This window comes from Vicia villosa, linkage group LG4 (assembly GCF_029867415.1).
Source record: "Vicia villosa cultivar HV-30 ecotype Madison, WI linkage group LG4, Vvil1.0, whole genome shotgun sequence".
NCBI lineage: Eukaryota > Viridiplantae > Streptophyta > Magnoliopsida > Fabales > Fabaceae > Vicia > Vicia villosa.
The window spans coordinates 1,353,006-1,425,094 of NC_081183.1; the positions used below are offsets into that span (position 1 = coordinate 1,353,006).

At 35.6% G+C, this 72,089-nt stretch overlaps 2 protein-coding genes across 2 annotated transcripts; one reads left to right on the forward strand and one right to left on the reverse strand.

Annotated features, from left to right (window-relative positions):
• The first annotated feature begins 25,003 nt into the window (after window positions 1–25,003).
• On the forward strand, window positions 25,004–27,713 carry LOC131598687 (protein SPEAR3-like). The gene is made up of 5 exons (XM_058871273.1): window positions 25,004–25,405; window positions 25,554–25,667; window positions 26,630–26,697; window positions 26,804–26,867; window positions 27,098–27,713. The coding sequence occupies exons 1-5, from the start codon at window positions 25,184–25,186 to the stop codon at window positions 27,206–27,208; spliced, it is 579 nt and encodes a 192-aa protein (XP_058727256.1). The 5' UTR covers window positions 25,004–25,183; the 3' UTR covers window positions 27,209–27,713.
• A 4,673-nt stretch (window positions 27,714–32,386) lies between these two features.
• On the reverse strand, window positions 32,387–34,249 carry LOC131594679 (uncharacterized mitochondrial protein AtMg00810-like). The gene is made up of 3 exons (XM_058866865.1): window positions 34,078–34,249; window positions 32,778–32,997; window positions 32,387–32,639 (listed from the first exon to the last, which is right to left on the reverse strand). The coding sequence occupies exons 1-3, from the start codon at window positions 34,247–34,249 to the stop codon at window positions 32,387–32,389; spliced, it is 645 nt and encodes a 214-aa protein (XP_058722848.1).
• Between the last annotated feature and the right edge of the window lie 37,840 nt (window positions 34,250–72,089).

Consider the following 72,089-nt stretch of genomic DNA (forward strand, 5'->3'; position numbering starts at 1 on the left):
TTGATCAGAAGAAAAAAAATCCGAGCCATACAAAATTGGTTTAGTTTTAAATTTTTTTTCAAAAAATCTAAACTAAAGGAATGAAAACTAAGTCGGATATTAATTTTAGGGTTAAATAAGTTTTTGGTCCATATAAATATTGCAGTTTTTATTTTTAGTCCCTCCCTGTTTTTAGGCAACGGTTTTTACAAAAAAAAATCGTTGCCAAAACCAGCTAAAACCGTTGTCTAAAGGCAGAGAGGGACTAAAAATGAAACTGCAATATTTATAGGACCAAAAACTTATTCAACCCTTAATTTTATAAGAGAATTTTATTTTTCACATCTTTTAAGCTGGTAGAGAAACATAAAAATACAATTCATTTTGAGATTTCAATATTGACCATATAACAAATTGACAAATCATAAAAGGTCGTCCATAATTGAGACGAAAGACCCATTGAAGACCCCAAAACACTTGCGCACCACCTTAAAACCCTATACCAAACGGATACTTCAAGTCATAAGTCACAAACAAATAAAAAACAAACTCGATCACTCTCTACACAACAAATAAATAACACCATTTAAGTCCACTAACATCATCCACTTTTCCATATTCTCTTTGGTAGAAACCATCTTGAAGAAGTTGTCAAGAGAACACAACTACCTTAGAGGGGGACCAACTACCCCAAATGATAAGAGAAACAAGCTCTTGGAGAGCCAAGTAAGCAGATGCAACAAAAAATGTCATCCTTCGAAAGATGTCACTACCATCTATTAGAGTTCATGGATAAGGTCATATCCTTAAGAGAGCTAACATGAGATTGCCCATCATTTCCTAGCATTTCTTGCTGGTAAACAAAAAAGTTTTCTTCCACTTGAACTCATAAGTCGAAATTCCAAGTCTAACACCCCCAACTTCACAAACTAATCAATCCTTTTGATCAGAGATACTAAACCCAAGGGTTTTTCCAAAATGTGTTAAGAATTCCATATTTTACTTTCTTACTAAGACTGACCACAAACCAATCAGAAAAGTCCTCAATTGTAGATCCGAAAATAAATGCACCTTTCATCGAAGTAGGTTACGAGCGAAAGAAAACAAATCTACCCACAAAAAAGGGAGCTAAAGGAAAAGGCACCACATTCGACAGATACAATTTTGCGCTAGAAACTAGATGCACACGAGATAAGTCGCCACTTCCACTTGGCTAAAAAGACCAAATTTACAAAGCAAAGATCTCGAACTTCCAGATCACCTCAATGCTTAGGCTTACAAACATTAGACCACTTGGTTCAAGAGATCTTAGACCTTTTGAAATTTTGGCACTAGCAACACAAATGTCAAGACAGATGTCTCAACACAAAACACAATGTCAGGAGATATGTTATAACATCACTTGCTGACAGAACACTTTCTAAAACAGGAGATTGTGCATAAAGTAAATTGCAGAAAGATAAACAAAATAATCAAATTGTTAACCTAGTTCGGTGCAATTGAACTAAACAGAAGATTACACTTCTAATAAACAATATTTGACCTTACTTAAAAGCTCAAACCACGAACAATAATAAACTCTTTTGCTTAAAAGTTTCAAGAGTGAGAATAATCAGTCCACCTCAATGTATCAGAAGATACATGAGTGACATACAAACAAAAACACGAAAAATTTAAAAGACTCCCAAAACCTTAACTTTTATTTTGCACCCACTATTTCTTCTTGTGAATGCTTCCTACACTAGGTTTAGCAGGTCTCTTTTTATAGACTCTTGCAGTATGGGCTTGGACTCTTGAAATGAATCCAATCTTCTCCTCTTCAATCAACTGCAAGATCTTCACACAAAATAGGAACAAATCAAAACAAATTAAATCCAAGTTTCCTAAAAAAGTCTCATAGATCCTTTTTATGAAACTAAATAAAATCTGCATTGTCCCTAAAATATCCTTCATTGGCCGCGCCTGTATGAGTACCAGAATCTTCCAGAATCTCATGTTTTTCAATCAAATCTCCAAGGATAAAAATTAGTCTGTGCTTTCATGATGTTCTGGTTTAGCATGTTACAACATTTGGCATAACATCTGTCAAAACTCATAACAGCAGAACCTGTCATGATAGTTGGTCAAAATGTTACAACATCTTGCTCAACATCAGATAAGAACCATGTTTTAGAAAAATTTATGCCAACCATAAAACTATGAATCTAACACCTTTGATTTCACTCCTAGAGAAACCTTATTTTAATCCTCACAATTTTATTCAAACCTTAATAATTATTTTCACAAAAGACACTCAAATCCGACCACTCTAAGACAGAAAAAAGGCCTAGACCCACAACCTTGGTAAACAAACCACTCAGACCTTCACCCATAAACATAAGCAGGGAGAGAAACATAGTTAGAGGACCAAATTTCTTCAACTTCATTTGGTCGTTAGTTTTTCAGGCCAGACAACCATTAACTAAGACCGTAAGAGTTTAAAAGAGCACAAGTACACATATTTAGGATTTTTAAGATTTTTAAACATTAAAATTAAATCTAATAAGCATATAATTCAAAGAAACTTCAATAAACTAAATCATACGATTTTTTCAAAATTCATCTTAAATATTTTGAACAAATTATTGACCAATATAATAATCTTGCTTGCTTAGATAGTTTCTCTTAGTCTCCTCTACATTTCTAAAATCATGCAATTTATTAAGAAAAAGTATTTTTGGCACATTAGAATTTTGTAATCCGAACAAGTTGTATACCGAGAAATCGAGCAAGAAAGATAGTCATCATTAGTTATTTAGGCGCATTGATTTTATTCTTAACACACACACCCCACCCACCCAATTGTTTAATCTTAACAATGATGAGATTTAGGCTCAAGTCCCCGGGACTGATTTGTGTTGATATGAAACTTAAGCCTCAATGAATACATACATCATTTTTAAAAGACTATTTTTCTTTTCGAATCCTTTGGCACGAAACATGCATGTTTGAGGTTTGCATGTGCCCTAACAAATGTATATAATAGGTAGGTACTACCACCATATATTCCCTACATCTCTTTCCACTTCCTTTTCAACGTTTTCCTATTTCTATATATTACAACATGAATGAAAAGATACACACACAATCCCCATGTATCTCTGTCCATAATAATGCACCTAAATCTAATCGGATCAACATAATCCCTTGTTTACATCCCTAGTTTGTATCTAATCATTATCTATGTGATTTGGTATGTGATGATTTCTCTCTCTTTTTCATAAGTACTTATTTTGTTCATTTTTAATTATGGGTTGGTTCATTTTTTTTACACAAACCAACATAACCAATAAATTGTTACATTTAATTTAACTATTTGGTATAAATGTTAGATGGAAAATACTACTATTTATAGTTATTTTAATTTATTTAGCAAAATATTCATTAAGATATTTGTAGTATATTAGATCTAACTCTAGACTCGACATGAATAGCTTCATAGTTCAATAGGGTTAGATGCGTGTTATAGTCGAAGTTTGTTCAAGCATGCAAATGTCAAAGGTGTGTATGATGTAGTCAAAACGTGTTCTAGTATGCAGTTATATAAGTTAGCTTAGTGGTTAAGTTATCTTAGGGTTTAAGTTAGCTTGTACTCTATAAATAGGTTGTTCTGTAAAGTTGTTGAGAGAGGGTTAAGGTTGGTTGATATTTACTTGTAATCAAATTTTCCCTAATTGAGAAAGTAATAGTAAACAGTTTTAATCAATCATGTATTGTTGTCGTTGTTTGTTGTGAATTCAATACCAAGAACAAAGTATAAGGCAAGGGAAGAATAAAGAACAAGGAAGAAGAAGAACACAAGAATTAGTTATAACTGCTATTCTTTTACTTTCTCTTAAACCAAGATTACAAGTTTACAAGAATAACAAATAACCTCTCTCACCCTAAATTAGGATTTGCAGCTTAGCAATGACGAGAGACTAGTATGCTATTTATAATAAAACCTAACATACTAACTAATGAGCTTTTTCCACAAGGCCCATTACACAAGCCAACTTAATAAACAAGCTAACTTAAAAAATTAGAGTTTAAACACTAAAACCTAATTTAACATGCTAACAACCCTAGCATCTTCGACACAAGCATGTGAACAACCTTCGACTTCATGCTTAATCCTGTCGAACCAAGAAGCTACCCTTCGACCATTACTAGAGTTCGATCCAATATCTCACAAATCTCCACCTTGGATCCAACCAACTCTACAACGTCAAGGGAACAAACTAGCTTTCTTCATGCAACTTTATCAACTGCATACAGTGGAAAAACTTGCAACTCGGCAATGTCTTTGTGATCATATCAGCAGCATTGTCCTCAGTCGAAACCTTCAGCACTTGTACTTCTCCATGCTCAATTTCTTCTCGGACGAAATGCAGCCTCACATCAACGTGCTTAGTTCGCTCATGATAGGCTGAATTCTTTGACAGGTGTATTGCACTTTGACTATCACATTTAACAGTGATACCTCGACCTTGAAGTTTCATCTCCTTCGCAAAACCTTCAAACCACAATACTTCTTTCACAGCTTCAGTTAGGGCAATATACTCCGCTTTAGTGGTTGATAGAGCAACAACCTTCTGAAGTGTTGCTTTCCAACTAATTGTTGTGTCAAACATAGTGAAAACATATCCAGAAATAGATTTTCTGAAACCCATACAACCTGCATAATCGGAGTCGACATATCCTTCGATTACTGCTTTACTATCTTCACCCAAGGCTCCACCATAAATTAGGACTCTGTTCAGAGACCCATTTATGTACCTTAAAATCCACTTCAATGCTTGCCAGTGAGCCTTTCCAGGATTCGCCATGTACCTGCTTACAAGACTTACTGCATATGCTATGTCGGGTCTAGTACAGACCATAACATACATCAAAGAACCAACTATATTAGCATATGGGATGCTATTCATACAGGCTCTTTCAACATCAGTACTGGGACACTGATCTATACTCAGCTTGAACTGAGGGTTTGTTGGAGTCACAACTGGCTTCGAATTCGACATACCAAACTTTTCGAGAATCTTTCGTAGATATGCCTCTTGAGATAAGTATAACTTCGACTTCTTTCTATCTCTTCGAATGTCAATTCCAAGAATCCTAGAAGCAGCTCCCAGATCCTTCATATCGAACTCTTTATTGAGTTCAGCCTTCACCCTCATCACATCTTCGACATTGTTGCTTGCTATGAGAATTTCATCCACATAAAGCAACAAAATAACAAATGAATTACGATGTCGAAATCTAAAGTAAACGCAGTGGTCGAACTGACTTCTAATGAAACTTATGCGTGCCATGAACTTGTCAAATCTCCTATTCCACTATCGAGGAGATTTTTTTAGCCCATACAAAGATCTCTTTAGCTTGCACACATAATCTTCCTTCCCCTTTTCGACATACCCTTCAGGTTGCCTCATCAGGATCGTTTCATCTAGATCACCATACAAGAACGCAGTCTTCACATCCATCTGTTCCAGTTCAAGATCGAACTGTGCCACCATGGCAAGCAACATTCGAATGGACCTATGCTTCACAACAGGAGAAAACACATCATTGAAGTCGACACCTTCTTTCTGAGTGAAACCCCTTGCAACTAACCTTGCCTTGTATCTTTTTGACGTCATTCTTTCAATTCCTTCCTTAACTTTGAAAATCCATTTACAGATGACTAACCTTGCCCCAACAGGTTTCTTGATCAGTTCCAAAGTTTGATTATCATGAAGAGATTTCATCTCATCATCCATGGCCTTCAGCCATTCAGTCTTATTTCAACTCCTCATAACTTCCTTATAGTCTCTAGGTTCTTCGTCTAGAATCTCACTTGTAGAGGTTAAGGCATAAGCTATAAGGTCTGCATACCCAAGTCTCTGAGGTGGCTTGATGGCTCTTCTCGACCTATCTCTTGACAAAAGGTATTCATCGATAGAGTGCTCAATTTCCTCAGCATCTTCTACTTCTTCTTCCACTTCATCAGGGATATGCAATTCAGCATCAACATGCTCCACCTCAATAGGAATCTCTACCTGTTCCAGCTCTTCGTCAGATGTTTCTGTACTTCGACCAACATCATCAGTTTTCTTAAAAGCCATTTCAGCTTCATTGAAAACCACATCTCGACTGGTGATACACCTCCCGTGACCTGGCTCTAGGCACCATAGCCTATAAGCTTTGACTCCTTCAGGGTATCCCATGAACATGCATTTCAGAGCTCTAGGTTCGACCTTGTCTTGCCCAATGTGAGCATAGGCTACGCAGCCAAATACTCTCAGTTTGTCGAGATCTGGTGGATGTCCCGACCAAACTTCTTCGGGTGTCTTCATATCTAACGCTGTCGAAGGACATCTGTTTATCATATAAGTTCCGGTCGAAACAACCTCAGCCCAGAACACCTTCTTTAACCACGCACTAGTCAACATGCATCTGACTCTCTCTAAAATAGTTCGATTAAACGTTTCAGCCAAACCATTTTGCTGTGGAGTACCTGCAGTAGTTATGTGCCTTGCAATACCAGAGCCCGCACAAAAACTGTCAAACGCCTCATTGCAAAATTCAAGGCCATTATCGGTTCTCAACCTCTTGACCTTCCTGCCAGTCTGATTTTCTACTAGGGTCTTCCAACTTTTGAAATTCTCAAAAGTTTCATCCTTAGTCTTTTGAATGAATACCCATAACTTCCTGGAATAATCATCAACTATGGATAGAAAATACCCTGCTCCTGAATGTGATGGACACCTTGCAGGCCCCCAAAGATCAGCATGGATGTAATCAAGGGATCCATGTGTTCTTTGTTTGCCTTTGTTGAACTTCACTCTGCAAGATTTTCCAAGTACATAGGGTTCACAAAACTTTAGCTTTTCGACTTTGTCTCCACCAAGCAGATTTTGTTTCCCTAATTCGACCAGACCCCTTTCACTGACATGGCCCAATCTCATGTGCCAGATTTTTATCTTCGACAAAGGTTTCGTGGATGCAACATTTATCGAACCACTTACAACTTCAGCCTCAAGGGTATACAAGCCTTGTTTCTTCACGCCTCTCAAGACTTCCTTCGACTCCTTCATGACTCTTAAAATACTTTTCTCTCCTTGGAAAACATATCCTTTCTTGTCGAATTCACCAAGAATACGTAGATTTCTCTTCAAATCAGGAATATACCTGACTTCAGTCAACAACCTTATTGACTCATCATGAAGCTTGAATCTCACAGATCCAACACCTGAAAATTTGCAAGCCTTGTTTTTTCCCAGCCGTACTGATCCACCATCTTGATCACATAATTCCTCGAACAAGTCTTTGTTTGGAGTCATGTGCCAAGTGCAACCTAAATCCATAATCCACTCTCTTCTCGAGTCACTGCTTGAAACCACAAGAACATCAGATGATTCAAAATCATCTTGAACAATGGTTGCATTGCCATTATCCTTACCTCCATGATCTTTCAGGCGTTCAGGGCACACCTTTCTCGTGTGACCCTCCTTCTTACAATGATAGCATCGAATACCAGATGCTTCGCCACTATAAGACTTCGACTGACTTTTGTCCTTCTTCTTGTCGAACTTACCATCCTTTCGCAAGAATTTTCCTTTAACGGCCAAACCTTCACCAACAGTCGAAGGTTTATGCTCCTTTCGTTCATTCAAGTCCTTAGAATACAAGGCTGGTTGAAATTCTTCAAACGTCAGGGACTCCCTTCCATACAAGAAAGTTTATTTGAAGTGAGCATGTGATCGAGGTAAAGAACACAATAGTAACAGCGCTTGATCTTCATCATCGATCTTCACATCAATATTTTCAAGATCAAGAATCAGCTTATTGAACATATCCAACTGCTCAGCCAACACTTTGTCTTCAATCATCTTGAATGAATACAAAGCTTGCCTCAGGTAGAGTCGATTTACCAGCGATTTGGTCATATACAAACTTTCAAGTTTCACCCATAACCCTGATGTCTTCGTCTCCTTTGATACCTGCCAGAGAACCTTATCACCAAGGCTCGACAAAATTGCGCTGTATGCTTTCTCGATCATATTCGTCTTCTCCGCTACCGTCAATTCTACATTCATGGCTGCCTCTCCCTTCAACGCTTCCAAGCAACCCTGCTGAACCAGTAGGGCTTTCATCTTTAAGCGCCACAGACCGAAATCATTCACTCCGGTGAACTTTTCAATCTCATACTTTGTTGAAGGCATCTTCTCCACGCTCACCGCACCAATTTATTGTGAATTCAATACCAAGAACAAAGTATAAGGCAATGGAAGAATAAAGAACAAGGAAGAAGAAGAACACAAGAATTGGTTATAACTGCTATCTTTTACTTTCTCTTAAACCAAGATTACAAGTTTACAAGAATAACAAATAACCTCTCTCACCCTAAATTAGGATTTGCAGCTTAGCAATGATGAGAGACTAGTATGCTATTTATAATTAAACCTAACATACTAACTAATGGGTTTTTTCCACAAGGCCCATTACACAAGTCAACTTAATAAACAAGCTAACTTAACAAATTAGAGTTTAAACACTAAAACTTAATTTAACATGCTAACAACCCTAGCATCTTCGACACAAGCATGTGAACAACCTTCGACTTCATACTTAATCCTATCGAACCAAGAAGCTATCCTTCGACCATTACTAGAGTTCGATCCAATATCTTACATTGCTGTTGTTCTTCTTCTTCTTCTCTTTTCTCTCTCTTTCAAAAACTGAAGGGTTTCTTGTGTTTGATCAAGAAAACTCAATCTTTCTCATAGTCTCTATTCGTTCCTGTTGCGGCGATTTTCACAACAAACTAGTGCGGTGAGCATGGATGAATATGCCGTTAACGAAGTATGAGATTCAAAAATTCACCAGTGTGAATGATTTTGGTTTGTGGTGTTTGAAGATGTCAGCCCTATTGGTTCAGCATGGTTTGTTCGAAGCGGTGAAAGGATTTGAGAAGATGGATGTTGCGTTAATGGAGAAGGAGAAGGCAATGATGATCGAGAAAACCCACAGTGCCTTCATATTGAGTCTTGGTAATAAGGTTCTCCGGAAGGTCTCTAAAGAGAAGATGACAACAGGTGTGTGGAGCAAACTCGAAGGGCTGTACATGTCTAAATCCTTGGTAAATCGCCCGTACCTAAAGCAGACTCTGTATTTATTCAAGATGAATGGAGATATAGTCTTGACGGAGCAATTAGATACGTTTAATAAGCTGGTCCTTGATCGAGAGAATATCAAGGTTATTATCGGTGATGAAGAGCAAACGTTATTATTGATATGTTCTTTACCTAAGTCTCATGCTCATTTCAAAGAAATTCTCTTGCATGGAAGAAATTTGTTGACCTCTAGAGGAGCATGGATGCTGCAACTAAAGCTTTTCTGATTCTGTGACATTTACTTTACTATTTGTTGAACATGTTACTCCATACACAAAAGGGTGAGGAGTGAACTATGGAGGTTTGAAAAGTTATAATTTAAAACAAAATCATTATTCAATCATAATTTAAAAATATTTTATCATAAAAACGTTTGAAATTGCAGCAGAAGTTCTAAGTGAAGAAAATAAGTGAAAATTAAAAAGATAAAGGAAGAGAGATAACATCAAAGATTTATAGAGGCTCAATCTTGAAGAAGTGACCTACTCCTCTCCCCAAGAATTTATCTTGAGACTATCCATTATCTCTTGAGAGCTTTTCTAAGATTAATCTCATGAACCTCGTTATAGAAGGAAATGAAGTTTTAGGCTGTCTTCTAACCAAATAGAAAACGAAGTTTGAAGCCTTTAGTTTCTAAAAAACAAGCAACTTGAAGCAATTAGTCTTCTCACCAAACAACAAACATGCTTAAAACATTTTGTCTTTTCACCAAACAAAGATTTTTCAAATGGAGACAAAATCATAAATCTAAAAATAAAGCATTTGGTTCTTTAAGGCATATTGAAGTGGATTCATTAAAGAATTAAGAGATCATTTGATTTCGTTCTACTTATACTTCTCCTATATTTCTATCATCATAATGAGTAGTTAAGTTATCTTTTGTTAGAGTTAAATTTGTATGCTATTATAACATATGTGTATTACTTTTGATCATGGTGTTATGTTCGTTTTAATTGTTCAAACATATTTATCTTTATTTTTGTGCTTAGTGCCTATTATATCTTGATCATATTTGTGAACCTAATTTGATGTTGAGAAGTACTCTTAGGTTTAGACCAAGGATATATATATATATATATATATATATATATATATATATATATATATATATATATATATATATATATGCCTAATATGATTTGATCATTTATAACCTATTTTGTGAACTTACACGACTATTGAGATGCACTATTTAGGTTTAGACCTTGAATAATCATGTATCAAATGCTAAACTCTAAAGATATATTTATATTATATATTTACATATAATGTCAAATCGTAATGCTATCGTATTGTTTATTAGGTTAAGAGATCATCAAATAAACTATTCAATTGATATCATAACATGATATTAGACATGGATAATGTTGCTGAGAGATTGATGATGGTATAAATTAATAGCTAAGCTATGTATAATTGGTTATTATGATGGATCTGGTTATAGTAGTCGCAATCTAACCCAAACATGTCTATATTACTATTTAAACTCAACTTTTACTTTGTTGTTTTTAGTTCCTAAAAACATTTTTCAAGACAATCTTGAAAAACCCTATTCGCTTAAAATAACAACTAATACTCATAAGTTGTTTTATTGCACTGTTCCCTGTAAAGACAATATAAAAATATTCACTTCATTGTATTTTTGTTTGAATAATATAATTGCACTACAATTGTTCCAACAACTGTTTTATGGATGAACATTTGTTGATTAGGTAAGTTGCAGTAGCAATAACTTGACCTCCAAAAATTCTTTGGTAATCCATCTCCCAGTAACATGCAACTTAGATTATCCAAATGGTCATATTTATATGTTCAACTAGATGATTTTGTTAAGGTGTGGCATTATTGATTCGATGCTTCTTTATATCTTATTTTCTATAAAACTCATAAAATTCATTTAAGACAAACTCCATGCCATTTTCAGTTTTTAACATATTTAGTTTATATCCCAACTAACTTCCTATAAGAGTATGTCATTCCTTTATCTTTGCATATGTGTCACTTTCATTTTTCAATATGTGAACTAATATCCTTTTAGAAAAATCATCATGAGCGGCCGCCGGCCAGCAACTTCCGTACCGTACACAAATATAGATTCATTATTCGTACCTGGTCCAACTTCACAATTAATAATGAGAAAATAGAAACCAATTCCACGAGATTTCAACTTTTATGAACCCCATAAATCAGAGTGAACATACTCAAATGAGTTGCTAAAATTATGTACACCACTCCTAGATTTCATCGTGTGTTGGTTTCCTAGTATACAATAATCATAAAATTCTAGTTTGTTCCATTTATCACTTTCTAACAAACTTTGTTTAGCTACCTTTACCAAACCTAGTTTCTAACATATCCTAATCTTAAAAGAGATATTTTGATTTTCTCATGAAAGTATTAACTACATAATGATGTGTGACCTAACAGTGAAGTCATATAAAATATATAAGCCTCACATTTTAGACCCTTTAGCAATAATCAACACACAATGCCCAATTTCAACAAGTCACGTTCAATTTTAATGCAATATCCTAAATCACCGAACATGCTTCTAAATAATAAATTCATCCTATGTTCAAGAACATACCCCCATGTTGCATTGAAGGAACACACAATTATCAAATATTTTAAGTCTAACGGTACCAACCCCATGAACTATGCAAGTCTTATTGTTATTAGTCAAGAGATTCCATTTTATTTCAATTCTAAAGTCTAAAAGCATTTCTTCCTTGGACACATGTGATAAGAGAATTCAGAATCCATGCCCCAAATTTTCTATGACTCCAAAACTAGTCATCATTAGTGCATCTACACTATCAGAATCATCCTCATTTAAGTCAATGAAAATATGAATAGAATCACTTTTTCTCCCCTCTTGGAACAATCCTTCTTGAAGTGATCAATTTTATGACAAGTAAAACATTTTAACTTTGATATGGATTTCTTCCTCATTTGGTTTCCTCTACTCTCACTTATCTCTTGTGAAACATTTAAGTCTTAACCACAATCATTAACCTTCAATTCTTTCATCTTGGTTAACTCCTTAGTTCTTATAGTCGTTTGGTCATCCTCCAAGATGATAGCGTCTTTCTTACCATAAAGAAGATAATCCTTAAAATGCTCAAAATATCTTGGTAATGAAGTCAATAAGTGTAGATACTTATCTCCATCATCAATCATCACCTTAATATTTTATACGTCATTAATGATCTTGTAAAATTTTGTCAATTTCTCCACAATGAACTTGTTCTCCATCATTTGAAATGAGTAGGGTTGTTCTTTCACACACAACCTATGAGCCAATTTTTTTGGTCAAATACAAGGATTCAAACTTGACCCACATATTCTTCACAGTCTTCTCCAGAACAACTTCCATTAGATCATTTCCACTAGAGGCACGAGATAACAAAACTCTTGGCCTTAACCACCATTTTTGTCTTCTCTTCTTTTGTTGGTCTTGCAAATATAATTGTCCCACCTTTCAATGCTTCTACAAACTTTTTTAATTTTGAAGTAAAATTTTGTGCATCTTTATTCTCTAGAACCAAAAATTATTGTCTATGGGAATCTTCCCGACGTTCCATTTAAAACTCATGGTGCCCAATTGTAAACTATTCCCCTTTCTCCACAGTAGAAACCATTTGTTATGAAATTGTAAGGTCAAACACACAAATAACTTGATGTGTGAGACAAAGAACAGACAACTAATTAAACGACCTAAAGAAAATTAACCTTCCAAATCCACAAGAACAAAAATAATAAAAAGAAAAAATACACACATAATTTGTTTTCTCAGTTCGATCAAAACGATATGCTCTGGAGAGAAATTAACTCTACAATCTACTATAATTCAAGAGTTGTTACTATTGGGGGAGTTACTAGGAGCATTGGTACAAAGTTGAGGATTATGCACCTTTGTGAGAGACACACCACTTATTCACCTAAAGCCTTAAGCTGATAGGTGTATGGATTATCTTACTTATAAAGTGCTCAACCTCCACTTTTCCAAGAAATGTGAGACTAAGAACTCACACTTGTACTCGGCTCCCTTAATTGAACCATCGGCTCTGATATCACTATTGGGTCACCATGAGGAGAATTCACATTGGGTCAAGAGTAAGACTCAAGTGAAAGAGACACCACATATTCACTCAAAACCTAAAGGTGATAGGTGTGTGAGTTCTCCCACTTATAAATGCTCAAGTCTCCACAACTATAACCAATGTGGGAAGCTAACTCACACTTGAATTATTATTCTTAACATTCCCCCTCAAGTGTGAGTCCACAATGCTCCCCCTCACGTGGAAACTCCTTTTTATCCACATACGTTTGTACCGTTGTTGACACTTTTCACCTCTTCATGGGCATTTCTATACACCTCTTCTTGGGCATTTCAATACAAGTAAGTCGGTCCCTTTCTCAAACCAAAGGCTCATGATATCATTTGTTGGCGCAACAATCAGGGAAGGGTCGAGCGAAGATAATTCTTACTTTGTGGGACTTTCCTTTGAGCAACACAACTTTGTGGAAGACACACCACCTGTCCACCTAAAACTTTAAGGTGATAGGTGTGCGAGTTCTCCCACTTATAAATGCTCAAGTCTCCACACAGGGGCGGATGCACATAGTGTGCTAAGGGGGCTCAAGCCCCCACAAAGATAAAAAAATCTTGGATGAAAATATCTAATTTTTTAATTTGTCCCCACAAAAAAACATTTGTTACTACTATGAATCAACTTTAATAAAATAAAATAAATTAATACTAAATTTAAACTATTATGTTTAATTACATATATACTTATTTAACATTAAACACATTACGCTATAAAATAGAAATTAATCGTTAAATGTTAATGGCATGATATTGATGATATTTAGTTGCCCCTGCATCAAATTATGGAAGCGTCATTTCTATAGATTAAATCTTAAATATTTTTACAAATATTTATTTATGATGTGGTTTGATTGAATGAATGTATGAAAATGTGTATTGTAAATATATAATTCTTAATTTTTTATATAAAAGTCATATTAATTGGAAACATCGTTCTAAATATTATATATTATTTTTTGAGAATTTTTAAAATATCGTTTTTAGTTTTTAGTGATTTGACTATGATATTTTACGTAAAATTCTAAATTTGAATAGATGTTATATTTATTTTTATTTTGATTACTACTAAAATATTTGCCCCCACAAGTAAATATTTTTGGATCCGCCACTGTCTCCACATCTATAACCAATGTGGGACTCTAAATCACACTTGAATTATAATTCTCAACAGTTACAAGAGATTACAAAATGAGTTAAAAAAAAATAGTCTTCTAAGTTCCTAAGAACATCTCATATTTTTCACCTAAGTATTTCACAATCTCTCATTTACTAAATATATGAATCACACAAATCTAGTGTGTTTAGTGTTATTCCATTAGATATTGTCAAAGATCTTCCAATTCTTAAAACAATGAATCCTAAAAAAAATTCTTCTCATCTTTCTAAGTTTCTCTCTAGGATTTCACGTGTCTCAATCGCGTCACTAGAAAAAGGGCTGAAAAGTGTTTTTTATAGATTTCAGACGAAATAAATTACACTGTTTGGTAATTGAATCAAACTCTTGTCTCGACAAAAGTTGGTTTGATAGAATTTGAAGTCTTGCATACTGTAGTCGAAGTTCGTTTAAGCATGTAGTTGTCGAAATATTATATGTTATTAGCATGTCGAATTGGGCTATTAGTCAAATTACTTAAGTTAACTTGTTGTTTAAGTTAGCTTAGTAGTCTATAAATAGAGTGCTTCTCTCTGGTTGTTGATAGAGTATTTGGTTGTTGTTATTCACTTGAAATCTTTTAACTTTAATTAAAAAAGTGAATAGTAAAACAGTTATAACCAATCCTGATTTCTTCTTTTTCCCTCTTCTCTCTCTTTCGCAAAACTGAAAAAATTTCTTGTGTTTATTCAAAAAAACTCAAATTTTTTCATAGTGTTAATTTGTTATTGACGGTTCTCGTTACAACACGTTCATTGCAAAACACATGAAATTCTACGCCTTCGTAAAAACACAACGCATTCTTGCCAAACACATTGCATTATATGGCGAAAAAATTCCTGAAATTTCTTGACTCAAACTCAACAAAAATATAGACTTTTTTTAGTTCAATTGATATATTAATGCTTCTAATATGGATTTCAAAAAAATAGTTTAAAAGTGGGCCTTTACATTTTTTAAGTAAAATATTACACTCTTTTCCCTTTTTCTATTTACAAACTCCACTATAATACTAAAATTAGCAAGAATAATTTATTTCAGCTTCATATTAAAAGCACTCATATTAGTATACTTTAAGTGTCTGCATTTTCAAATCACTAAGTGATTATATAAAACTAAATAAATAAAGAAGTAGTGCCTTTTTAGGTCAGCATTTCCATCAAACAAACGAAGTGTCCAAGAAGATTATTAGAAGACGAACAAAAAAGGTAAAGAAAGAAAAAAAGTTGAAAGAAGAAAAGAAAGGAGGGAGATCCCCAAATAACGTAAAGCAACAAAATCCTATTTATCTTTTAAACTGTAACAACACCTTTGCATGATATTCTATTCTACAATCTGTCATCCTCTTAAGAAACAAATGACATGCTTTTGTTGGAGTGTGTGGGGTTTCATGTAATTTGTTGGGTTCACATGTTTGGCCAACAAATTGGAGGCTATGCCTATTCTTATTTTCCACCACTCAAACAACTCATAAAATATATGACCCACTTCATCAAAATGGTTCAAGAAGATCATTTAGTGTCCCTATCAATAATTACAATATTATATATAATAATCACATATCATAGACTTTAATTTAGATACACCCTTAAAAAATTATATGCATGTACTAATAGTATAAAATGGTTTTGTATATGCATGTACTAAAATATGATGTACATAAAAGATTAGTGCAAAAAGTTGATACATTTTTCATATATAATTTATTGGGATTAGTTAAAAATATGCTATACATAAAATATTAGTGTAAAAAATGGGTTATTATTCATATATAATTTATTGGGACTAGTTAAAAATATACAAATATACATGATGACGAAATCTCATATTTCTTAATAAAGAGGAAGATAAACACTATATTGTGTAGTTTGGGCTAGAGAAATTGATGAAAAAATTGTTTTTGACTGGTGGAAAATTCAAGCTAAAGATATTTTGATACAATAGAAACTGTACAAGGTGTTGGTTAATACATGAACATTAATTGATATTTATGCTAATTGTGTTGGAGATTATGTCAGTATAGTTGAAGAACTTCTTGTTAACTTGAAAGTTGCACCATCAGTTTTTCTTGTTGATTTCTGACACGTGTAAATCCATTGTGTGGTTTATTTTTAAGTGAAGCTTAATCTTTGGGTAGACTATGATAGTTCTTCATAAGTTTTCTAAAGTTATTTATTATACTGGTCAAAAAGTATAGGTGTGCATGATATCCCTATGAGGATATGAAATACTTAAAGGCCTTAATAGGTTTATAATATTTTGGAATGGTTAGGGTTTGCTCACGACAGCGAGAAGCCTTGTACGGTAGTTTTACAGTGAGTTTAGAGGATAAACTCACGTGAGGTGAGATACTCTGTGTATAAGAGTTGTACTTTGTGAGTTATGCATAAGTTATGATCCGCCTTCTACTATTAGGTAGGTTTTGAATACCTTATTTTTCCTTATAGGTATGTTTAGACATCATATGCGACCTCTCTACATTGATTAGTAGAGCGGATGGTGAAGATTACTGCTGAGGAGAAGTGAAAAACATGGGAGAGGATCTGGGCTATTCGTAAGGAGACTAACAACCCTCATAGTCATCCTTAGGGCTTCACTATCAAGGGAAGGAACAGACAAGCCAAGGATCCAACTCCCAATTCGCCCAATATGAAGTCCCAAAAGACACCATCATCAAAGATTGCTTGATCAAATATCCTAAACAACTCCACTGAATGCTGCTTGAACTTAGGTGTTGTCATCATTAAAACCACGAGGATCGTTGATAAAAGCTAAAATTATGTAAAATACGCAGGCTCTTATTGACTTATTTTACAAATAATCAATGCAAAAACCCTTAATTTATTTATGAAAAAGAATAAAAACACCTATTTGGAATTTTTACTTGCATATTTATCAAAAACATGTGAAAAAGATTGTAAAACCACCTAGCAACAGACAAATACTTTTCCAATACCAATTTCCTATTGTAAGAAGAACGAGTGTCAATAACCATATATTTGACCTTTATATCTTTGGCCTGGTCCTATTCTCCAAAAGTGGTCATCAGTGTGATGTATCCTTTTACTTACACCTTCTCCTATGAGAATCTAACTAGCGATCCCTTAAAGGGCTTTAAGTCTTTTGGGTCGAGTCAGAGCCTTTCAAACGCCTCCTAATATATAATGTATACATAATTTCCATGGTTTAAGAAGACTCTTTTGATCTCCTATTCATCGCATCTGACGGTAATGAACTTGGGGTCATGATTGTGAGGGTGGATACTGGCCGCGTCTTTCTCGAAGAAGGAGATCGTGGTTTTTGGAACATTTGTCTCGCCTTCAATATTTGGGAGGTATTCTATATTCATAATTTTTCAAGCGTACAACTCACAACTTTGGGGTGGAGCTTATCTTCTCGCCTCTGAAAGAATTCTTTGTCTATGGTGTTGAGTGTGTAGCTCATAACTTTGCTACCCTCGCCTTAGGATACTTCATTCACCTAGCTTGGCTCGAGGCTTACAACATCGTCTCGCTCGCGAGAGCGAGATTTTTATGATCCACGGTAAGAGTAGTCCTTCAAATATATTTTGAGGTGCCCCTACTGGATCTCCCAACATAATATTCGCGTGAAGTTTACTTGACAACTCTTGATTAATCTTATTACAATGTGTTTTCTTTCGTGGAGACACCCTCTTGTCAGCCTAGGGGAAAGGCCATCTTGTTCAAATGTGTACTTAACATATTTCTATTTTCTTACTGTCTTTTTTGAAAATGCATGTCAAGACATGGAGGAAGATTTTCATAATTCAAAGAAGGTTTATATGGGTTGGGGTGGAAGGTGAGGCTAATATTTCTTTGGTTAAGTTGTCATATGCATATAAACCTATGTAGATATGTGGCTTTAGGATTTATGATCTTTGTTCGGTGAACTTAACAGTGACAGGAAAATGGCATTAAAGGTTAGTTTGGATGCTTATAGGTTTTAGAGGGATAAATTTTATGCTAGATATGGATATCAAGTGGTTTTCTCCATTAAGGGGGGGGGGGGGTATGCCTTATATTTTATGCTCTTGTTTTCCTTGGTGGAATGTAATGTGTCTTTAGGAACTAAAGTCGATGAACCCTCTAATTGGTTTTATCGATAATCGACTGAGGAAGGTTAAAACTATTCTTTTCACCTTTTTTGGGTATAACATATGAGTGATTAATCTATTGAACAATCGAATCCAAAAACAAGAGAGGGGAAGGGAAGGTAAATTGTGATATTCAAAAATTGTTATTAATTTTAAATAAATATTTTGAAACTTTTTAATGTTAGTGTAGAGATAAATCTACCAAATATAGAAAGAAATATTTAAAGAGGAAAGAAAGCTAAACAACAAAAAGTAAAGAGACTGGGATAAAGAGATTGCACCAGAATTTATAAAGGTTCGACCTACATCTTAGCCAACTCTTCTCTTCGAGAATTTATTCTTGAGAGTTCCATTAAAATATTATCCTGGACTTATGGGTATGACCATGAACTTTATTACAAGAGATGAGATATTTTATACATGTTGATCCCTCAAACTAAATAAGGCTTTTGACGATTGAGCTCACGAGTCAAATAGAGATTTTACAGGTTAATCTTAAGAAACAAACTAAGATTTTACCATGACAATCTCAAGATCCAAGCATAGATTTTACCCAGACAATATCGGTTTACGGTGATTTCCGGTAAACAACCGCTAGTCCTCCAAACTATAAAATATTCTTTCTGATTGAATAGTCTAGGCCGCCTGCAGCCATTTCGACTAATTCATGTTCTGGGACAACCGTGAAGCATCTTGATTTCAACATACGGAACCTGTTCAAGTAATCATCTATAGGCTCCGTGAACTTCCTCTTGATGCTAGCCAATTCTTTCAGACTTATCTTGGTTTGACCCATGTAGAATTGTTCATGGAATAATCTCTCCAAGTGTGCCCATGCGTCTATGGAATTCGGGGGTAAGGTGGTGAACCAAACAAAAGCATTTTTTGTTAACGAACTAGGGAAATATTTAATTCTCAAATCCTCGTTCCCTGCTAGATCCCCTGCTTCTGTCAAATATCTGGCTATGTGTTCCACCGTTGATTCACTAGTGTCCCCTGAAAACTTCGTAAATTTGGGTACCTTGGTACCTCTTGGTAATTCCATTTGCATAATATATTCGGGTATGGGGGATGTGTAGTTTGGACGTCGAAGTCCAGTATTAAGGCCATTATTAGCCATTATTCTTTCTATCATGGCAGTGAGATTATTTTCTGTTGCCAAATTGTCTCTCCTAACCCTATGTACAACTTCGTCAGGATGTTCGTCTCTTCCCACTACAACTACTCTAGGCTGTTGTTGGGGAACTGCTTGTCGACCAATGTTAGCCGTTTGATTTTGAGTTTCTAAATCTACCACTTGATTTTTTTCGACTGGTGTTGGCCTAGGTGGCGGAACCGCATTTCGAATTTGTTCTAGAACTGGGTCCCCTTCTTGATAGGTTGATTGGTTGTTTCTTCGCCTATTTTGCGGGACTCCTAAGAAATCCGCCATTCGTCCTATTTGCGACGATATTTTTTGATATGTCTCTACATTCTCCTGGTTAGTCCTGGCAATGTTTGTTGCTAATGGATTAAAGTTCGACCCCAATTCTCTAGCAAGGACTCCTAACATATCATGGTTACTTGCATCCATTTCCTGTCGAAATGCCGCCTGACTACTAGTGGTTAAGTGAGGTATTTGGGCAGAGAAGCCAGTGTTTTATGCGCTTCGACCTATTGAACCGACATTAGGCGAAAACGCTGTTGGGTTAGGCGCAGTGTATGTGGGCCCTGCCCCTCGTAATCCTACCATGTATGAATATGGCATCCCATATGAGTTGTTGGGTCTCCAACTTTCTAAAGCAGATGAGGATGGTCCTGGGGTAAATAATTGACTTGCAGCGTTTGTCGAAAAAGGTGGTATCTCGCTTGCGCCTGTGAGTGGAGGCACGGTAGTCGAACTCGAGACTGGAATAGTCCATATTGTCCCTGATGTATTTTCGGGCATAGCCTGGGAACTACCTATAGGTGCAGATCCTGTCGAACTTGGTATATCCTGCGCTCCTTGAGTAGAAGTCGAAACATGCGTAGAATTTTCCGCTACTGTTCCTGACCCCTGTGGGGGATCTTGATCTCCCCCTCCACTGGCCACATTGACCATTTTCTTGTTGTACCTTCGTTTAGGAATCAGTTGTGCACTGTTGGTTAATTTACCGTTCCTAAGGTTCATACAAGGTCTTGATATTTTCTAGACAAAACAAAACAATCAATTACTAACAATCTGTTTGACACTGTCCCACTGGGTGTGCCAATTTGTTTACAGTGATTTCCGGTAAACAACCGCTAGTCCTCCAAACTATAAAATATACTTTGGTTACTCGCAGGATCGACTAGATTGATCCTAGGACATAGTCAAACAATTGTCTTTTAATATGATTTGGTTCATGTTTGTTTGTTTTGGCTTCGAAAAACTTGTTTGTGATATGACCGTATGACTATTCATTTGAAACAACACTTGTTATACATGTTAATATAAATTCGACAAAGAAAACATAAACAAAAGCGTGTAAATTGCAGAAATGTAAAGTGCAAGAATATAACGTGCAAGAATGTTAAATGTAGAAACGTAAAAATGCTTCGAAATGAAAGTTAAACGAAAAAGATAAAGAAATTGAAAAGATACTTGAATAAAGAAAGATACAAATGTATTTAAAATGGTGTTGGTGTCATACGTACATTTCTCAGCGAACTCGTTCTCTTAACACTTGATACTTGAGTAATTTATGAGTGATTTGTACAAAATGAACACACGGAATCCTAACATTAAGACCCTTATTTATACTAATTTCGACCCTAACGGTCCTACACTAATCTGATGCCACGTTGCTCACATGAATCTCTGGGATGCCATCTGTCCTTGTTCGGTTACACAGACTATTTCGAAATTCAAATCCTCCCGCCTGAATCCTCTTTCGATACGTGGCAACGTGATCAGAACCGAGAATGTCACGAAAACACGTTAAGCTTCAGTACCCTTTGTATTTCGCGAAACATTTAAGTCTTAAAGACAATACACTTCGAATTAGCTCTGATTCTAACCATCTTCACTCCAACTTAAACAACATCCTCGAAACATGGCCATCAGTAGCCATTTTTAATCTTAGAAATGGTCACCAGTAACCATCTTTCTTCGAATTCTAACCCTTCAAAGAATATTTTCTCTAAACAAAATCTCCAGCCAACAATATCATGAACCAAAGTAATCAAGCAAGAGAATCACACTCTTGATGAAGAAAACTTAAGCAAGAACACCAGTACAACCAAACTCTCACAAGTATTTTTCACTCTCAAGACACTAAGAAAATTTTCGTGAAAGAATATAAAAAGGAGAAGAGAAAAATACAAAAAGAGAAAAGGATAGTAGAAATTTGAATACTAGTGTGATTAGGAATAAAGAGAAGTCCTCCATTTATAGGAGAAAAATTTGTCTAAAATAACTGCTTCATGGGTTTTTTAATGCACATAATCAATTATGACCTAGGTTTAATCGATTATATAGAAGAAAAAAATAGAAGGTTTTCTAATTCGTCACCACTTAATTGATTATAAGTCCTTTTAAATGACCAGGAGGCATTACAAAAGAGATAATAGATTAACCCTAATGTGTTAATAGATTGTCATTAAAGAACAACCCCTAAGGTTTAACAAACTAGTAACCAACGAGATGTGCCCGTAAAATAACTTTGAGATGATTTTAGAAAATGAGAGAGACTTCAAAAACATTTTCAGTGCCTGTGTGATAGTTGCTTAAATATCTTAAGTGATAATCCTATAATTTTAGTATACACTGATCACTCATATACAGGATCACCTGAGCTTCCACACAACTTATATCATTTATAACCTTTGAGCTTTTAATCAATAAAAGCAAGATGAATCATGGACTCATCATATTAGCTTAAATTTAACAAAGAGGATGATGAATGAGTTTGCTAAAAAGGTGGATGGAATGTTCATAGTGGTCGAAAATGTTATGTATGATGGATTAGTCACATTCATCAATATAAGGAAATCAATTTTATATGTTTTATTCATATATATTTCATTAACTATTTTAGGAAATCGAATATATTAAAAAGATTAATACAATTTTCAATTTGATTTACTTTCCCTCCTAATTAAGAAGCCACTTTTATGGAATTTTACAGCTGGGGCTGTTTTAAAATAGGCCCTTGAGAGGTACTATCAGCTGAGACAAATTGACCGAAAACTTGGAAACCACATGCATAGTGGAACCTACTCCCTCGTGGCTTAATTTCTTATATTTTTTATAATTACTTTTTTTTTTTAAAAAAAATTCTAAGGCACACGAAGTTTTGTAATCTACTTTGATCAGTGTAATCAAAATAATCTTAATATAAAAATACAGTAAAACAAAATAATCTAGTGGACAAGAATCAGAGACAACTAATTTATAATTATAATTATCTATATGTTACTTTTTAATTAAAATAATTTTATAATAGTAAACAAAGTGGTAATAACTAATAGAATATTGATCTTTAACATTGTTGCCAATTTATATTGAGAGTTGATGTATGATTTGTGGACTTCTCTAAGATTAATATTTAGATTTTAAAAGTTAATATTTTGAAGTTTTCTTATATCTTATGAGATAAATTAATAGATTTCATATATTTTATATACTTATACTATTTGCTTGTTATATAAATATTTTACTTAAGATTATAAGTAGAGAGTGACACTTTAAAAATAAAATATAATGATTTATTTATAAATGGGTTAAGATCTCTTGTCAAATATATTATATTTATATATTTAATAATTTTTTTAGTATACATATAATTTTTAATACATATAATTTTTTTAGTATACATATAATTTTTAGTACTTAAATTAAACATTTTGATTGTAAATTAAATCTATAATAAAATACGATAATATGAAATTATATGATACTTCATCTCATCCTTTTAATTTACCTTTTAATAAACTTAAGGCAAATGTACATAAATATTTATTATTAAAAATAAAAGAAAAATATCAAACAACAAATGATATTCAACTAGAACCAAAGAAAAAATATTTTAAAAGGAGTGGAGACTTTAGAGAAAGTTTTCACCATCAGATATAATACAATTTGAAATCCCTAGTTTCACTACCTTCTCATTCTTACTACAAGAGTGATTTGAGCTATTACCTATAAACCACTTTATAAAATTGTTGGTTGAAGATATAAATACATTATATTATATTACTTAGATTTCTTTTTTTACAGCAATGCTAATTGCATAGATAACGACCGATAAATGTGCCAACCTCATCATCATCGATCATAGCATACCTCATTCAATTTTTTAATAGAACGAAAGTTTGAGCAAACATCTACAAAAAACAATGCAAATTATTCAATCACCAATATCATATGATCAATAAATTATAAAAAAATTTCACTTGTAGCCTACCTTGTGGCGCGTGGCTATAAGCCTATACCAATACAGCTTGTATAACATTTTTAAATAAGAGGCAATCGCTTTCAAAGATAGCCTTCAAAGTCCCAATAACAAATATTTAATAAATTATACTATGTATGATCATATATAATTAATTAATACAATAACTAAATAAACTATTTTCTTTATAAGATCTAACTAAACTAATAAACATCAGCATTATTATGTTGAACATATTTGTTTTAAGTTCAAACTCTAGCATTGTGTACATGAGTTTCTAATAATTTTTTATTACTTTTTATCGATAACTTTTTTATCTAATAATTTATATATATATATATATATATATATATATATATATATATATATATATATATATATATATATTAAATAGAAAATGAAAAAAAAATCTTCATCTTATAAAAAATAATATCTAACCATATGTTTATGTCAACTCTAATTGATGTATTAATAATTTTCTTACAAAATAAGTCATACTTAGTAACAGTTATTTTTTAATTAATTAGTTTTTGTACAATTTCATTTATCAATTAAAATTTATTTTGATAAAAAAAGAGAAGGAAAAACAAGAAAATATATCCGGGTGAAATAAGTCTAACGCAAAATAAAGAAATAAAAATTTATCAAATTAAAAATATTTTCTACTCTTTAAACATATATTCTATAATTAATTTTTTATTTGTTTTTTTATTGACCAGAAAAAGAAGAATAATATAATAAATTTAACATGAGTATAAAAAGTACTCTCCAACAAATATATAGTGAAAGCTAACACATGACTGAGTATCCTCTCAAACCCTTCACAAAGAAGTTAGAGAAATTATGTATTGATGATGAAGATTTAAATGTTGTAATAATTCAACATTTATTTATTTAATTAAAAAAACTAACACATGTAATCTTTAATTTTCATTTTGCATTTCTTTATTAGAATTATAGTCTTTAACGCGTGATTATATCTACATAGAATTTTTATATAGTCTCTCTCACATGACTCAAGAAAAAAAAAATAATTGAAGCATGGAGAGAAATTAAGAGAGATAAAAATCATATAGAATCTAGTCGTATATATATAACTTAAGATTGAAATCTAAACACAATCTGATCCAGCTATGCAATTATTCCTAAGTTTTTTGCTAATAGCTTAAAAAAAAGAGCATATGAGATCTCTGATTTTAAAGCAAAATCATCATCTACACACTTATATCTCTATTCTTGATAGATCATAGAAATATGGATGGTGGTAATTATTTTGGAGATTCAAATATGGGAAATGAAAGAGCAAGTGGATCTTCATCATCATCAAGAAAAGGGAAGAAAAATAATCAAGATAAACCAAAGCAACCACAAAGAGGATTAGGTGTTGCTCAATTGGAGAAAATTAGATTACATGGTGAAATGGCTTATGGTTTTCATCCTCCTCTTCATAATCCTTATCCATCTAATTTCATCAATGTAAGTTTCTTAATTATTTTTAATTATTTTTTAGTTATGTTAAGCTTTAAAAAAAAATTATTTGGGTTTGTGAAATTAATTAATTTTATGGAATTTAATTTTAATTTATTTTTAATTTATTTTTAATTTATTTTTGATGATCATATAGGAAGATCCAAGAGTGCAAACACCATATTCATCTATACCTTCTTCTTCATCTTTTTCTTACTCATCTTCTTCTACATCTTACTCAGCTTCACATGGTTTTCAACCAAACATTGTGGTATGTCAATAATCTTTGCTTTGGATCCCAATTTTTATTTATGCTTTTAATGGTACTATATGTTTTCTTTTTCATTCTTTTGTGATGAGTAGTTTTATCCATATTTTTTCATAATTGTCATTTTTTTTATAGCATTCATAATTGTCATGTTAGTACTATAACTATCTACCAAAAAAATAATATTCAAGTGGGTTGTAATGTTCCTAAAGTAATCAAGGTAACTATTTTTCTAACCCTTGATTGATAATTTTCCTTTGTTGTAATGACATGACATGACATGATACTTATCATCTTATTATTCAAAATTTTATATAACACATGCTCAATAAACCCTAGAAAATTTATTTTTGGATCTGAATTATTTCTCAATGGTCTATGTAGTTGGTTGAATTTGATACAAGTGTAATATACTAAACCTAGATGACATGAAATTAAATATTTTATGCTAGATGAAAAATATTATCAAAATTATAGAAAGTAATTTACTTTCATTAGCATCGTAATTATAGAAAACTATCAATAATGAATTAGAAATTTGACATAACACCTTAGCGAATTAGTTCTCATATCTAATGATGTTAAAACATTTCATCCTCTTTTTTGGAGAGATTTTTGTTGTTGTTTAGTTTGCAAATTTATTAATAACAAGTCCGATGTTCAAATTACACGGAAAATCTTTTATAGACAAAAATTATCGATATCTTTATATGAATATAGTGTTTATTTTTTGAATTGGACGTATTTTTAAAATATAGGTTTTGGTAAGTCTTTTTTCTGGTGAATTAATTATTATTTTGATTATACTATCATCTTTAGATCAAAATGTATTCGATTTTCTCCCTCTTTTTAGAGATCTAACTCTTTGTATTCATCATTTTGCATTGAATTATAGTATTTCTTGTACTCAAGTCTTAATATCATTTATTTTGCTCATAAAGAAAAGTTGATTTTTTTTTGTGCAGATGGGCCAACCTCAATATGAAAGAACAAACATCATATATGGAGATTCTCAACCAATTGATTCATTAAGGTACTTAAAATTTTCAGTCTCATTATGACTTTTATTTTCTTCTAATAATATGTTCTATAACAAAATAATTTCTCATGATGAATTTCTTGCTTATATGTTTATTCAGATCATGGGAACATGCCAATGCCATTGCTCAATCCAACACAACTAAACCATTACTTAACCTATATGTAAGGATTCATTTTTAACTTATTTCAACACTACTAAAAAAAATAAAATAATAATCAAAATTAAAAACAGTATATTAGAGATAAAAAAAAAAATCTGTTGTTATTTCAACTTTTTTTATATATAGTGTATATTTTATTTATATAGAAAATATAAAAAAACATATCTAGATTGAAATAATCTATCTATAAATTTAAAATGACTTTGTTTATATTTGCTTTTCTATAATTAGGACTCACAATATGTAGATACCAAGAAGCATAGAAGTGGTTCCACAAGCAGTCAGAATTCAGAATCAAGTGACACTCAAGAACCAGATTTGGAGCTAAGATTATCTCTTTGATATGCCAATATACAAATAGTGATTCTAGTAATTGTAATGCTTTTATTTACAATTAATTAAGAGTTGCAAAAACACAATGAACTAGCCAGTGTGTTTGGTTTTTAATTGAAGTTCCATTGTGTGTTCAAACTTGAGAGATATATAGATTGATTCTTTGCATGAAAAAAACAATGCAAAATATTTACGTTAGTTAGTGTGCAGAATCATGTTAAGATCATGAATTTATCCCTTTTTATATTTTTTATATAATTTTCTCACTAAGTGCTTATGAATGTATTAATGAATATTCTATCTCAAAACTCTTTCCTTAAAATTGGGCCTAATTAAGGAAACATTGAGATTTCACGGGATAAACATTCTCAACTCACACCCAGAATGTTCAAACTTATCATATTTTAGAGTTATAACTTCAAACTTAAGTGAACTAATATTCAACAATTTGAATTATTACTTAACAATTCTCCCCTTACTTTTAGTAAGATTGAGAGAAGAAATATATAACAAACAAGACATATCCATTTGATTGTTGAATGATGTTTCAAAACTTTACATAATGAAGAGAAAGGAAATATATTTTTAAATTGTAGTAATCAGAAATCAACATGGAATTTGAAGGAGGCCGCTGGCGAGTCTGGTCGTCGACGAGCAGCGGTGGCCAGTGGGTCGGCAATAATCGGTCAATTTTGACAGGCGATTTGGCCAAGTAGTTTTCCTGTTTTGGACTTGGTTGTTTCGCTTTGTGGATTTGTTTGTTAATGGGTTGTTTTGAACTGTTGATTATCTGTTGAATTTCAACAGTTATAAATATGTATCTCCATCATTTTTATTTTCACAACCTTCAGAACTTTAGAGTTGAAGACAAAGAGAAGAGTTTGAAAATCCTAATGATAATCTTATAGAGATAAGAGAAAACTCCTAAGAGTGTGTTCTTGGAATTTCGGAAACCTCACTACAAAATAGACCTTCGTAACACCATATTACAAAGGTTTCCCTCATAAATGTGGTAATAACTCTTTTTTGGCACTTTTTTTTGTATTTACTAAAAGACATTTCACTACGGCCATAGTTAACAACTATGATGAAATGTACCTGGAGTGTAAAGGTTCGAATCCCAGTATCAATAATTTTCTATTTTTTTGTTACAAAATGGGCTTGTTCTTGTATATCATCTCGACTCATATAATCAACCGTGGTGTAAGGTGCTATCATTTTATCACGGTTTTTATTATCAACCGTGGTGTAAGGTGCTATCATTTTATGACGGCTTTTATTTACAATTAATTCAGAGTTGCAAAAACACAATGAACTTAGCTAATAGCTAGTGTGTTTGGTTTTTAATTGAAGTTCCATTGTGTGTTCAAATTCTTGAGAGATATATAGATTGATTCTTTGCATGAAAAAAACAATGCAAAATATTTACGTTAGTTAGTGTGCAGAATCATGTTAAAATCATGAATTTATCTCTTTTCACTTTTTTTTATATAATTTTCTCACTAAGTGCTTATGAATGTATTAATGAATATTCTATCTCAATTCTCTTTCCTAAAACTTTATATATAACTTATATGGAGTACAAAATATTTAGAACTGAATTAATTATATGTGATAGTAGACTAACAAAATTGGGCCTAATTAAGGAAACATTGTGATTTCACGGGTTAAACATTCTTAACTCACACCCAGAATGTTCTTACTTATCATATTTTAGAGTTATATTCAACAATTTGAACTAATATTCAACAATTCTCCATTTACTTTTAATAAGATTGAGAGAAGAAATATATAGCAAACAAGACATATCCATTTGATTGTTCAAGGATGTTTTAAGACTTTACATAATGAAGAGAAAGGAAATATATTTTTAAATTGTAGTAATAAGAAAGCAGCATGGAATTTGACGGAGGCCGCTGGTGAGTCTGGTCGTCGACGAATATGGTCCAAGTAGTTTTCGTGTTTTGGACTTGGTTATTCTGCTTTGTGGATCTGTTTGTTAATGAGTTGTTTTGGATTGTTAATTATCTGTTGAATTTCAACAATTATATATCTCCATCATTTTTATTTTCACAACCTTCAGAACTTTAGATCTGGTTGAAGACAGAGAGAAGGGTTTGAAAATCCTAATGATAATTTTATATAGATAAGAGAAAACTCTCAAGAGTGTGTTCTTGGAATTTCAGAAACCTCACTACTACAAAATAGACCTTCGTAACACCATATTACAACGGTTTCCCTGATAAATGTGGTATTAACTCTTTTTTGGCATTTTTTTTATGTATTTACTAAAAGACATTTCACTAGAGTCATAGTTAACAATTGTGATGAAATATACATGGAGTGTAAGTATTCGAATCTCAACACCAACAATTTTCTATTTTTTCGTTACAAAATGGGCTTGTCCTTATATACCATCACGACTCATATAATCAACCATGGTGTAAGGTGCTATCATTTTATCACAGCTCTTATTATCAACTATGGTGAAAGGTGTTACATCTTTACATATAAGCGAAATTATCTCTCGCTTCAATACATGACAGTCGTCTCTCTCAAAATAAAACTCTAACATCTCTCTCACTCGTCTCTCTCATATATCCTAGTCTCCATTAACTTTTCGACAACCTTTCTTCACAAACATGCAAAATGAAAACCCCAAACTCATTCAGCGAACTCGTCTTCTTCAAAGGATTACCATTATTGCATCAAGTCTTAGGAAATGGCTACCTTACATGTTCGTCTTTACAATAGTTTACGTTTCGAAATATGTTTAGAAGATAACTTAATATGAGTGAATAAATAACCTAAGAAATAAACTATTTTGTTTATGTATCACTGTTTACGTTTCAATAGCTTGTTTCATAATGTTTGAATTTTCTGCCGGTTTTGACTTGTAGGTAGGAAAGGTGAATGAAAAAAATTAACGAGGATGAAGCTAAAGTAAGTGCTGCAAACTTGTGTGAAAGACCCAGAATGACATCCATTCAAATTTAACACAAGTTTGCAGCTCTCACTTCAGTTTCATCCTCCTTTCATTGCGGATGCCATTTTGGAACAGGTACGTTTCAGAAACATTTTTTGAATTGATATGTTGTTGTTAGTAATAAAAGGTATATGTTGTATGTAGTATATTCTATGTTGTTGCTGATTTTGTTGTTGTTAATAAGAGTTGTTTTTTGTATCTTGTATGTTGTTTAAGGTTTGTTGTTGAGATGAATGTTGTTGTTAAGGTTTGTTTAGAAGATGAGTATTATATCTTATGTGATTTGAGTGTTTTTCCAACCCTTTATCGAATATACAATTTTTCGGATTGCATTAGAAAATTATGATATCATATATAAAGTTATATTAGAAACAAAGTTACACCGTTTAATGCTTAGAACTTGATTTAAAGCTTCTAGTTCTTCAACCATCCCTTTTTTATGATGACAAACACAAGTATTTAGGAACAGCGGTTGTTGATTTAATTAATATTATGACTTCAGGATTTGAGATTTGTAAGCTCCCCTTGAGTATGATTGTCCTAAGAGTGAGGTTTGTAAGCTCCCCCTAAATCAGAAAGTCCTAAGGGTGAGGTTTGTAAGCTCCCCTCAATTCTAGTCAGGTTAATTAATTTTTCAAAACCACAAAATAAAACACATCTTTAGAATTAAGCATAAATAGATATAAATCAATTAGGTTCATATGCTTAAATAGTCATCAACAAAAAGATAGAAAAGAATAGAAAAGAGACTAGAGAGTAAAAACTATGTATGGGATTTAATTAATTATGACTAAAACCAAAATCTTATGTTTTTCAATCCCTTAAAAAATTGACTAGATAGGTTGGGATAACTTCTACACTTCTCGAGACGATCAAACAATGTCATTTCAGCTTCCGTGTATTGGAAACAATAGAAGTTAATGTAGGAATTAAGAGCTAAAAATCCTAGAGTAAATCAAGCGTTAAATGTCATCGGTGTTTAAACTTCCAAAAAGAGTATGATACACTCAAGATCCGCTATAAAAGCAAGAACCAAAACCAAGCAAGATCACAAATCTTCATTCAACCCACTCTTATACAAGATGAACTCAACAACTGAGAACACCAAACTCAACATCTCTTCAGAGACCACCATGGTCAAGGAAACCACGAGTTCTAAGAGACACTTTCAACAGAGACAAGAAGCATTCAAGTCCTCTGAAGGGAGCATCTTCATTGAAGCATTGAAGCCAAAAAGGACTTCTACTTCAAAGAAGAAGAAGCTTAAAAAGAAGAAGAACACTCCAGCAAAAGTACTATACTTTTATTCAGATGCATCAGAGGAGTGAGATGTTGATTGGGAAAACTTCCTTATGGCACGAGGATTATAAGACTAATCTTCTTTAGAAATATTGTCTTGTAATCAATTCAAGTTAATGCAAGTTTATCCAATTGACATTTGCCAAAATACTCTTTTTCAATGCTTTTTTTAATGATCTACTTTAAAAAAAATTAGACACATATCTCAACCATTTAAGCCAAAAAGATTTAAAAGATATAAAGAAGACATATTTTATCAGAAAAAATACAAAATTCCAGTTAATATAGCTCAGTGTGTGAGCAAATACAGTAGATTCTAGAGGATCTTGAGGATCTTGCAGATAGAGCACAAAAACAGTTCAGAGGATCATTTAGACAAGTGACACATAAGTATTTAAAGGTTGTTTTAATAAAAAATATTCCACTTACATGCTATCTAAACTAATTAATCAATTTCTAAGTTTTGAAGGCTGAGATGCATTAGAGTCTACTGTTCATCATAAGTTGTTTTAGAGCTTCTGATCATAGTATATTCTGATCATCATCAGACTCTGATCCTTCATTCAGAAACCAGCACTAATCTTCAACAAAATGCATGTTCATATTCTTTTTAATAAAATCAAATCTTTCAATAGTAAGGGATTTAGTAGATATATCAGTCTATTGATGATCTGTATCAATGAATTGTATATCTATTACACCCTTCTAAACATAATCTCTAATAAAATAGTGCTTGATTTCAATGTGCTTGGTTCTGGAATGTTAAATTGGATTCTTTGTCAAACATATAGCAGCAGTATTATCACAAAAGATAGGTTTACTTCTCCCACAAATCTAATAATCCTTTAGTTGATACTTTATCTAGAGTAGTTGTATGCACCAACTACTGAGATGTATTCAACTTATGTTGTGGGCAAAGCAATAATTGCTTGTATTTTACTAGCACGTGAGATAATGTTTTCACCAATGAATTGACAGCCTCCATTAATGGATTTTCTTTCAATTCTATTCCCAGCATAGTCAGCATCATAAAATCCAACAAACTTATAGTCTAAGAATTTCTTATAAAGTAATCCTTGATTAGTTATTCCCTTTAGATACTTGAAGATCCTCTTAACAGCTATTAATTGAGTTTCTCTAATATTTGATTGAAATCTTACACACAAACAGACAACGAATAGAATATCAGGTGTAGAAGTTGTTAGGTAAAGTAAAGAATTAATCATATCTCAATAAAGCTTTTGATCAACTTTAGTGTTGCTTTCCTCTTTGATCAGATTGCATGTTGGATACATTGGAGTTGTCATGATTTTGTAACCATCCATCTTAAACTTCTTCAAATTTTCCTTTGTATATTTTGGCTGATAAACATAAACTCCACCTTTGCATTGGTTGATTTGAATTCCAAGAAATAATTTCAACTCTCCCATCAAGCTCATTTTGAACTCATCCTGCATAGTCTTGGAAAATTCTTTGCAAAGAGTAGCATTAGTAGAAACAAATATAATATTGTCTACATACACCTAAACAATCAAGATTTCATTCTTTAGTGTCTTCCTGAAGAGTTTAGTGTCAACCTGGCCCTTTTTAAAACTATTTTCTATCAGGAAATTACTCAATCTCTCATACCATGTTCTGGGAGCTTGTTTGAGTTCACAAAGAGATTTCTTAAGCTTGAAAACATAATCTCTCATACACTCTGTATGCCTTAGAGCATCAGTGTATTCTAAGAAGATACCCTTGTTAGCCTTGGCATCAAATTTCTTATTATAGACTTTGTTGCTCACAATGTAATAAGTACATCCAAACTGATGAAAATAAGAAATACATGGATTTCTTCCCTTGAAAATCTCATATGATGTTTTATTCAAAAGTGGTCTAATATAGATTATGTTATAAACATAACATGTTGTGTTGACATCATCTGGCCATAATTACTTTGGCAAATTATTTTCATGGATCATGGTTCTAAGCATTTTTTGCAAAGATATGTTCTTTCTCTCTATAACTCCATTTTGTTGTGGAGTTCAATGGGAGGAGAACTTATGGAGAATTCCAAGATTTTCACAAAAAGTCTCAAATGGCTCATTTTCAAATTCTCTTCCATGATCACTTCTAATTTTCAAGATTTTTGATTTTTTTTTCATTTTGTACTTGTTTGCAGAAGGTGCTGAACACATCATATGATTCATCTTTGGATCTAAAGAATTTAACCCAAGTTCATCTGTTGTAGTCATCAACTATGACTAGTCCATATATCTTCCCATTGATTGATGCAGTACTGACAGGACCAAACAAATCAATGTGAGCATTTCTAAGGGTCTGGAGGTAGAGACAATGTTCCTAGGTTTAAAAGAGGTTTTAACAATTTTTCCCACTTGACATGCTCCACAAAGAGAATTTGAGTTATAATTGAGGTCTGGCAAACCATTAACAAGTTTTAACTTGATAACCTTAGAAATTCATCTCCAGTTAGCATGACCTAACCTTATGTGCCAGAGCCATTTTTCATCACTCGTTGATAGAAGGCAAAGCACATTCTAATCAACTAACTCAGAAAAATTGATTTTATAAACACTGCCCTTCCTCTTACCTTTGAACACTATGAACTTGTCAGAATCATTAACAACTATATAAATGTTCTTATTAAACACTACTTCATAGCCACTGTCACAAAATTGAATCATGCTCAGTAGGTTATGTTTTAGTCTATCTATAAGCCAACCATTATTGATAGAGATAGATGAGTTACCAATAGTATCCATGTCAATGATATTTCCTTTCTTGTTTTCTCAAAATCCCACATTTCTTCCCTCTTTCAGAGTGACGGTTTGGAACATATGCTTTTCTCCCGTCATATGTCGTGAGCAGCAACTATCTAGGTATCAAGACAGCTGCTTTGCTACTCCCTTTGAGCATATCCGCAACAAAAACAATTTCTGATTTATGTACCCTTAATCTGATGTGTCCTTTGGGGTTAGTTCTGAAAGGCCTCTTCTGACCTTGTACTCTATCTCTTGAGTAGTGAGATTTTGAATCATTCAAGAATTTGGTTTTGGAAAATTTAGGTCTTGAAAATTCATAGTCTTTGATTCTGAACTCACCAGAATCTTAGAATCTAGAATCATGCGTTATGGTTTCTCAAGAACCTTAGAGTTTAAGGTATGTGGTTCAGTTTCTTCCGGAACTTCAAATTCTATAGTCTTTAGTTCTAAATGATTCAGAACTTCTACTTTGTCATTTTTAGATACAAAGCCAGGAGAATATCCTTTCTAAATAGAACTAGGAGAGAGGGATTATGTATATTTTATCCATATACCAGATTATGAATTAATAGATTTTTAAGAGCATCCAAGACTTTCTCCTTTGCTTCTACTTATACCATAAATCATAGAAGCAATTTTAGTTTTGTTAAATCCAGAAATGTCAAACTCTTGAAGTGCCATATCATACTCATTAAGAGGTTTATCAATCATTTCTTTTTATAAAGAAATACAATCTCTTTCTAGTTTCTTATTCTTCTTTTTGGAAGACTCTATATTAACTTTCAAGAGATCATAGTCTCTTATAAAATATTTCAACTCATAAGATTTTTCTTGATAACATCTCGTAATACCTTGAATGAGAACAATTAAATCAAAGTGAGATAGTTTAGAAAGTACCTCAGTTTCTTCTTCAAAGTCAGAGCTAGAATCTGGGTCTTATTTTGAGTCTAAAGATGTTGAAGCCATCAAAGATACATTGGCTTCTTCCTCATATTTTTCATATTCTTCTTCTTTATCAATTTCATCCCATGCTGCCATGAGACTTTTCTTGAGCTTGTTTCTGAAGATGTTCTTCTGAAAGTTTCTTTCTTTGGTTGGTCCTTCTGCAGCTCTAGACAATCATAAAAAAAGTGACCAGGCTTCTTGCAGTTGAAGCATCCTTTATTATCATCTTTGTTGATTTTTGAGCTTATTCCTCTTAATCCATTGCCTCTTCTTCAGAACCTTATGTTTTTCTTGTCAGCCAGATATTGAAATCTTTTTATTAGAAATGCCATTTCTTCGTCTTCTGATTCTTCTTCAGAAAATTCTTCATGAGTAGGTTTTTCAGATCTCCTCATTAGTGAAGATTTAGCATTATGATCAACTGACTTCAAAGCAAGAGACTTTAACTTCTGAACATGTTCATTTATAATCAGCTTCATCTCATGACTCTGGAGATTTCTAATCAATCTCTCTATACTTATGCTATTTAAGTATCTATCTTCTTAAATAGCAGTCACCTTGGGTCTATACTTGGAAGGAAGACTCCTAAGAATCTTCTTGACATGATCAGTAGTAGTATAAATTTTACTCAACACTTGAAGACTGGATACAAAAACTTGAAACCTAGAGAACATAGTTTCTATATCTTCATCCTCCTTCATTTTGAATAGCTCATATTGTTGAACCAAAAGATTTGCTTTAGCTTCTTTAACTTGCTGATTTCCTTCATAGGAAACACATAGAGATTTGGAGACAGTTTTGGCAGTAGATATGTTTAGAATCTTGAGATAGTTTTGACTCGGTGAGGCTTTCTATATACCTTTTTCTAATCAGGTGTGATGCTCTTTCTATCAGCCATTATACCTACTCCATCAATAGCAAAATCAATACCATCTTCAAGAATATCCTATAAATCGTCATCAAGACATATGTTGTGAGTATACATCTTGATTTTCAACCACTCAAAAGCAGTATAATTTCCAGTGAATGTAGGAGGTTTAGAAATATAGTTGTTCTTCTCAGACGTACTGGCTTCACCATTGTTAATAACTTCATATCCAGGCATGATGTTTTTCTCTAAGGATCTTTTATGTGCCATTGCTAAATGTTGATGAACGAAGCGTGATCTAAAGACAACTAAAGGTGAGAAAAACAAAAGAAGGGGGTTGAATTGTGTTGACTTTTTTCTTTTTATTCTTAGGATCTCTTATCAGATTCTAGCTCAGAATATGATTTAGAGTCTGATTGATAGGAGCAAAAAATATTGAGCAGAAGTAAAGAATATAGAAAGAAAACACACAAGAAATTTATCCTAGTTCCTTATACAAATCAGGAGTAGTTCAGTCCCCTTGCACTTCCAAGAGATTTTCACTATATCTGAATATGATTATAAGTTGATCAAGCTTACAAGCAAGAGACTTCCAAGGCCTAAACACACAAGTAAGGGACTTCGATGCTCAAGCACACTAGCAAGAGACTTTTGATTGCTCAAGCTCACAAGTAAGAGACTTTTACAAATTCTCAAGCACACAAGCAAGAGACTTCAAAAATTCGCAAGCACACAAGCAAGAGACTTTAAAAATGCTCAAGCACACAAGCAAAAGACTTCATTGCTCAAGCACGCAGCCAAGAAACTTTTAACAATCTATCTAACAGATAAATGATAGTGATATAATGATGGTTACATTTGATATACAATTAGAGGTGTAAATAGATTACAACACAGAAAACTCTAAGACTTAAGAACTTCTAAGAATGTATAATGGTAAGAAGTTATAAGTAAGCTTGTGCTGTTTGTGTTGTATTAATCTCCAAATCTTTAGCTCCTTTTATAGAGTTCCATGAAAGATTCATTGGAGAGATCTTCAAGCACGAGAGAGTTTTTGTAGAGATGCTTCAATAGATCCGTTGCAAAGTGGAATTTTTGGTACAGGAAAAACATGTTAATACTGATGTCTTTACATCAGAACAATGTCAAGACAAATGTTACAATATCTGTCTCCAAACTGAACAGATTCATCATACTGAAATTGATACTTAAATAAAATTGCAGAATGATAAATAAAACAAAGAAATGTTAATCCAGTTCAGTGCAACAACACCTAATATGAGGGCTACCAAGCCAAGAAGGAAATCCACTATTAGTAGTATCAATTCAAAGCTAAATGTAACGCCCGTTTTTAGTTGCGTATTTTATTTGATTAAGTCATGTTATGCTATGTGTTTTATTTTACTAATTAGGTGTTTACGTGATTTTGGTGTTATATATTGGGTTTTTATAGTAAATAATATAAGTTGATTTAATTAAGAGAGTTATTGGGCTTGAGATAGCGTTAGTAAGTGTAGGGTGTGATTTAAGGCCCATTAGCATTATGAGAAAGATAGTAAGGTTAACTAAAACAAGGGTTTTAGAGGTTTAGAGAATAGAAACTCTTTTTACACAAAATTGGGAAATAGAAGAGGAGAGTGAAGAGAATAGAAAGGGAGAATTCCAAGATTCAAGTTCATAGAGTTGGCTTCAATCCAAACCTAAGGTAAGGGGGGGATTCTTTCATGCTAAAGGGATGTATGATGATGTTTTGGGTGGGATTTGATTGTATGTTTATATCCATGGAAAGTTGTGTGTAGAGATGTTAAGGTTTATGAACAAAATGCATGGATTTATGATTTGAAATGTGTTTCAATTGATATAAAGTGATGAATGAAGATAGATTTCGTGCTTATACCTGGTTAATTGATGATTAGGATGAGTTATGGGTGAAGGGAGGGGGATTATACAGGTCTGATACTGTTACTGAATTTCTGCACAATCGCGCCTCCGCTAAGCGGACCTTGTTTTACTCTTCGCTTCTGTCACGAGTCGCTAGTACTCCGCTAAGCGGACCTTGTGTGTATTTCGCTTGTGGACCCCTTCGCTAAGCGGATCCTGTTTTACAAAAATGGTTCCAACTTTGAAATGATGTAACTTTTGAACCGTGACTCATTTTCAAGTGCCGTTTGGACCTATGTGAAGCTCTAATTTATGTTTTTCCATTGAATATGCTTAGTATAACTTTGAAAACTCTTAGAGTCTTTTCTTGAATTGAATTTTTTTGACATTGGAGATCCGGAATTGATTATGTCGTTTAAGTTGATCATGCCGTTTATGTAGAATATGTTGTTCGAGTCGATTATGTCGTTAAGTGTGATTGTGAATGTGCATCATTGAGTCATATTCATTGCATTTTTTGAGACGGCCCTTGTGGAAAATGTTTGAGACGGCCCTTGTGGCGGATGTTTGAGACGGCCCAATGGCAATTGTTTGAGACGGGAGTTTTACTCCAATGGTACCACATGCATTTGCATTGTTCGAGTTGTATAAGTAGAGTCGTATGATGAATCATAATTGAATATTTGTGTGTGCATAATATGAATGTTATCTTGTGTCGAGTTGATGGTTGTTTCGTCAATCATATGCGATAATTGACTATGTATTGTAGCAACCTGCCCTAAAAATTAAGATTTAGAGTCACCACCTATTCTGAAGGGCGAATAGGAAACCCTACGCAGTTAAGAGAACGGGGTAAGATTATTGTAATCAGGTCGAGGGAAGGTGTTAGGCACCCTCAACCCTTTCCTATGGATTTGAATCTAAGGTCAAATTTTATGGCTAAAATATTCAGGTTTAATAGCTAAGGAAGTGAATAGGGGAAAAATGAGATTTTATGGAAGGGGACTCGCCTTGGTTATCCAAGTGCCTACGTACCTCCTTAGGGAGGATCAGAGTCTACGTAGTTCGGGGCCAGGGTTGTACGCCTTTGAATTTGATTTGATATGGTTTGAAGGCTTTTTGAATGGCCTATCGCAGTTTTTGAAATGCGAAGTTCGAAGGTATTTTGAATTACCTTATCGTAGTTGTGAACATCGCAGTATTGAAAAGATGAAAATCCGTAGTGTCGTGGTTTAGTGTGTTTTGAATGTTTTAGATTTGGGCGTACAACCCTGACTTAATATGTTACCGTTAGTTGCGATGATCAATAGGTTTGATCATTATAGTTAACGGATTAGATAATGTATTGCTGGTTGCTCTGATCAATAGATTCGATCGTCACAGACAGTAAATGAAGTGTATTTTAATTTTATTTAAATTTTTTATCTCTTGTCTAATGCGACTAATAGATTTAGTCAGGTCGAGAAGAGAATTAAACAAAGGATCAATTAAAATTATTTCTCATCAATGCGACTAATAGGTTTAGTCGGATCGAGGAGAAAATTATATTAATCCTGAATTAATCAAATAAGAATTAAGGTTTTTTGCCAAATGGCAGTGGGATTGGGCAAACCCTAATATTTGGATCCTATCTAGGGTTTTTATGATTTTGTAATAATAAACAATAATTAAATCTAGTTACTCGAGGAAATAATCGGGAGAATAATCGGGACAATCCTAAGGTTAATTATAGTCCTAAACCTAAGTTAAATATTATAACCCTAATTTAAAAAATACTCCCTCCGTCTCATAATAAGTGTCCTATTTGAGTTTTGCGCGGTTCTTAAGAAAATGATTGGATGTGTTGGTTTTAATGATAAAGTTAATATCACTTACTAATGTACCCTTATTTCTTATAGGTAGTAGAGTAGTTGAAAAACGTGAAAGTTAATAAATAGGGGTATAGTAGTGGAAAAAATTAATAAATGTTGCATTGGTTTTTTAAAGAGACATTTATTTTGAGACATGAAAAAAGTGCAAATGAGACACTTATTATGAGACGGAGGGAGTAAGTTATACACACATTAATATATATATATATATATATATATATATATATATATATATATATATATATATAATTAAACAATTATCTAATATATAAAAAATAAAATAAAAGAAACCTGGACAGGATCCTGTGTGTATGACCAGCGAGAGTCCATGGTGAGTCCTCAGTCTTTGGGCTTTGGATCTGTATTGATGGAAATCATATGGCCCAGATTAGAGGTGCATCGTATGTCCCCACGAACCAGCGCCTGTAGGATCTGCAAACAAACCAAACATGCAAACCTCTAAAAAATAACGCGTTGAGGGTAGGGTTCGAACCCAGGCCCTCACGCATGTCACGAGCGTGCTATAACCAACTGATCCATACGCACTTGTTGATATTCAATTGCCGCGCGATTAAGATTAGCACTTAATATTTCATGAATGAATTTAAAAATCGCGCCCAGTAACCTTCATCTTCCTCACGTTTTTTTCTGAAATTGGGAGATCTTTGGCACGGTTTTCATGTGTCGCTAAAGCCCTGCCATTGTCTATCTTAACGAATACACCATATAAACTCAAAATCAAAACATGGTTCGACTAGAAATCCTCATCTGAGCGCAATGATATCATCAATTCAGACTAATTTTACTTCCAGGCAAAATACCCAAATCAAAGCTTCAAAAACCTAGCCATGGTGGCTTTCTCATCCTGCAACAAAACTTCAATTAAACAGCCCAGAGAAATTCTAAACAAGATTATAAACACAAATATATATATATCCAAATTCGATTTATGATGGGTGTATGCTTGAACTCGAATTAAGATTTTTTGAGTCAAAGACGTGAACGCTAGGACATGTTCGAGTGTGTTCAGACTAATGGTGTTTGTTCGATTACGTCCAGGAGGCAACGACGATTCGATTCCGATGCTTACCATGACATATATCGGCCTATAGTCTTGTTCCCCTTCTCCTTTTGATTCACAATTTCTGCAGCCTGGGGATAAGGCTTCTTGCCGCTAAAAAAACCCCATTGATGCATTTGCACTGTCCTTTTATAGTGAAACCTTAGGGTCTTGATATGTAATTATCAATGATTTTCCTTTTGGTAAGATTTGATGTATACTAATTCTGTGCAGTTTATAAGAGAATTTGCAATTTGATGGAGATTTGATTTGCAGTATCATTTGATTTGGAGATGGTGAACAGTGCACACGTTTCTTCTTTTGGTCTATTTTTATTTTTTTTCTTTTGACTAAAAAAACAACACAATAATAGTTAATAATATTTAATCATAATAATTAATAGTAACAATAAAATAATAATAACATTAAAATACTAATAGAGTATATTTTTACTTAACTAAAAGAAATCAAGTAATAAAAAATAATAATGATAAATAACAATAATTGAAACTAATAAATATGATAATTCTATTAAAATTAATTAATAATAGTTAACAATAATGAAAAATGATCAAACCAAATATTAAAATTAATAATCAAACAAAAAATCATAAGGCATATGATCAATTGTGAAACAGACTAGAAAACCTCAAAAACGGGATAGATGGCTGGGCTCAAACACCTTCTAACCTTAACCCTCATTTTAACTCAGGATATTCTATAAGAACGCAGGTTTGACAATAGGAATGTCAAACCCCATGATTCTTAATTTTGATCCTTGATGAATTAAAAAACATGAATTGACCGGGCAAATTTTGGGGTATGACAGCTGCCCCTGTTCAATCTTCTTAAACCTGAAGAGTCAGATAGGCACGTCTGCCTATCATGATCTAAAGGTAGAAGATGATTGAACACTGAGAATGCCCTGAAATTTGCATTTGTTGAGAAAAAGTTCTGTGGGAGATGGGCTTACAGATGCCACCCAAGGTAAATACCATTTTTCAGAATGTGAAGCAAATGCTTTTTGGAAGGAACCCGGTGCTTTGATTGTAGCATGGCCTGAAAAGGCAACCTGAATTTTATGCAATGTTATGATGCATATGATGTATGATGCAGTGAGCTTCTCAAAATAAATGAAAGCAATGTATGTATATGCATTATGTATGAATGAGGTATGTTAGTTGAATGATGCATGATTGTTAGTTATGTTAGTAACTTTGAAAAAGAAAAATAAAACCTTTGTTTGTTATTGATGATGTTTTGGAGAAGATCACTGCCGAGGGACTAACGTGATAAACCCAATTGCGGAACCCTTTGTAAAACCCTTTGATCACTGTCGAGGGACTAACGTGATGGGTAAACATAACTATCAATAGTGACGACTTGCAGTTTGTGAACCCCACTTACTATAGTTCTAGTAAGCTTCTGTAGTTTGTGAACCCCACTTAATATAGTTCTAGTAAGTTTCTGTAGTTTGTGATCCCCAAAAGGATCACTTGCTATAGCTCTAGCAAGCTCACCTGCACCAATAGGATTACTTGTCATAGCTCTGACAAGCTCACCTGCACCATTTGGATCATCTGCCCTTGTTCGGACAAATTTCACCTGCACCATTTGGATCATTTGCCCTGGCTCGGACAAATTTCACCTACACCATTTGGATCATTTGCCCTGGTTCGGACAAATTTCACCTGCACCATTTGGATCATTTGCCCTGGTTCGGAAAAATTTCACCTACACCATTTGGATCATTTGCCCTGGTTCGGACAAATTTCACCTACACCATTTGGATCATTTGCCCTGGTTCGGACAAATTTCACCTACACCATTTGGATCATTTGCCCTGGTTCAGACAAATTTCACCTGCACCATTTAGGATCATTCGCCCTGGTTCGGACGAATTTCACCTGCACCATTAGGATCACTTGCCCTGGTTCGGACGAGTTCACCTGCACCATTAGGAGTCACTTGCCCTTGTTTGGACAAGCTTACCTGCACCAAAGGAATTACCTGCCATGGTTCTGACAAGCGTACCTGCATAAGAAGAGATCATTTGCTATAGTTCTAGCAAACTTACATGTATCAAAGGAATTGCCTGCCATGGTTCTGACAAGCGTACCTGCATGGAAAAGATTCACCTGTTTGGAGACTCACGACTCGAGGGTCGGAGAAAATAGCATGTCAAATATTCACGACTCGAGGGTCAGAAAGGAAACGATATGTTTAGAAACTCACGACTCGAGAGTCGGACATTCACGACTCGAGGGTCGGAAAACACCTCAATCACAACACGAGGGTTGGAAACTCACGACACGTGGGTCGGAAAACAGATCAATCACAACACGAGGGTTGGAAACTCACGACACGTGGGTCGGAAAATACACCTATCACAACACGAGGGTTGGAAGCTCACGACTCGAGGGTCGGAAAACACACCTATCACAACACGAGGGTTGGAAACTGGGCTTTTGTAGTATGCGAATGCACTAGATGATATGCATATGCTAATGCGTATGTATGTATGCTGATGCTGATGTCAATCCTAAGATTTTATCTCCTTATTGAACCTGCGTAAACCGTATTTGCACCTACACCACGGCTATGCTTATGCTGGCTTGGTAATGTTTATGTATGCGGATAATGCTTATGCTCATGCATATGTTGATTGAGGTAACGAGAGGAATGAAATAATGTCTTTTATAAGACTACCTGAAAAGGTTTCTGGACTGGATATGAAAATTTGTCTTAAAGAAGACTACCTGAAGAGGTTCCTAGAAAGGATAAAATTTGTCTTAAAGAAGACTACCTGAAAAGGGTTTTTTTTTTAGCAAAGGATAAGGGATGTCTTAAAGAAGACTTCCTGGAAAGGCTGAAAGATGTCTGAAAGGACTACCTAAAAAGGTTTTTAGAATGTCTTAAAGAAGACTACCTGAAAAGGTTCTTGGAAATGGCGATGATTGTCTTAGAGAAGGACTACCTAAAAAGGTTCTTAGAATGTCTTAAAGAAGACTACTTGAAAAGGTTCTTGGAAAATGACGGCGATTGTCTTAGAGAAGACTGCCTAGAAAGGTTCTTAAAAAGGAGTGTCTTAAAGAATACTGCCTAAAAAGGTTCTTGGAAAAAGAATGTCTTAAAGAAGACTACCTAAAAAAGGTTCTTGGAAAAAGAATGTCTTAAAGAAGACTACCCAAAAAGGTTCTTGGAAAAAGAATGTCTTAGAGAAGACTACCTAGAAAAGGTTCTTGGAAAAAGAATGTCTTAAAGAAGACTACCCAAAAAGGTTCTTGGAAAAATAATGTCTTAGAGAAGACTACCTAGAAAGGTTCTTAGAAAAAGAATGCCTTAAAGAAGACTACCTGAAGAGGTTCCTGGAAAGGATGACAATTCGTCTTAAAGAAGACTACCTGAAAAGGTTCCTAGAAAGGATCGTGAGATTTGTCTTAAAGAAGACTAACTAAAAAGGTATGGTGTAATGTATCAACCAATGTATATAATGCATGACTTATATGTATTTGCATGATGCTCCAATGATAGGTTGTTGATAACCAAAGCGTATATAGCTCGCTGGAGTTGTAGGTTTGTTTGATAAGGTGGGGTGTGATGCTAGTGCGACTTCCCAATCCTTGTTTTCTTGAATTTTGGAGATCGTAGTTAGGAGGAAGATTTTTTCGATGTTGTAAAGTGTGAGAACGCCTTTTCCTTACGTCGTGCGCCTTACCCCAGTTTGGTTTTTCGAAATACTCCACGCCTTTAACCTTTGGAGGTTCTCCACACCTTTAACCTTTTGAAGTTCCCAACACCTTTAACCTTTTGAGGTTTTCTTTATGGATTTGATATCCAATGCCCCAGTGTTTAGTGGGAAAAATGATCTCCAAGCCATGAAGGAAGTGCTCTGAGAAGTAACATTGTCATTAGATTGAAGGGTATGCCATTGATCTCCAGGATATGGAAGGCTATCATAGTGTTCTATCCCTTTGAATTTATCCCATGCTTGACATGCCCCTGATTGCTTCGAGATGTGACCCAAATCGATTGAACCTTAGGATGAATGCCCCTATTTAATAGGATGTTTGATTTCATGCCCCTGTGATCCTTGAAATTTTGCCCCTGTTTAGGAGAGCCCCCTAGATGTGGTTCCCCCATTCTAGAGTCTTTATTAGAAAGATCGCCTTTTATTAAACCCGAATTCAAGATCCCCTTGACGCTAAGTGTATACTCGTAGATGACGTTGTACCCTTCGAGAAGTAACTTCCCATGCGATGCGTATGCAAGTTTTGAAGTCGAAGTCCGTTATGAATTAGGACTGGATGAATGCTTGAAGAAGCGTAGTGGTTAGAAATAGTTTTAACAAACTTTAGGAGTTAGTATAACAAAATCCTGCTTAGTATGCTTTCGTGGTTAACCTTGCCTCAATTAGGACTTTTAAATGTTGTAACTTGGCCTGGTTCATGTTTTAAGAAACAATGGATATAAGGCTCAAAATTTATTTAACCCACCCATTTCTCCTTGATGTTCTTCAAATCCTAAGAATTCGCCTAATCCAATGATTGTGCTTTGTTTGCAAGAGAATCGTTTCTGTCTCGATGTCGAGTAGAAGCCTTAGTAGAGGTCCAAGCACCGATGAAAAATGTTGTAAAGATACAAGCATTGATGTGAAGCTTTTGATGATTTAGCAGTCACAAGATTATCCTTTGTATTTCGCCTTTGTTTTGTTTTTATCCCTTAATTTTGCATGAACCAATTCCTTCGAATTTGATTCATCGGGACGCCCTAATTTTTTCCTAAGTCATTTTGTTTTCTTTCATGGAATTTTCATTCTGACTTAACGGGCGCTTTTCTCCTTTTTCTTTTGACGGCTCCTTTGGAAATATTGATCCTTGGATATTGAATGTTGTGACTGCTATGTTGATTTTGATTTGCAAGCTTCGCCTTTGATACTTCCTCGATCTTGAATGATGTAATAAGGGAGAAGATTGTTGTGTATGTTATCTCCATTACTTCCTCATTCTTGGATGAATGCGAGGAAGAAGATGTGCTCGAACCTTTTCTTTGCTTGATCCTTGCGCTTGAAGCTTTGCTTCATTGATTGATTCTTTTGACAACCAAAATACGCCATTGAATTAATTGAAATCTACCCTGCCCCTGGTTAAAATCAGGGTTTATTTGGAAAGTAGAAACAAACTCCAACTCCTGGCTCGAGGGGGTGACGAGGGATTAACATCCTTATATCTCCACTGTTTGGGAATTGAAACAATGCCTGTACATCATCGGTTCGGTCTTACCTTGAAAGCATATGTTTAGCGGGATTTAGTTATTTGTATTCGTCATTCTCCCGTAAGTTTGTTAATAACCCTAAATTTGAAATTGAAAATGGAATAGAAGTGTGCGAGTGAACAGTCGTAGTAGTGAGCGAATGAATTGACTCCAAAACCTGCATGGTCATCCCATTAGAATTTCTAATTTGAAGGTACAACTTTTATCCTGAGTAACACTTAGCGATCGTAAGGGTTGAATTTCTGAGCATGACAAAAACCTATTGATCCTAGGGACAGTCTCCTTTTCAAATCCGTTGACCTTGTTTTACTCCTTAGTTCTTAGACTTGTGGAAGTAAAGGGTAACCTCGAATTTTCCTTGGGCACGTCAAAGTTGTCGGGAATAAATTGTTAGCGTTGGGTTTTCGTCGTTTTGGAACTTCATGAGTTTCCTTTGACTGGACCTCTTTTTCTTTTCCTAAGGATAGTATCACACCGTTTTCAAACTTCAGAGTTTGTAAATTGATAGAGAACCCATATGACTCTTTTTCCCCTTGGTGAGGAATTAACATACGTCGCCTTCCCTCTATCGTAGTTATGCATCTTTGTTCAGGATATTGCCTCAGTTGGACTAACCCTTGCCCCCAGGTTATCGTAGAGCGTCCTTGTAAATTTGATATGTTCTAAGACGAACCCCTTTATGACTAGATACCCCTTGAGTGTATCTATGAGGGAGATCTTTTGATTGAACTAATCCTTGCTCGACGATATCCTTTGTTGTATTTATAATCCTATTACAACAAGGCATGGACATGCGGCTGGCGTGGTGAAAGGCATCCTCTTTTCCTTAGTAAGACTAAGATCATTCTCAATAATTTATCCTCCCTTCTCCATACTTTATGATCCTTTTGATTTTTCTCCATGAGTATCGGGAAATCGGCTAGCACGGCAGGTAAGGATGCGGGCGAAGATGCAAGATGTATGAATGCATGAAGATGCAAATGCATGCATATGCGAGAGACTCCTTGTATTATAAATCCGTGTATGCAATGCAGATGTACGACATATAATCCTAGGGATAGCCTTAGAGGAGACATTAGACCCTAGTGAAATATGTGCAAGCTTGATGTTATGGTACGCTGTGGACCTCCGATTTTTTTTTAATACCGGGCCATACCTCTGATCTGTAGAGATACGTGAACTGACTCTTTTTATCGCTTAATGCTTTCGCATTTTTGAAAATTCACAGAGTCGCCACCGACCTTTTATTTTATCCAATTAAGGAAAGGTTTATAAAAGACACAGAAAAAAGACCTTTAAGAAATTCTGGGTAAGGGGGTAGGTTATACAAAGGGAAGGTGTTAGCACCCTTTGTATCCATGGTTATCCATGGGCTCTTAAGTTTGCTTAGCTCACTTGTTTTTCGATCACTTTTCAATTGCTCTGAAATTGCTCATATGTGGTTTCAAATACCTTTGTAAATTGAATTTTGCAATGATCCGTGTGTGGATGTATACAAAATGCTTGTTTATCTTTCGAAAGATGTTTTGAAAAGAACGTTAACTTTGTAATAACCCGTGTTTGGATGTATACAAAGCATTGTCTTTTTTGAAAGTTTTGAAAAAACAACAGTGTATGAGAATTTTGTTTGTTTTGATTTGAGCAAGCAAACTAGGAGGTCTACCCTGAGTTGTAAGGTCTTTATCCTATTTCCTTTAAAAATCTATCCTTTCATCGGATATAAAAGCAAGGTTCGATTTTGTACTCAAAACAGTGGAATTTTGACTTTGATTTTGAAAGGAATGAGAAGGGATTACCTTAAGAGGTGCAAGTGTGATTGTGATTGGATTCAGATATTTATCTTTGAAGTTAGTGATCTAACGGTTCAATTTTATCTTTGACATACACGCAGTTTATATTTGCTGGAAATTAAAGTGCGGAAATGTAAAGTGCGGAAAGTAAATTTACGCTATTACATCGATTGTGCGGGAAATGTAAACTAGCCTATTTACATGAATTTGACATCCTATACATTTATCTAGGAATTTTAAATTGCAAGAAAAATAAAAGGCATGTTTTTGGATTTTTATGATTGGTTTTAATTATAATTAATGCATGATTAATTAAATTAAAATGAAGAAAAATGATGAAAATAGATTTAAACCTAGAAATTAAGTTTAAAATATGTACAAAATATTTGTTAATTAATTTTAAAACAAAACTAATTTTTTTGGAATTTTTGAAATTGATTGGAAATTGATTAAGCTAATTAATACATAATTATACAAATAATTATACAAATAATTAAAACTTAAAGAGAAAATTATTCAAAATATGTACAAAATTAGTTTATAATATATAAACAATATTTAACACAAAGAACAATTTTTTAGGATTTTTTTGATTGGTTAGAATAATTAAAAAGCAAATATATAAATATATACTAATTAATTATGCAAAATATTGAAATTATGAAGAAAAATAAAATATTTTTATTTCATAAAATAGTATATTATTTTAGAAGTATAAAAATATTTTTTTTGTATTTTTTGGATTTTTAAAACTATTTTTAATTAATTTAACAAAGAAATTAAAACAAAATAGAAAATAAAATAAAAAATAAAAGGATACTGATCCTGTATGGAAATTAAATGAGGGAGTATGATATGCGTGCGTGTTCTGAGGCGTTGGATGAGTTGATGGATGGATCAGAAGGCCCAGATGGTGAGGGACCATAGCACGTGGAACACCTGCAAAACACTGAATTCCAAGTCAGTTTAAAAAAAACACGCGCGCGCCTCCCAGCGAATCAGAGGGCGCCACGCATCATCTTCAACCTTCAGATGGGTTTTTACACCGTTCATTTGCAGGTGGTGTAAAAAACCCAATCTTTTACACCTGGTAATAATAGCGAATACAAGCAAACGTGAGTATAAATTTGGCGCGATGGTATGGTTGAGTTCGTATTGTTCATGCGAACTCAATGGTACTATTCAGAACCTGTAATTTCGCCTAATTTAGAAAACCCTAATTTTGGGATGACGAACCCTAAAATGGTGGTTTCGTGTATACGCATCTAAAACTTAATTAAAGCTCCAGAAATGATCTACACCTCAAACCAAACTCAATAGTATGTCTACATCTTGTTAAACATGTGTGAATAGCCAGATACGAATTGATTTTAGCTTGAACAATTTTTGACCTGTGTAGCTCGATTCAGTGAGCTTCAAGGCTTGTAATTGATTGAGATAGTTTCAGTGATGTTCAAGGAAGGTGTATGAATGCTTAGTTTGTATTGAAATGAGCAGAAATTACAAATTCGAATTTGAGTTTTCTTTGAATTTTTTCAAGTGATTACAAAGGTGTTATGCTTAGCTTTGCTTCTGAACTTGTCTCCCTTTGTTTGCTGAACTATGATAGCTTATTTATAAGCTATGTGTGCTTAGAATTGAAGCTAACTTGCAGCTAGTTGCCTTTGTTGAAAACTTGGTTTTTAAATATTAAAAACCTTGAATTTTTGACCAAGTCTTGACTCCATTCAATGCTCTTTCCTTGTGCACCAATCCTCTGCAGAAAATTGAAGGTTCCTTGGGTGAGTCATGCTTAGATTGTAAGCTACCATTTATCCATGCATTTTCCTTTTAATTTTAATCTTAAAGTAAGATAAAATCATGCAAAAAATGGATAAAAAAGGTATGGGCTTAGTCTTGGTCGTGGGAGGCCCATATCATCATGGAAATGATGTTTGAATGCTGAAAACTTGGCCCCATTTGGAAAAAATGCAATTTTGAACAATGTTGATTTCATGTATTTTCCCAAAATTTAGCCAACTTCAACAAGGTGTAAATCCTTCAATTTTTGTCATATGAAGGAGATCTTGCACTTTTTAGAAACCTCAAAGAGTCCTCTAACCAATGTCTTTGGTCTCATGTCAAAATGATTTTTGAAGATCCTTGTGTGTCCTTTTGAAAAAAGTGTCTTTTTGTTGACTTTGAAAATGACCTGTAATGTCTTTGGTCATATTTTTCAAATGGTGAATCCAATGACCATGGGATCAATGGCATTTGAAAGATAATTGAATTTCCTTCAAAACAAGCTTTGGTTTGAATTTTTTGGATGAAGGATGAGAGAGTTATGATCAGTCAAAGTTGAGTTGACTTTTCAGGCAAAAACCCTAATTTTGAAACTTAGGGTTTTGTTGGTTTTTGATCTTTCCTTGATGAATTATGATCATCCAATGATCAAATGATGAATCCTTTGACAAAATATGGACTTTGACAAAAAATTTCATTTTTGACTGTCTGTTGACTTTTTTGGTCAAACGGGTCGTCTGTTGACTGTTTGAGCTGCTGACGGTGCGTCTGAGTGAATTGAAGTTTGAAAATTTGTATGATGGTACTTTGAGATATATGGATGTGTATGAAATCCATTTGAGCTCTCAAAACTTGTTGCTCCTGTAAAAACAAGAAAAACCCTGATTAGGGACTGTTTGTGTAGGAGACAGTTAAGCGTACCTGATTTTTGTGCAGTGTTGAGTCTCTGCTAATCGCGTGATATTCAGAAGACTTCTAGAACAAAAATCTTGGAATTTTGATTTGTGAAAGATTGATTTGATTGATGGTACAAAACACTGAGAATTGTACTGCCAGCAGTTTGGCTGTCAACTGACTGTTCAGGTATTGATGTAGCAGTTAGAGTGAAAAATCAACAGTCAAAGTTAATTTTCTTTTTTGTTGTTTTTTGTTTTTGTTTTATGTGAAAAATGAAAGTTTATTTACATGACTTGTTAGAAAAACACAGACATAATAAATAACTAATATTTACGGTATGCGGGCAAAATTACCGATAATAACCCTGAAAATCATTTAATGCACAGAATATTATCTTAGTAATTAAGCAATATTATGACAAATAGTACAACATTTAATACTGACAGTACAAATATCACATACTATATTGAACAGTACGACGAATAAACGGTACATTTAAGAAATAAGAAATACGGCAAATTTTAAGAATGACGATTGATAACCCATGCTATGAACAATAACATGTAGATGATTGGGAGCATAACCATTGCAGGTCCACACTCCTCAGGACTATGCAGGCAGAAGGAAGTCATGATCACCGTAGCAATGGTGATGACTGTAAGAAACAGTGTCTCTATCCACTTTGCCATTCTTGTCAGGGAAGAAGAGAAAATAGATATGAGGTAGGAATTTGAAAGATGAGTTGGAATTTGATGTGAGATTTTATGGAAGAAAATGAGAGGTATTTATAGAATGGAAAGAAGGAAAGAGACGTTGGGGAATGATGTGATTCCGTACAAAAGGAAAATTTGAGTGGAAGTAAGATTTGAAAGAAAGAGTATGATAGTGTTGGAAAAAGGAGAGATTTGATTTTTGAAAGAGAGATTTGAAAAGATTTTTGCAAATAATGGAATATAGTACAAAAATTAGTGGGAAACAAAAGATAATAATAATCTACTTGTTACCAGTACAGTCTGAGTTTCCTGATTCTGCGCCTGCAAAAAGATTTAACTCTGTACCAATTGTGTCAGTACTATTTATCTGTAAATAAATAAATAGCATGTGTGAAGTAATAAACAGTATTTGGCGTTTGCGTAAGAATAAATTCAACTGCAAGCCAAATTACTGTATAAGAAAAATTCTAAAAGCTAAGTATTTCATATGTCAGGATTTTTGTTGAAATAAAAATCCATGATTATATGAGACCCTTAATTTTCAGATTGGAGTTTTCTTGAAAAATATGTGGGCAAATTTTGGGGTATAACAGTTGCCCCTATTCAATCTTCTTAAACCTGAAGAGATTGTATGAAATCTGAAGGTAGAAGATGATTGAATATTTAGATGCCCTGAAAATTTGCACTTACCTTGATCAGAAGAGATGTTGGAAGTTGCATTTGAATGTCGTCTGCGAAATGTTGTTGGCAGATTGAAACATTACCTGAGATGGGCTTTCAGATGCCACCTGGTAAATGGGTTGATGGTTTGTTCATCTTGATGAATCCATTGATTATATCTTGATGAAGGATTTGAAAGTCTTTGTGTTGACTATTTCGGAACCGTCCAAGGTTACCGCTTTAAGTCTTGGAAGATAATCGTTACGGAACTTGTCCAAAGTTTTTCCGATTTAGATTTTGGAAGTTGATCATTGTGGAACCGTCTGAGGTATCGCTTTTAGATCTGCAATGTTAGATCGTTCTGGAACCGTCTGAGGTATCGCTTTAGATCTGCAACGTTAGATCGTTCTGGAACCGTCTGAGGTATCGCTTTAGATCTGCCATGTTAGATCGTTCTGGAACCGTCTGAGGTATCGCTTTAGATCCGCAATGTTAGATCGTTTTGGAACCGTCTGAGGTATCGCTTTAGATCTGTAATGTTAGATCGTTCTGGAACCGTCTGAGGTATCGCTTTAGATCCGCAATGTTAGATCGTTCTGGAACCGTCTGAGGTATCGCTTTAGATCTGCCACGTTAGATCGTTCTGGAACCGTCTGAGGTATCGCTTTAGATCTGTGATGCTAGATCGTTCTGGAACCGTCTGAGGTATCATCTTTGATCTGTGATGCTTGTTTTTTGAGTTGGTAAGTAATCAGAATGAATCTTCGGCTTGATTATATCTGAGAGAACCGTTCATGGAATTCAGGTGAACACGGCATGTGATTGAGAACATCTTTGTTGAAGATATCTGCCTACCTGAAAAATCAAGTTAGTGATATGCAATGTTTATGATGCATGTAAATGTGAGATATTCCCGGAGAAATATGCATGTTATGCTGTGTATGAATATGCGCATGATGCATGATGTATGATGTATGATGTATGATGTATGATGTATGATGTATGATGTATGATGTATGATGTATGAATATGATGTATGAATGTAAATATGTGAATGTGAATATGTGAATGTGATGTCAAGCTTCTAATTGGAAAAATAAATTCCCACTAGTCAGCTGGACATGAATGTATTGTGATCGTTGATGATCTTTTGTCTTGCTTGAGTACCCTCGTCTGGGGAAATTCTTTGAGAACCCGGGTATCCCGTTGAAGGATCTTTGACTACTGCTTGGGGAACCAAAGGTAACTGGAAGTTCTGATGCCCTTTCAAATGGGAATGAGGAAGATGCATAATCCTCCGATGCACTATCTGACCAAGTCCGGGTGCGGGGATCACACCTTCTGAAGATAGTAATCTGGAACAACCCTGCTGGGGAATAAGACTTCTTTTGAAGAGAAAATCTTTTTGAGGAATTTGCTGAGAAATGCGTTTCTCTTGGTGATTTCCTTCTGATGGAATGATGTCCAGATGATTGGGACATTTTCTGAATGCCATTCCTGTTTTTCCTGGTAAACATCAATCATATTCAAATGCATATGTTCATTCAAAATTATCATTGGGACGCTTACGTATTTAAAACAGAAAAAGTGAAAAGAGCTGCATTGAAAAGAGCCATGATAGGCGGGTTAGCACAGGGAGACAACAATCCTAGAAGTAGGAAACTGTCAGAAAGTTTTGAAAAGTATTTATGAAGATAAATAGCTATGTGAAAACGATCCAGTCAAGTTTCAACTCTGCTATTGCCAATCTGTCTTCGAGCATCTCATCCCTCACTTGTTGGAAGAAAGTGATTAGACTGATCGGTGTCTTTGAGGTGTTGAATCTTGATGGTGAGTAGGCAGCTGAACGGAACACAGTGGTATGCTTCATTCCCTAACTTTTGCCTAGGCCGCCCTTTCAGGTTTTCAGCCTACCGGGATAGTATTTGTTTAGTCTCTAATTTTTGCCTGGACCGCCCTTTCGGGTTTTCAATCCACCGAGACGCTCATTTTTTTGCCTAAGTTGCCCTTTCAGGTTTTCAACTTAGCGAGCTGTTTTTTTCTTTTTAAGAGAAGTATTTTTTGACTATGTCAGCATTCACAGGGTGTGGGAAATCCTTGCCATCCATGGTGGTAAGCAACATGGCGCCGCCGGAGAATATTTTCTTGATTATGAATGGTCCCTCGTAGGTGGGAGTCCATTTGCCTCTGGGATCACCTTGTGGTAAGATGATGCGTTTGACAACCAAGCCACCAGTTTGGTATGCTTGACTTTTGACTTTTTTGTTGAAGGCTTTGATCATGCGCTTTTGGTATAGCTGACCATGACAAATAGCTGCGAGCCTTTTCTCATCAATCAAGTTTATCTGGTCCAACCGTGTTTGAATCCAATCTTCTTCGTCTAGATTGGCTTCTTTCATAATCCTTAGGGAAGGAATCTGAATTTCAATTGGAAGAACTGCCTCCATACCATAGACTAAGGAGAATGGAGTTGCCCCTGTTGAAGTACGCGCAGATGTGCGATAACCATGAAGAGCAAAAGGCAACATCTCATGCCAGTCTTTGTAGGTTACTGTCATTTTTTGTATGATTTTCTTGATGTTCTTGTTGGCAGCTTCCACCGCGCCGTTCATCTTTGGTCGATATGGAGAAGAATTATGATGTTTGATCTTGAACTGTGTGCAAAGTTCAGTAATCATTCTGTTGTTTAGATTTGTGCCATTGTCCGTGATAATCCGTTCAGGGATGCCATACCGACAAATGAGATTGTATTTGATGAACCGGGCTACCACATTTTTGGTGACAGAAGCAAATGAAGCTGCTTCTACCCACTTTGTGAAGTAGTCAATAGCGACCAGGATAAAGCGATGTCCGTTGGAGGCAGTAGGTTTGATTTCTCCAATCATATCAATACCCCACATTGCAAAAGGCCAAGGAGCCGTCAGGACGCTTAATGGAACTGGAGGTACATGTACTTTGTCAGCGTATATCTGGCATTTGTGACATGTTCGGGAGTGATGATGGCAGTCTGTTTCCATGGTAGACCAGTAATAACCTGCTCTCAGGATCTTTTTAGCCATTGTATGTCCACTGGAATGAGTACCGAAGGCACCATTGTGTATTTCTTCCATGATCTGTTCTGCTTCCTCCTTGTTTACACAGCGAAGTAAAGTCGAGTCATGGTTGCGTTTGTATAGGGTTCCATTGCTTAGAAAGAATTTGGCAGCAAATCTCCTTAGAAACTTTCTGTCATTAATGGATGCCCCTTCAGGGTACTCCTGAGTTTCGAGATATCTTTTTACCTCATGGAACCATGGTTTTTCCTCGGTTCCTTCGGTATTGATCTCATTGCAATAGGATGGTTCATCTTGCCTGTAGATGGTGATCATAGGCGCCTCGTTGTCCCACCTGACTTTGAACATGGATGACATGGTAGCTAAAGCATCAGCTAGTTGATTTTCCTCGCGTGGGATGTGTTCGAAAGTGATTTCTTCGAAGTAAAGAATCAAACTCAGCACATATGCTTTGTAAGGAATTAGATTTGGGTGCTTCGTGTCCCATTCCCCTTTGACTTGGTAGATTACCAAGGCCGAGTCTCCGTAGACTTCCAGGAATTTGATTCTTAGATCGATTGCAGCTTTGAGACCCAGAATACATGCTTCGTATTCGGCTATATTGTTAGTGCAATTGAAGCATAACCTGGCAGTGAATGGTGTATGACCTCCTGCGGGGGAAATGATCACAGCTCCGATGCCATTGCCAAGTGCATTAGAAGCTCCGTCAAAAACCATAGTCCACCGGGATCCTGGCCCGGGTCCTTCTTCTGGTCCTGGTTGTTTGTAGTCATTGACTAGCATAATGTCTTCGTCTGGGAAGTCAAAGTTCAATGCTTGATAATCATCCACTGCTTGATGAGCCAGATGATCAGCTACCACACTTCCTTTGATTGCTTTTTGTGAAGTGTATTGAATGTCATATTCTGTTAAGATCATTTGCCATCTCGCTATTCTTCCAGAGAGAGCAGGTTTTTCGAACACGTATTTGATGGGATCCATCTTGGAGATTAGGAAAGTGGTGTGATTTAGCATGTACTGTCTTAGTCGGCGAGCTGCCCAAGCTAAGGCACAACAAGTTTTTTCGAGTAGTGAGTATCTTGTTTCACAATCGGTAAACTTTTTGCTAAGATAGTAGATTGCGTGCTCCTTTCGGCCGGATTCGTCATGTTGTCCCTAGCACACACCCCATTGAGTCTTCTAACACAGTTAGGTACATTATCAGAGGTCTGCCTTCCACAGGTGGCAACAAGATTGGAGGTTTTTGGAGATATTCTTTGATTTTGTCAAAGGCTAACTGGCATTTGTCATTCCACCTTTCCACTTGATCTTTCTTCAACAGTTTGAAGATCGGCACACAAGTAGTAGTCATGTGGGCAATGAATCGGGCGATGTAATTCAGACGTCCCAAGAATCCTCTGACTTGTTTCTCGGTACGAGGTATAGGCATTTCTTGAATGGCTTTAACCTTGGCGGGATCAACCTCAATACCTTTGCTGCTGACTATGAAACCTAAGAGTTTGCCGGATCTTACTCCAAAGGTACACTTATTTGGGTTCAGTCGCAACTTGTATTTCTTGAGTCTGTCAAACAACTTGTGTAAATGACCCAAATGTTCTTCCTCGGTGTTGGATTTTGCAATCATGTCATCGACATACACCTCTATTTCTTGATGAATCATATCATGAAATAGTGCTACCATTGCACGTTGATAGGTGGCTCCTGCGTTTTTCAGACCAAAGGGCATTACTTTGTAACAAAAGGTTCCCCAGGGTGTTGTGAAGGTTGTTTTTTCCATGTCTTCGGGTGCCATCTTGATTTGATTGTACCCTGAGAATCCGTCCATAAAGGAGAATACCTTGCATTGTGCGGTATTGTCAACCAGTACATCGATGTGTGGTAAAGGGAAATCATCTTTGGGGCTTGCCCGGTTCAGATCTCTGTAGTCCACGCACATTCTGACTTTCCCGTCTTTTTTAGGTACAGGGACGATGTTAGCTATCCAAGGAGGATAACTTACAACTTTTAGGAATCCGGCATTGAACTGTTTTTCAACCTCGTCTTTGATCTTTTTTGACATATCAGGCCTACTCCTTCGTAGTTTCTGTTTGACTGGAGTGCTACCTTCTTTGATTGGTAGGCGATGAACTACGATGTCCGTGTCAAGGCCTGGCATATCCTCATAGGACCAGGCGAATATCTCGACGTAGTCTCGCAGCATTTGAATCAGTCTTTGCTTGACGCTGTGTTCTAAATCAGCCCCTATTTTGACTTCTTTCTTTTCTTCGTTGCTGCCCAAGTTGATGACCTCAATTGGCTCCTCGTGAGGCTGTATGGCCTTGTCTTCTTGTTCTAGCAGCCTTGCAAGTTCTCTTGGCACTTCACAATCTTCCTCACTTTCGTCCTCAGTTTGGTAGATCGGATTTTCAAAGTCATGACGGGCAATAGCAGAATCGTTGTTGACTGGATCCAGAGTGTATGTGAATCTGCAAGTTAATTATGTGAGTGTGTGTGAAGAAAAAACATAGCTATTAGAAAGCGAAGAAAGAAGGAAAAAGGATCACAAAATTTAAATATGCAAGCGTCCCATGATTTTATTGAATGCACATGATCATGATATGATAAGCCCTTATAGAAGGACCGGTGTGCTAAGGCACACGGCTTTCAAGCTCATGGTTCGATTGTTCAGGAACCACTTTTATCTTTGCACATTATACACAAAGAAAACAGGAAATGGCATTTACTCCTGGTCAAAGGAGATCACATCCTCAGCTTTCCAGTTGTTCAATCCACTGTTGTGAGCAGGGGGTACCCAGCTGTTCCAGTTGCAGTTGTCTTTTTCATCTTCCACAGCATTGATTTCATTAGTGGGAAAATGAGCCGGTGATCCTTCGGGATAAGGGATATACTCTGCTGGATACGAGAGCCCAGGCTGAGATATCTCTGTTGGCTGAGCGAGATGCTCGATAAGGCCGTCCCATGAAGTCGGGATGATGTCTTGAATAGAGATTTGTGCATCTTGGTGAGGAGTGTATGCTGACAGAAAGCAACCCTCGTTATTTGGTATTTCCCTGGCTTTTTCAAGAGCGAAATTGTCATCGTAATGTTCATCCCATCCAGTTGGGACAATGTCCTCCATGGCAATTTGTGAGCTCGGAGGAGCGGAATATTTCACCATATAGTCATATTTGCCGCTGGGTTCTCCTAGCGTGTCCCATACTTCTTTGGGTGGATTTTGATATTGCTCAGTGGCGGGACTTGTGAAAATTTGATCATTTCCAACTTCATCACCCCATCCAGTCGGGGTAAGGTCCTCCATAGCAATATAAGAATTCTGAGGTTTGGCATACTGATAATTATACCCGCCGTTTGGTTCTCCCACAGCATCCCACATTCCCATGGAAATGGGTGGAATTTCATCTGGATATGGCTGAATGATATGGTTCAAGAACACTCCTTCATCTTCAATAGCGTTTACTTCTTGGCTGACGAAGTGTGACATTAATCCTCCAGAACGAGGACTTTGATCATTCTTTTGATTTTCACTATCATAGCCCAGACCTAGCTTGTCAGATTTGTAGGGTATATCGGGAAGCTGTCCCCATACTGTGCAATCACCCTGTTCAATCATGGCTTTGGCATCTTTGAGAGAAGCCATAGTTGTAGTTGGAGTAGCAGGAATATGCTTGGTGGTAGAGACATCTGGAGAGACCACCTCAAATGATTGGCATGGAGTTTCGATGAATTCGTCCTCCAACTCGACATATTTGGAATTGCTTAGGTGACTAACCACATATTCCTCTTCGCCATAGACTGTGACAATCTTTCCTTTTACTGGATATTTTAACTTCTGATGCAGGGTAGAAGTTACAGCGTTTGCCCCATGTATCCAAGGGCGTCCAAGTAAACAGGAGTAGGCTGGGTGAATTTCCATTACGTAAAAGATAGAATCAAAGATTTGAGAACCCACTCTGATTGGGAGATTCACTTTTTCGTATACCGTTCTGGTTGACCCGTCAAAGGCTCTTACCACAACATCACTTGGTTGTAACACAATTCCTTCGAAGTCAAGCTTTTCTAGTACTGTTTTCGGTAACACGTTCAAAGAAGAACCGTTATCTACTAGTACATGAGATAGAGTGGTGCCATTACATTCAATGGAGATATGTAAGGCTTTGTTGTGATTTTTTCCAGCAGGGGTTAGATCCACATCAGAGAAACCGAGACCATTGCTCACGGTTAGATTGGCAACACAATTCTCAAATTGGTCGACTGAGATCTCTTGAGGCACATGCGCAGCTTTAAGGAATTTCATCAGGGCTTTGGCATGAGCTTCTGAATATTTTAGCAGAGATAGCATTGAGATTTTTGAAGCGGTGTGCCCCAGTTGCTCAACAATATTGTAATCACTTTTGCAGATGATTTTCAATATTTCCTCCATTTCTTGCTTTGATGGATCCTCAGCAGTGATCTCCACCGGGGTTTGAATTTGTTCAACTTGTGGCTCTTTGCCTCGAGCGTTGACATTTTGATTAGGAACTGGAACTTGGACTGGACCAGTGTCGCACGCTCGCGAAAAACGAACAGAGTCGCCACCAATATATTTATCCCATAAGGGAAAGGAATGTCAGAAAACCTAACAAAGGAAGGAACAGGGTCTTACGACCAGAGAATCTAGGTACGGGAGTCGGTTACGCAAGGGGAAGGTATTAGCACCCCTCGCGCCCATCGTACTCGATGGTATCCACCTATGTTTGTTTCTATCTAAAGGGTGTGTATCTATGTCTATGTCTAAATGCGAAATGAATGCAAAATGTAGGGAAAATAAGGAATTGTACTCGCACGGGCCCTACCCCGCTGCCTACGTATCCTTTTCAGGAATCAGAGTTACCGTAGCTCGGCTAAAGATTTTCCGTTTGTTTTTGTGTTTTTTAGTTGGGCGGAGTTAACGCTCGCGCTCTTGCATAAGGGGACAGCCTAGGATGCAATAGAGCGGAGATAACAATGCCCTTAAGAAAGGAGAGAAGAAGAGAGAGTTTGAGTGTTTCGAGGAAATCCCTAAAGCAAGGGAAACTCGAATTACTCTTTGGTTTGTGTTTTTTAGAATTTGGGAACTTACGCCCGGACGGAACCCTAAAGCAAGGGAGGTCCAAGCACTCGAACATTCCCTAAAGCAAGGGGTGTTCAAGCTTCCATTCCCTTTTTAAGATTTTCACTTTGATTGTTAATGTTTTAAGTATTTTCTTTGTATTTTTTATGGGGATTTTATTTGAATATTTTTAGATGTTTTAGGTTGAAAAGAAAAAGAAACTAGCCTAAGTATGAAGGGAATTTCTACCTAATGTCATCATGGTTTCTACCTAAGGTTAGGGATAAAAGAAACGTGGAAAATAAAGTCACAATTAGAAGCGAAAATGAAGAATGCTACAATGGTACAAAGTTATACACAAGCATGAAATAGCAAGTCAAAAACATAGTACGAAAATGAATTAAAAAAACTATTTTTTTATATTGATTTTTATGAGAGAAATTGGATTGCAAGTCAAGTGAAAGACCAAAACAAAATAGCCTAAAGCTACTATTTTTTATGAACATTCTTTTTTATATGTCAAAAATTCATGTATTAAAGTCTAGGAATTAGTAAGAAAAATTAGCAATTTTATTACTAAAAGAAATGGTAAAAACTAATTAAAATCTAAAATAAAAGTGTAAACAGGGGTTAGAATTGAAGATAGGAGTGTGAATAGAAACTGGGTGCAGGGCCTATGGTGATTTGGCCCATGGGAGTTTTTGTAGTTGTAGAATTTTCAGAAAACGTGGGCCTGGGGGTACGCTGAGCAATTTGGCCCAAAGGTTGTTTTCAGAGCTTCTTTAGCACACCAAAAATGGAGCGCGTGGGCCTTAGGGGGGTGATGAACAGCAACTTGTGATGAGGCCCAAAGAAGTTTGTTCCAGATTTTATTCTTCATCAGAATTTTATAACAAAATTAATTGAAAAGAAATAATAAAAATAAAAAAATCAAAAGGGGCCTAGGGTTAAAAGCGTTGTGACGCTTGAGCTTCCTTTATTCCAAACTCTCTCCCTCATATACGATCTCCGGCGACGAAGCGCCACCGTGAACCACCGTCCCTAACTTTTCCAATCATCAAAACCTAAACACGAATCCTACTTTATTTCTGATCCTAAACGCGAATGCGAATCTGGATATCAATGAATCTCCCTCACTCAACGGGATCGAAGAAGGAAATCGGAAGCCCTAAAAATTGAACTCCGAACATACGAGCATGGATTCGCGAAGTTGGAGCATTAGGATCTATAAGAGGATGGAGACACAAAGTTTAAGAGCTGTAAATACGTTTAAAAAACCTGTTTGAAGGATCTGAATCTCCGGTACGGCGGCGGAGATTCCCGACCACCGTGAAATTCAGGTAAGGGCTTTATATGCTCGTGATTATGCTTCGCTTTCTTCTTCTCCTCTTCTTTTTGATACTTTTTTCTGAAATTCTTGTGTCGTCGTGGAGATGAGTTAAGAGTAAGGTGCGATAGATGATGAACGTGCAGGGAGAGTTCTGATTGATTCTAGGATGTGCGATGGAGGTTTAGCTCAGTTGAAGGAGTTTCAGAGGTTGAAACTCCAACGACTTTGGTGATGAGCTTTGGCGAAGTGTGAGAATGGTGTGAAGGAATTGGAGGATGGTGAAGCTGCAGATAAGATGATAAGGTTGCGATAACGTAGATTCAGAGTGAATGGTGAGGTTGAACGGCGTGAGATTGATGAGGATGATGAGAGGTTCGATGGTGTGTGAAGATTAGAGAGAGAGGTTGAAGATGAGAGTGGGTCTGTGATGGTGATGGTGAAGGGTAGAAATGAGCGTGAGAGTGATGAAGAGTGAAAATGGTGGAGAATGAGTGTGTAGAACTGAAACTGAGGGATAGGGTGGTTTATATAGAATGAGAGGGCTGAGAATTCAGTTATGGATCAGAGGTGAGAGTGAAGATAGGTTGGAGAGTTAGTTATTTTTTCTGTTTTCTGTTATTGACTGTTATTGAATCAGTTAGGTTTGTTTAGTTCTGAAAGTTTGTTATGTGGAGGGTAAGGTAGTTGGGTTCTGTTAATTGTTAGTTACAAAAACAGTTAGAGGTTTGTTATTGAAACTGAGTTAGTTTTGGTTGTTATAAAACTATTATAGGTGGAAAACTATTAATGGTTGGTTGAAGGGTTTTGTTAGGACAGTTAGGATGGTTACAGGTGCGACAGATTAGTTATGCGGGTTTGGAATTCGGTTAGAGGCTGTTGGTGAGGCGTGAGGGTAGGTTGTTATGAGTGAGTGCTGATGTTTGAAGCTGGAAATTGAGTGAGGACTGAAAGTTAATTGGATAGGTTTGATGTTTAATAGCTGAAACTGAAAATTCTATTAAATGTGAGCTGTTGGTTATCAATGTCACTGGAGTTTTATTCTGAATTTTTTTGCAATTTCCTTCTGCAGAATTCCTATCAGACGTTAGCTTGAACGGATGCGCGTCGGTGCATATTGGATTCAGACTGAATAGATGCCGAGTCTTGCCGTTTACCTGCTGCGGGACTATAGTGAATTGTATGGTGAGGAGCGATGCCGAATCAATGTCTTCACGTTATTACAATGGGCTGAACCGGAGTAAAGATAACAGGGAATGGTTCTAGTCTGAATATAACGATAGTTCTTGCTTCTGTCCAACTCGAATCGACAAGGTATTGCTTTAGATTTTCTTTGAATGTAGGATTTGTATACTTTTTCTTGGTTTGAATCTGGATATATTTTTTTGCCGTTGACGCAATCTTGAAACTGAAGTATGCTGAAACTGAAGTATGCTGAATGTGCCTGGATATGCGTGTATGATTTTGTCTTGATGATATGCGCCTCAGACTTCCTTATAATTGAATCATGTTTTGACACCTAGCATTTCGACTTGAATTGAGTTCCTCTGCTGCATTTGGTAATAACCTTTGAATTGTTTTTGCAGGGCCTTTTAAGCTGACTTCCATTGAACCGACAGTAGAATTTTCCAACACTGGTGGCCTTTGAAATGGACCCTTGCGTTTTGTGGTATGGGCTTTTGAGTTCCATCTGGTTCATCGAACCAATTTAATTTTCCTAATATTGCTGCAATATCAATTGGCTCTCATTGTGAAGGTTTATTTTGCAGCTCGGTTCTGTGATGATGCTGATGCGGAAACGGTTTTGCTAAGGCTCGAAGTTGCAGGACTGGATTAATGTGTAGGTTGCGGTTTATTTTACTTTCTGAACCGATGCATTTTTGTTGAAATTGCAAGCTGCAGTTTGTTTTCTCGCAGGCTTGATGAATGCCGGTTTATTGTTTCCGCAGGTTCGGTTTAGTGGCAACATTGGCGGAGGCACGGTTCAGTCCGATTGTTGGAACTACAAGTGGGTTTAGATTCTGTATAGCATTTGGTGAACCGTTATTTTTCTTCTGTTTCTGCTTGCAGGTTTGGGTTGATGTATGGCATGACGCTTGGAGGACACGCACTTGCAATAGAATGGCAAAGCAGGCTTGGTGGATGCTTGCGGACGATGAAGATGAAGTTTAGAAACAGATTTTGTGTAATTTGTAATTTTTCATATGATGTAGCAAAATGTAAAGTAACAGCATGACTTTGATAAATATGGCTTTCGTAGATACTTGTAGTAGAATATGACCTTTTGGATATGGTTGGAAATGTATATGGATATGATGTTTGGCATTGGTGTATCAAAGGCATGGCAGGCTTATGAAGTGCAATGTTTGAAGGGTAGGTTTAGGAAGATTCTTGAAGAAGTCTTTGTAGGAGTCAGAGGTCAAAGTCTAAGGCCAGAATCTGGTCAAACTCAGTCAATAGTCAACAGTTGACAAAAGTCAAAGGTTGACTAAAAAGTCAACTGTGACTAAAAGTTAACCACAAATTTTTTGTTGTAATTTTCATGTGTAATGTAATGGATATTGAATGGAACTTGTGATCAATGTTGATCTTGAATTCCCAATGATGTTTCTTCCTTTCTAAGCTTTAGATGCACATCTCAGACATTCCTTAACTTGCGTGGATACCATAAGATAAGATGCCAACTATCATGTTTGTATCCAAGCCTTGTATGAGAGCCAAAGAGATAATTTGCAACATGATTGATTAGGGGAATTTTTAGGAATCAATGAGCGACACCCTAATTGTATTGCAATTTAAGCAACTTTAAGCACATTCCTTTTAACCAATGAAGAAGGCCCAAGAAATCCATAGTAACCAATAACCCTTTGATCCACGCTCACAGGTATTCCCAGATGACTCCCACTTGGGTGTAGTAGGAACCTCAATTTTCAAGATCTTTGATCTCAACTTCAATTTATTGATTAATGATGCATGAATCATGTTAATGCCCTAGCGGAAATATGCATGTGAAATGGAAAGCATAAGCCAGTTAGAAATAAATTAGGGGTAGGACAAATTTGGGGTATGACAGCTGCCCCTATTTAATCGTCTTAAACCTGAGAGTGAGATTGGCGCTAGCCTTTCGAACATTGAAGGTAGAAGAAGATTAAATATCAATGTACCAGAAATTTGTCCTGAAGAGAGGATGGTGTAAATGTTATCCTTATTTTTCTTTTTGTTTTGATATCTGCTGGGGAAAGAGATTTTTGTTTTTCCTGGTGGAAGAATTTACAGTGGGTAATGGGTTTGAATGGAGATAGCTTATAACGTGGTAGCGGTGCCGACACGGGGTTTTCAAAGAGAATGGTTGTATGAAACAATGATCGAAAGGAAAAAGATCTCGTACGATCTATGACTCAACATCGACTCGACATCGGGAGAAGACCTAAGCATGATCTTCAGGACTGAAAGAATAAGATCTCTTACGATCTATGACTCAACATCGACTCGACATCGGGAGAAGACCTAAGCATGATCTTCAGGACTGAAAGAATAAGATCTCTTACGCTCTATGACTCAACATCGACTCAACATCAGGAGAAGACCTAAGCATGATCTTCAGGACTGAAAGAATAAGATCTCTTACGATCTATGACTCAACATCGACTCAACATCAGGAGAAGACCTAAGCATGATCTTCAGGACTGAAAGAATAAGATCTCTTACGATCTATGACTCAACATCGACTCAACATCAGGAGAAGACCTAAGCATGATCTTCAGGACTGAAAGAATAAGATCTCTTACGATCTATGACTCAACATCGACTCAACATCAGGAGAAGACCTAAGCATGATCTTCAGGACTGAAAGAATAAGATCTCTTACGATCTATGACTCAACATCGACTCAACATCAGGAGAAGACCTAAGCATGATCTTCAGGACTGAAAGAATAAGATCTCTTACGATCTATGACTCAACATTGAAAGAAAACCTCGTGCGATTTTCCACACTTTGGAAAGGAATAAGATCTCGTGGCGATCTATGACTCAACATCGACTTGACATCGAGGGACAAAAGAAGACATTGTGTCAGACACTCATCAGAGATTGAAGATACCTCGCATCGGCACCGTGGTTGGAAGAGATTTGAAATGTAGTAGCAGATATCAATCGGAATTTGTAAGGACAACTTTTTGTGTGGGGATGTATTATTGTCTTGACTGGGTGCGGATTTGTATTATCTGGCTTATGCTTTGTTATGCATGTTTGAATTTTTCTATGGCGTAATGATCCGCTTTGACGGATACGCTACGCTTTTAAGGATGCAATGTTATATGCAGTGAACACTATATGCAGGATGCCAAATAAAGGCAATGATGAGGTAAACACCAGGGAGAATCCCCCTAGTGTTAAGGACCATGTGGAGGTGCCAACAGATATTGGACTTTGATTTGTAAGATGCACTTTTCTTTGACTTGAAGAATGATTTTTGACTTCTCACCATGTGCCACTGATTGGAGGATTTTCAGTTTGAGGAGATTCCCTCGATTCACCATGTTGGGGATGAGAAATCCAGATAAGGAGCTTTGATTAGGGAAGTAGAACGACTCCTAGGAGGAATAAACCCTTATGCTTGAGGAGAGACCAAATTTCTAGGAGAAATAAACTCCTATGGTCATGGAGCGACAAAAAAACTCAGAATTGTCCCCCAGGCTTCGTGACTTATGGAGGGATTTGTCCCAAAGGATCCTTGGAGAGATTTGTCGAATCTCGACGTAACTGCCCCAGATTGGTTGAACTCGAGAGAGATTCCTCGACTTGATTGCCCCAGATTGATCAAGGCTCGAAGAGATTTGTCGACATGATTGCCCCAGATATGCTGAATTTGAGAGGTCAAACCTCGACTTAATTGCCCCTGATTAGGTACATCGGACTAGAATCCTCGAGCTTTCTTTGTTTTGAAGTCAAACAAACATGGAAACAACTTTACCATGCTCAACGGAGTCTTCAAACTCTTCACCACAGAGTAGTCAAAGAACGCATCAAGTATTCATGCCCCACAGAGTTCTTTAGAGAATCTGCCCCTCTATGGTCAGCATTTGGGATGATTAGCTTTTACTCCTTGGAGTTCTCAAGTCTCTTGTACTTTGACATGATCAAGTTACTCACTGATTCTGATCTTTGAAAATTCCCTTGATGTTAAGCACATATTTTGCATGCAAAAGAATGTTAATTCTAAGAATGATAATTCTAATGCAAAGCTATGTTAGTCTTGAAGTTATAAACTTTTTATGAAATGAGGTTGCGACACAACCTCGATTTTTGCATGTGGAAGATAAAGCAAGCATACGATACCAACATGGATATGAGTCTCGCTTCATTGGGAGTCAGTTGAACGCTATCTCATCGGAGTGCGCTTTCAAAATAAACCCTACTTCAATTAGGACTTTTAAGGGTTGTAACTTGGCCAGGTTCACGGTTTTGGAAACAAAGGATTTTTAGGCTCAAAATTATTTGGTGCCCACCCCCTTCATGATGTTCTCCAATCCTATGTTCAGTTAACTTGACATGAGTGTTCATTCCTCAGAAGGAATTTGGAGTGGTTGAGGAATCAATGAGGTTCTTTGGACATGGCGGTCGCTCACCTTTTATTCTTCCGATTCATGATCACACGACTTTGTTCTTGCTTGGCAATTTCATCATCTTTTTTCTTTTGCCATTTTCTTTTCATCTTTTTTTTTTTATTTTCATTATTTTTCGCCATTTTTTTTTGCTCTCTTTTTTTGAACAAGTCGTGTGACCTCGCATAGTCTTTGATTCGTTGGAGGTGATTGCGACTGCCTCACTCCTTTGATTTGATGAAGGATTACCATTGTGGTATCGTCATCTATTGATCTCTTGATGGAATAAGGACAATCATTGCGGTTTTGACATTCCTCAACCTTTTGGAGGATAACCATTGTTGTATCCTTATATGTGTCATACCCCAAAATTTACCCTCCAGATTTTGTTTTTTTATTAGCGTAAGCTTTGCATGTCATTTGCATCTTATCATTAGGATATTACTTAATTTTGCATTTATTCAGAAAACCGAAAAAATATTTAGGTTCATGTTACGCATTTAGTGGTTTTTTAATTTGATAATATTTTTTATATATTCTACTAACTTTCTTAGGTTGATAATTTTTTAATTCATTTTAAATTTAATTTGAATTTTTGAGTTAAAATTAATAAATAATTTTTGTCATATTTTATTATTCGTTTTGGGTTTCTTTCATTTCAATTAGGTGGTGCAATAGAGGAATTCCTTGGTCCATTTTGTAGAAGGCCCATTGCGTGAAAACCCTATTTTGAGTGCTATAAAAAGAAAGCCTAACCGATTCTCAGGAGGAGACTGGCATTCACGTTCTATACGGTTAACCTCTCTCCCTCCCGGAATGGAACACAATAGAGAAAAGGGCCCGTTTTTGATACCTGCCAACAACCCTTATTCTTGGTCTCTGAAACCTTATTTTTATACAAAACCTTGCCGCAAATTTCATTCGAACACCAACAAGGTCAATCTTAGCCTATTCTTATTAGCTCAAGACAAAAAGTTTCAGAACCGGTACAAAATTTCGTCACAGCCATCTCCAAGATCCGAATCCAATTGGAATCCACCATAAGCCTTTTCAAACCTCACCAATTTCATGATTGTTCAATAACCTGTATCCAAGCTATCAACAACCAAGTATTAAAAAAAAACAGAAGGAAGAATAAAGGGACAAATCACGTAACTTTTTATCATGGTTATTGTTTCTCATATGTTTACAGGTTATCAAGAAGAAACACACAAGGTGGAATTCAGAGTGAAAACAACCGATCTCCGTTGACATCGACAAAGAAATTCGGAGTATAAACATAGGTGATAAATAATGCTAGATTTTTGTCCTTGAATTATTTTGTTGTTGTTTTTGTTTGGTGCAGAAAATCGCGTCTAGGAACAAAGAACCATCGCCACCAAAAATCACACCTTCATCTGCTCGAGGTTACTATCAGTGCTCATCCATCATCATCAACTCGATCTGAAGCAACACAACACCGACGCGGCACCGCACTTGTTACATTACGCCTCACGCTTCAACCACAACAGGAAACAGAGGCAATTCACAACAAATTCAATAATCTTGAACTAACATCACAGCACATTGTTATATGTTTTTGTTTATAGAAAAAAGAAGAGATAGAGTCGAAGACCGACTCAAATGCAATATCATCATCGAAGGTGTTCATTCAACTCAGCCGATGCATCATAAGCCACCACAAATCAAAAGCAATGTCAAGAATCTGCGTTGGATCTCCAAAATCAACGCACCACCACCGCGTCAACGATTGTAGCGCCGCCACCGGACCGCATCAGACGTCAACTCCGACCGCGAGCTCCTCCTTGAAATCCCTAAATCGGTAACTGTTATGCCTTTGTGATTTATCGGTTTTACGGAGGTTCTTATTGTTTGATTCCATTGAGAAGCAATTTTTGGTTTTGATTTGGGATCTGGATTTGTGGAAAGAAGAAGATGAACTAAAACTCTGCACTTATGTTCTCACGTTAAAAGTTTGGTTGTATCTCAATTTTTTTTTTTGTTAATTAAAAAGCCTCGCCACGTGTCACCATCCTACTGGGCCGTGAGTTTTATAATAAAAAATTGGATGGTAAGGTCATGAAGGGGCGCAGCCCCATGTGGTGATTATATTTTGCCATTTCATTTGTGTGTAATATTAGGGTTTGATATATATATATATATGGGCCTTGGGCCATTATTCTTATGTTTCTAGCATTTTACTAACACACCTCAATTCCTTTTTACACACCCATTTAAGTATAGTTTGTTTAGAAAGTATTTTTATTTATGTTTTAGGAGCAAGTTAAAAAAGGATACAAGATATTAAGTTAATTAGATTTTTTCTATGAAAATACCACAAATAATTATTTCAATTTTATGTGTTAAATTTAGTTGTCCTTATACTTGTTCATATTTTTATCATCGCTTATATATATATATATATATATTTTTTATATATATACAAGGTTACTAACATTTTCTTGTTTATTGCGAGATACATTCGAACTGCTTATCTATTCTCGGGGTATTCGCAAATTCATCCTCACTTTCGCCACGAGATCTCCAATAATCCAGATCTAACGTCCAAGAGCTGCACCTCTACCATGCACCCAAAATCCTTCAGCCATGCGCCATGCCAATCGAAAAGCTAAGTATTCTCTTTAACTCAAAGTCTATTTTGTTTCCTTTTATTAGGGTTCATCATTTAAACGAACTGTGCATACATTCACCCCCTCTCTCTGCCTTTGCCACTTTTCAGGGTTTACCTCCGAGGCTTCCCGCCAACCATATCATATCAAATTCGAAGCTAAGTTCCCAACTTGTTATTTCTGCCTTTCAAATTAAAATAAGATTTGCCTCTATAATTAATGAATTAGCCATACACTCACTACTTCCTTTTTCTTTATGCCCAACTTTTCAGGTTTATCGTCAGGAGCCTCCGCCCATGCGCTCCACTCACTACTTCCTTTTTCTTTATGCCCAACTTTTCAGGTTTATCGTCAGGAGCCTCCGCCCATGCGCTCCACTGATCAAAAGCTAAGTTTTTAGTCTTTTCTTATTCAATTTGACCTTTATTTTATTTCATTATTTTTTGCCTTTTTGCCCAAAAATAAGGTTTGGTTCGAACATTCAATGCACTCACTGTTTTCTTTTTTTCCTTAATGGTCAGGGTCAATGCTTCATGCTCAAGGCAAACCTCTGTCCATCAACCTTCATCAATCAAAGCCAAAGGTTTGTCAAACTGCCAAAGCTACAGACGTTGGTAACCCTAAACCTTACTTTTTATTACTTATGTCAAACCCTATTAAGGGATCCGCTGGTTTCATTGTCCCCTTCCCCATTATTATGTAACTGTTTACTGGTTGTATTGATTGGCCTTGAAGGCACTTAAATTGTGATATTATTTTTACTGCGTGGTTAGTAATCTAGGGAGTGCAAACCATGAATTGAACATAGATCACCTAACTACAAGATAAATGCAATCGAAGTTAACCACGTGATTGTTGCACCCACACACCTTTAGGGTAATCCCTCTGGTTGCCTTTGTTGCCTTGTTGCCTTTAAGTGTACTAAATAGTCAAAAGTCCCTCGATTCCGAGGATACCTAAAGCAAAACAAATGTTGCCCTCAGTTCATTATCATCAATGTTGTCCCTCGATGCTGCCTCGGAAAAATAAGGATGATTGTCCTATTGCTAAGGTATCCTCGCATGATGCCTAAAAAGATTAATGACTATTATATCCTTCCCTTAGACTACCTGCCCTCTTTATGGCACGGGACAGTCTTATGGCGAATGATAACTCGATGACCCTTACACATCCAATTGAAAGACTTCTTGCCCTCTCATGGTATGGATAGACCCTTTCACCCGAAAAGCTAAAAGAACGTTTTTTTCAAACTTAGGGTAGTTGCTATTAATTGCTTGCTCTAAAATTCAAAACTCTTTTCCCACTCTTTTCAAATCAAGTTTAAAAAGACTACGCTTATTTACAAGCTTAAGTTCTTTTTTCAAAGTTTTTACTTTTCACACCTCCTTTTCAAACATTTCAAACAATACAAAAGTGAGCTAAGCAATTAAGAGCCCATGGATAACCATGGATGCAAAGGGTGCCTTACACCTTCCCTTTGCATAACTTACCCCCCGAACTCAAAATCTTTTAAAAGGTCTTTTTCTGTTCTTTTAGCCTTTCCTTAAATTGGATAAAATAAAAGTCGGTGGCGACTCATGCTTAACCGCGACATTTCGATCGATAAAAAGTCAGTTCACCGTATTACAGAACTGGCGACTCTGCTGGGGATAAATTTCGATAAAAGAGGGGTTACCTTAAAAGTTTAGGATTCACTTTAAATGTTTTCTATTGTTTGTTTTGCTTGTTTTAATTTCCAAGGCTGTTTTGGGAATTCTGCTGTGTGAAAGGTCCTACACCCGGATCTAGTGTAACTTAAGTATGTGGCATGAGACCAGGAAGGCTGTACGACATGTATCGTTATGGTTGAACTGGTGGCCACCGTTAGTGCGACGCTTTGGTTTGTCCTGATGGCCCTTGAATCTGATCGAGGAGACATTTGGCTACCGCGTGGTGTCATGAGCACTAATTCGCCTTTAGAACCTTAGTTGAACTTGACTTTGGCTTATAAGAAGTAGCGAGATGGCTGGCTTCGGATTCCTGACCGAAGTCGGTTGATACTCGATGCTACACTCATTGAGATTGAACTCTAGGGATGCTTTTGGCTGGCCGATTGAGTGCTATGTTGAGACAATGCCCACGAGAAAGATCAGGGATATGAGCACCATAGAACCTGGTTACTTTTTAGGACAGGATGAACCAACTAAACGAAAGGAAGAAGGGTACATACCTCTGGACCACGTGCAAGCCTAACCATAAGGCAAAATTGTGTGACTTGTGTGACTTGTTGGTGTTTGCTACTAACCTTCGTTTCCTTGCAGGTTTTGTTAAAAGGACTTGTTTGTCCTTACTACCCCACGCTATGCCTAATGAACTGCATTTGCATAACATCATGACATCATAAGCATAACATGATTTAACTAACCCTTTCAAGGAT

Excerpts from the sequence above, each read along its gene's own strand:
- LOC131594679 (XM_058866865.1), bottom strand. The coding sequence starts at position 34,249 with ATGGATACTATTGGTAACTCATCTATCTCTATCAATAATGGTTGGCTT. Across the intron at positions 32,998-34,077 it reads CAAGTTCATAGTGTTCAAAG|ACAATATTATATTTGTTTCT; the intron begins GTAAGAGGAAGG and ends AGGTGTATGTAG. Across the intron at positions 32,640-32,777 it reads AAAATCATGACAACTCCAAT|ATTTCAATCAAATATTAGAG; the intron begins GTATCCAACATG and ends TTTGTGTGTAAG.
- LOC131598687 (XM_058871273.1), top strand. The coding sequence starts at position 25,184 with ATGGATGGTGGTAATTATTTTGGAGATTCAAATATGGGAAATGAAAGA. Across the intron at positions 25,668-26,629 it reads GTTTTCAACCAAACATTGTG|ATGGGCCAACCTCAATATGA; the intron begins GTATGTCAATAA and ends TTTTTTGTGCAG. Across the intron at positions 26,698-26,803 it reads CAACCAATTGATTCATTAAG|ATCATGGGAACATGCCAATG; the intron begins GTACTTAAAATT and ends ATGTTTATTCAG.